This window comes from Nyctereutes procyonoides, unplaced genomic scaffold, assembly GCF_905146905.1.
Source record: "Nyctereutes procyonoides isolate TBG_1078 unplaced genomic scaffold, NYPRO_anot_genome, whole genome shotgun sequence".
NCBI classification, from domain to species: Eukaryota; Metazoa; Chordata; class Mammalia; order Carnivora; family Canidae; genus Nyctereutes; species Nyctereutes procyonoides.
Window position 1 is genome coordinate 194,103 of NW_026575132.1, and position 72,089 is coordinate 266,191.

Here is a 72,089-nt window from a genome sequence, read left to right on the forward strand (position 1 = left end):
GTACAGCAACAAAAGTTTTCTTTTATAATGAAACTTCCCAATTGATTTACATCTCCAATCTGTAAAAAAAAAAAAAAATAATAATCTTACCTCTGTTTCCTGTCTTCATGAACGCCCTCCATCTCCCTTCCAGCTATCATGTTTCTTCCTTTCTCCATTCACCAAAACTCTGAAGGAGTCCTACTGTCTCTAATTGTACTCCTCTATCCTCTCCCGAACCCACTCCAATCCCATTTTCAATCCCATCACTGCATCAAAACTGCTATCAAAGCCCCCAGTGATTTCCATACTGCTCAGGACAGCAGTCAGTTGTCTTCCAGTTATTTAATCAGTCACAGCTGACAGAAGGATCGATCCCACCTCCTTCTTCCTTTGACTTTTTTTTTAATAAATTTATTTTTTATTGGTGTTCAATTTACCAACATACAGAATAACACCCAGTGCTCATCCCGTCAAGTGCCCTCCTCAGGGCCCGTCACCCATTCACCCCCACCCCCCGCCCTCCTCCCCCTACACCACCCCTAGTTCGTTTCCCAGAGTTAGGTTCTGTCTCCCTTTCTGATATTTCCCACACATTTCTTCTCCCTTCCCTTATATTCCCTTTCACTATTATTTATATTCCCCAAATGAATGAGAACATACACTGTTTGTCCTTCTCCGATTGACTTACTTCACTCAGCATAATACCCTTTGACTTTTTTTGATGGCATATATCCTCCTGTTTTCCTTCTTAAGCTGCCCAATCATTTGCGGGTTTTTTCTTCACCTTCCCGATGCCTCAGACTCAGTCCTTGGACCCGCTCCACGTTCTAGGTACACTCCCCCCATTGGTGACCTCGGCCTGCCCCGCGGCTCCTCCGTGTCACCCGCACGCAGATGGCTCTCGGGTCTCTATCTCCGGCAGAGAATCCGCGAGGCTGCAGCAGGAGCGGAAGCCCACTCAGCCTCAGCGTTGCAATGGCTCGTAGCACGTTCATACCCAGGGGCACCCCCCCAAAGTCTGTTTCCAGTCTTTCCTTCACGGTACATGGTGACCTCAATGCTCAAGGTCCCAGTTCTGGAGTCATGTCCCACATCATCCTGCACACATTTCATCTATCAGGCGGACCCCCACGGGAGGTCACGGGAGGTCACGGGACACGCGGGGGGGCGACGGGAGGTCACAGGAGACGCGGGGAGGGGGGTCTCCCTTGCGGCGGAGGGAGGCGACCAGCAGACTGTGGGCCGGAGAGAGGCTCACCCGCGGTGGTTAGAGCTCGGGAGCGCCTGGCGTGAACTCGGGTCTCTAAGTCACCGCTTAGCCCGCACCTCTCTCACGCCGCCCACACGGAGACTACCGCCCCGCGGAGCTCCCGCCACAGATACTGCGGCCTAGAGGAGCCGCCCCGACCCCGACTCCGCCCCCCGACCCCCCGACTCCGCCCCCAGCCCGGCCCCGCCCCCGGCGGAAGTTCCGGGCGGGCCGCCCCCGCGGCTTCTGCGCCTGCGCGAAGATGGCGGAGGAGGGGACCATCCGCGTGGTCCGCTGTGGCGGCAGCGAGCTCAACCTCCGGAGAGCCGAGTTCTCCGCGGATTCCAAGTACGGGACCGCCGCCTCGGCCGCCGGGTGGAGGCGGGAGGGGGCAGAGGTCAGGCGCGTCGGGCTTGCGGACCCGCGGTCCCGGGCTCGGGGGGCGCGCGGGCGCCCGGGCCTGAGGCTGTGGCGGAGTGGAAGCTCCGCGCTGTGACCCCGACACTGGGCGCGCCTCTGCCCGGGACCGCTCGCCCGCGGGTCCGTGCAGGCCCGGGGGACCCCGCGCTCCCGAGTCGGCGCGGCGGGGGGGGGGGGGTGTGCGCACGGCCCCGCGGCACCTGGGGGGGGTGGGCGCGGGGTCCCGGTAGGATCGGGAGGGGTGGGCGCGGGGTCCCCGCGGCATCTGCGGAGGAGTCGGTACCAGGGTCCCCGCGGCACCTGGGGAGGGGTGGGCGCAGGGTCCCGGCAGGACCTCGGGAGGGGTGGGCGCAGGGTCCCGGTAGGACCTCGGGAGGGGTGGGCACAGGGTCCCCGCGGCACCTGGGGAGGAGATGCTCCCGGGTCCCCGCAGCACCTCGGGAGGGGGGGCGCGGGGTCCTGGTAGGACCTCGGGAGGGGTGGGCGCAGGGTCCCGGCAGGACCTCGGGAGGGGTGGGCGCAGGGTCCCGGCAGGACCTCGGGAGGGATGGGCGCAGGGTCCCCGCGGCACCTCGGGGAAGGTATTTTGGCAACCTTTGGCAGCTTTGCGTGATGAATCGGGGTGTTCGTTTCTGTGCGGGATAACAACATATATAAACCCTGGTGCCTTTTCTCAGGAGTTCGGTGTGATTGGAAACTAAGATGCTCGCTAGGTTTAAAACCCGGTTCTTCCGTCGTGTGATCTTTGCAAGTTCTTAATCTTCTCTTCAGTTGCTTTTTCCGTAAAACAGGAATATTTTGTAATCCATCTCCTAGGGTTGTTGAGATTGCTTAAATGCTGTAAGGCCTAGAAAGCAAGTAAACAGCCTGGCAGTTAATGACTTAGTGTTCGTCAGTTGTCATCTTCCTTTAGTCTTGCTCACCTCTAGTCTTTAGTCTTGCTCACCTTTAGTCTTGCTCAGAACCCTGTAATAATCTTTTGTTGCCGTCCTTAAATACTGCGCTTTTGTTTGGCTTGCAAGGCCTTCCATGATCTAGCTTGAGTCTGCTCATCCAGTGTGTTTCCTGACATAACCCACTGTACACACTTGGCTTGTTAGATAGGTACATTTCCAATTTCTTGTTAGTTGTATCCCAGCTTTTGCTTATGTTGCTATTTTTCCTTCCCAGCTCTTAAATTATGCATCCTTCAGAGCCTCATTTAAGTCCTGATTCCTGCTTGAAAGCATCCCTAACTTCTTGCTTCTCCAGTTCATCAACAAAGATGATTTGAGTCCTATGTGACAAGCATTGTGGTAGGTGCTTACATGCATTTCTGTCTACAAGGTTAGGTATTATTATCCCAATTGTATGGAAGTATTTACTGAGTGTATACTGTGTGTATTAAGGGTGCATTTGCATGTGTTGTTTCATTTCATCCTCATAGTCACCCTGTGAGAAATCTTAGAGTGGAGAACAGTGACATTTTAGAGAAGTTAATTCTCCCAACATTATTCAGCCCATTTGTGGTAAAGCTGGCGTTTGAACCTATTTGTGTTTGACTAGTTAAAAATGCGTCGTTCCCTACCATACGATACTTTTGTTACTGGATTTATAATAAGTACAGGCACCCTTCCTCCCGTGAAAGAGCTCACAGTCTGGTAGGGGAAGTCTTCCAAGGATGTCATGTGGTAAGTGCTGTGATAGAGCTAAGCCTGCCATCTTGTAGAAGCATTCAGAGTGGTGCTGATGTGGAGTGAGAAAATGTGAGGCTTCACCTGAGCTGAATCTGTCTTAAGGAATTAATTATAAAGTGTTCTGGGTGGACCACAAAATATACCAAAGCCTGGAGAGAGCATTTTCCTTTGGGAGCTTGCATTCAAATTTAAAGCCATTCTCTGCCAGGGAGCAAAGAGAGAGAGGACATTCCTTTCCTCTGGGGAAGCCTATCAGTTTGGAGTTTTCTTGGCACATGGTACCCTCTCCCCCACCACCATCTCAGGGGACCTGTTAGTATTAATGGAGTGTGTCTGTGGGGAGTGCAAGGATATTGGAGTTGTGAACCACTTTACTAGAGCACGCTTTTCAAGTGAAAAAGTGGTTCCAAGTACACCAGGTCAAATCACCAAAGGCCTTAGGAGTTTAGATCACATCCTAGAGACAGTAGGAAAACACTGACAAATTGTAATTTAATTTTACCTTTAAGGAAGTAATATGGTCAAATTTGCAAAATTAATCTGGTTTGAGAGGGAAAGGTGAATTGAAGGGCCACACCTGGAAACTGTAGGAAGCCCTTAAGAGTGGTCTAGCCTGGAGATGTTAAAACTCTGAATTAAGGTACTCATGGGAATGAAGAGGCTCCGGCTAGAGCGGTGATCATATACCTCAGATGTTTTGTTGCTTGAACTTCCTTAACCTATTAGTTAAACAACCATTTTATGACTGTCTCCTGGCTACAGCACTTACGAAATGCATCCTGATTTCAGAGAGGTGAAAAAGCAAGTGTCTTGGAACTGATAAAATAGGATAATAGTGACCCTGGTCAGCATCAGAAGATTTATTCTTATTTTGTAATAATTTTTTTGTTGGCTCATTTTATCCATTCAGTTTACCAAATCTTTGAGGACCTGATGGATTCTGTTCAACAATGTCCTGATGGATTGGACATTGGGAATCAAAGATAAATTAAGGCCTTTGCCCTATCAGAGCTTATGGGCAGATAAGGAAGGTAGATATTTATGTAAACAAGTAATTTCAACACAACATAAAAAGTACTAGGATCAAGTCATGTACAGGGTGCTTTGGGAACACAGAGAGGTCTAGCCTAGGAATTCTGGGTCTGTACCTTCTATAGCGAGGTGGTGTCCCTGGTGAACCGTGGAGAGTGGGGGATATGGAAAGATGCTGTCAGAGTAATGGTGTATATATATAGTAAGTGAATACATAGCACACGATTTTTAATATATAATTTTTGAAACTGATGTTTTGAAAGAAAACTCTATTGCAAGAAAAAAATAACTTTGATGATATTCTGTAGATAGCTTAATCTCTTTTTACAGTCCATGAAAAAAAATTTTTTTTTCTTATTTCCAGGTATATTTTCTATGTCTCTGGAGACTTTGTTAAAGTTCATAGCACGGCTACAGAAGAATGTGTACATGTATTGCAAGGGCACAGAAATCTGGTGACTGGAATCCAACTCAACCCCAACAATCATCTACAGGTGTCAAACGATTTATAATTGAATATTTTAATATTGGCTTTGTTGTTGCCGGAAGATTGTAAATTGATTTGGGCCGGGAAACTTTCCAGGTTAGACTTAAAAAAATACAGGTATCCCTTCCTTTTCAGAAGTTTGCATTATGCCACTTGGTTTTTACAATGAAAGGAAAAAGCAAAAATAGCATTCAATATTTGTTTTGCAACAAGGTGTTATAGAGGCAGCACGCACCCCTTCCAGCTAGAGTGATGCTACCAGTCTCCTTCCCCAGGAACCGCACTCAGCATCTTAGCACCAAGCCACCATAGTTTAAACTGTGTCTGTGAGCATCTGTACTTTATCTCGGTGTGTGTTTCATGTATTCCATTAGCAAGATGAGTCCTGAGGTACCAGAAAAGCCTAAGAGAGGTTATTTTCAGGATCTGGGAACACTCAAGATTTTTCCATACAAATTAATGGTAATTGCTTCTTTGTTCTACACTATTTCCACTACAAAGGGTTTTATTTATTTATTTATTTATTTATTTATTTATTTATTTATTTATTTATTTATTTATTTATTTATTTATTTATGATAGTCACAGAGAGAGAGAGAGAGAGAGAGAGGCAGAGACATAGTCAGAGGGAGAAGCGGGCTCCATGCACTGGGAGCCCGATGTGGGATTCGATCCTGGGTCTCCAGGATCGCGCCCTGGGCCAAAGGCAGGCGCCAAACTGCTGCGCCACCCAGGGATCCCTACAAAGGGTTTTATAGTAATACTTCCGTTTAGCAGGGGAAACCTGTATATTGATTTTCTGATTCAGGGTATTTTTACCCATTTTTAGTTACTAAAATAGGGTCACAGCCTAGAACTACATTGTCCCGCGTGCTGTGTTCTGTGAACCGTTTTTTCCCAAGGATGCTAATTAGATGTTGCATGAAAGAAGACATTCTTGGCTATATGAGTTCCTGAAATTCAGGGCTAGATACAGATGAATTCTTGGGTTGTAAATCTTTTCACATCCTTTTTATAAGCCTTGAATATCTGAAAAGACTGTATATGGTTTTTGTTTCTCAAGCTTATATGCCCTTGAGCCCTTTGCTTTCTGGAACATGTGTTTGAAAACGTTGACTAAAAGAGATTGATGTAAAAAAAAAGAGAGAGAGAGAGAGATTGATGTTGCAGACTTGTTGCTTTACAGATGAGGCTCTTTAATGCCACTGAGATGTTAGGCCATCTTCAGGCCAGTGCCGGTCAAGAAGGGCTTCTTAACTCAATGAATGGACCAGTTAATTTCAGGACAGACTTTGGAGTCCAGTTTAATCCAGACCTCTCGGTCACCCCACAAAGGAGCTCTTGCTTCTCAGAATTCAAAATAATGAAATGTCACTTTAATTCTGTTCTTACACTTCAGCAGTCGCTAAAGAGATCTCAGAAACAGTTTACTCTTGCTCTTGTTTTTGATCAGGTTCTGTTTTTCTGGATTAGTTACAGCCAATTTAGAAGTTATTGCTTGATGCAAGAATAGATTTGCATTGCCATTTACTGTTACTCATAGGAGCAGTAAATGGCAAAGTAAACAGTAAAGGAAGGAGGGCATAAAGTGATAGGGATCTTTTCTTTCCAAATTAAATGAGCTGCTGTGAAAATCAAAGTTAAGTAGCTTTTCTGCAGGGTGCAAGCACATATTTTTTTCCTTGCTGTCCTCTGAGGATTTGACAAAATAGCTTATTGTTATCTGTAGCATTTGAGTGTTTTTAAAGCAGAAATATCCTTTTGTTAAAATTGGAATTTGTGAAGTCTGTATTACTAAATTTTGTAGCAAAACAAACCAAAAAACATACATTGCATAAAAGATCTATTTCATGTGACTTGAAAGTTAATAAAATTAGGGAACAATTTTATTGACCGGTTTGGTGAGGTGATAGGGAATACAGATTCTCTGGACTTTGGAGTCCTGGGATTTGTGTTTTGACAGTCCAGGTTTGCCTCATTATATTTACTGATTCATGTTCATGATTTTTCCTTTATACGTAGTAATTGTGATGTATATTTTCTACTTACTATGATTCTTTTACTTGAATCAATAATAATCATCATTTTCTGTTCTCTGATTCCATGTCCTCATTGGCAGAAATCTTAAAATTACCGCTTTCAGAAAACGTAATTCTTTACTAATGTTATAACCAAAGTATTTCTCCCAGGAACAGCAACTAGTAATCCGCTGTGACCTTAGTAAAATCAAGTCCCCTGGGACAAAAATAAAAAATAAAATAAAAAAAAATAAAAATGCATGTTACTAAGGCCTCCTGGTGCTACCAAAGTGTGAGGCACAAACCAGTACCACAAATGGTTGGTTACCAATTTGCAACTAGAAGACTGTAGCAATTGACCCAAAACTTTAGAGGACTTCGACATTGCTATAGCATCCAAGTATGTAACTTCTATATTGTGTTTTACAAAAATATTGTTCATTAATGTGTTGGACATTTTTTTTTAAATAGGACATTCTCAGATCAATTGAGAAGCACTCCTTTAATACCCATCTAAGATGAAAGGAGTTCTGCTAATAATAGAGGATGGGCTCTGGGAGAAATATTACCAACCTCTTAAGTGCTTTTTATAGCTCAATAACTTACCATCTCCCTCTTGAACATAGAAGGTGGACTTTTGTCCTCCCTCATTTTTAAAAAAAAATTTTTTTTTTAATTTTTTTTATTTATGATAGTCACAGAGAGAGGGAGAGAGGCAGAGACACAGGCAGAGGGAGAAGCAGGCTCCATGCACCGGGAGCCCGATGTGGGATTCGATCCCAGGTCTCCAAGATCGTGCCCTGGGCCAAAGGCAGGCGCCAATCCGCTGCGCCACCCAGGGATCCCTGTCCTCCCTCATTTTAATTAAAACTTGAAGTTTCTTCAAAGAGCTGTGATTAGATTTTCTATTTTGCAAAAGCAATGAGTAGATGACTCTACCTCTTTAAGGCTAATAATTTAATGAACAGAAAATATCATCTCTATCAGTTATTCATTGGCTATCTTAATGGAGTTTTATTTTGTAATAACTTTTGTACTGTCTTTACCCTTTTAGTTGTATTCTTGTTCCTTTGATGGCACCATTAAACTGTGGGACTATATAGATGGCATTTTAATAAAGGTATGTGGATTGATCTTCCATTTGAAAAGGGATGGCAACATAATTTAATGACAGACAAACTGTTTTCTTCTATAAGGCCTAATCTTTAGATAGTCTTTCTAAATAAGTTATGAAAGTCACACACCATGAAAGAAAAGAAATTGTTTGAAATTTTAAACTTACAACAAAAAGATAAGCAATAAAATTGGAAGAAAATATTTACAAGAGTTAGTATCCCTAATATACAGAAAATTCCCAAAAACAATAAGAAAAAACTAATAACCCAGTAGGAAGAAATTGGCATAAGGTAGGAATATGTAATTCCCAGAAAAAAATAACATAAAAAGGTGTTTAACCTCATTAATAAAGAAGTAACAGAGCATTTTTCCCTATCAGTTTGGCCAAATTGCAGACTGCAAAAGCAATCTAGTGAGAGGTAAAGTGTAGAGAAACAGATACTTTTGTATCAGAATACAAAAGAAAATGGAAAAATAACTTTTGCTCCAGCGATCTCACTTTTTGGAATCTCTTGTAGAAATAATGTGTGTGTCAATACACACATTGTATTGTCAGTATTGTAATATCTACAGCATTGTTTATGGTAGAAAAATATTGAGTATAACCTTGATGATCGTTAACATTTCATATTCAATAGATACTGTATAACCATTGAAAAGAAACAAGTGGATCTATATTATTAATTTGAAATTTTATTCAACGAATACATATTGAGTGCCTTTTGTATACCAGGTATTCTTCTGATGGTGGGACATAGCAGTAAGCAAAATGGATAAGATTTCCCTTATGGAACTTATGTTGTTGTTTTGTTTTTTTTTTAATTTAATCTTCCTGCATCTCTTGTTTATTTTTATTTTTATTTTTTTTTAAGATTTTATTTATTCATTTATGATAGAGAGGGAGAGACAGGCAGAGACAGGCAGAGGGAGAAGCAGGCTCCATGCCGGGAGCCCGATGAGGGACTTGATCCCGGGACTCCAGGATCGCGCCCTGGGCCAAAGGCAGGCGCTAAACCGCTGAGCCACCCAGGGATCCCCCTTATGTTGGAGTTTTGAGATAGATATAAACAATATGGTACTTCTAATCTTTATCTTACTCTGTCTTTCAGACTTTCATAGTAGGGCATAAACTTCATGCCCTCTTTACTCTAGCCTGTGCTGAGGACTCTGTCTTCGTTATAATAAACAAAGAAAAACCAGGTATAGTATAATTAACTTACTTTGTTTTATATAGCATTAGGTTACTCTTTCCATAGTTTCTCAGAATTTAACATTTTGGTTTAATCTGAAGTTAAGTTTTTGGAGCTGGCATTTAATTTGTTTCTATTATTATTGCATTCATTTTGGGGAAGCTTCCCACTAGTTCTGAAATACACAATGGGGGAATGATTAATATATAGTTGTAATAATAGATTGCATAGCTCAGACTTCAAAGCTGTTTTGTAGGGGGCTAGCGTTTTTCTTTCTACTGACCTTAATCTGTCATTCTTAAGCATCACTGTCATTTTATCCATTACTGAACACGCTTTTTGTTGATCCTGAATCTGCCAGAAATGGTATAGTAAACAGTTTGATATTAAGACCTAGTTGTGTGATTAAATTATTAATTGCATTTTCATTATCATTGGAACATTATTTCATTGGAATTACCATGTTTCAGAGCATTTTATGAATTCCTGGAATATCTTCAGTGATTATAAACAGCTGTCCTTTAGCAGAGAATTTGATACATCAGAACATTGACATGAGCGATAAAACCAAAGAACTTTTCTAATACCAGAATTCAAGAAGACCACTGCATCCTCTGGTGTTCTCTATAAAATATAGTTGTATTCAGAATTCAAAGATGAAAGGAGATTTAAGATGGTCTTAAAGCAGTCTTCTGACTGGCTCATGGCTCATTAGCTAAATGAATCCTTTCCATGGTATATTTTTGTTATTTTGGGCTTGGTTTGGGGAAGGTGTTTTTGTTTTGTTTTTGGCTTATTTTGTGCTGTGTGTGTTTGGTTTTAGCTGTAACAAATTTATTGATTGTTTTATATTGTGGACTTTCAGTTATCTGAGAATAGTCAAAATGGTGAAAGCTAAATCTGCCTTTTAGCTGAAAATTGGTGAAGTCTGTTTATGAGTAATATTTTATCTATCAAAAATGTTACATGAAAGAATAAAAACAAGTAGTTTAGTTTTCTTATGTAGCCCAGAAACCACGTCTAAAGGATGGTTTTAAAAGTGTTCTAGAAATGGCAACATTTCTTAAAAAAAATTAAGTCTCCTTCCTGGTTGACTATTTTAGATAACACTTTTCAGTATTTAAATTCTGTTTTATATATGAGTGTGGATTCCTAATGTCTCTCCACATACTTAATAAAATTCAGATTCCTAATCTCCCTGACTGACAGTTGATTCACTAGTTTTGAGATTTAGTCTAGGAATCTACATTTTAATATTTCCCCTGATGATTCTGCTCATCACCCACGTTGGTAACCAGTCTGTATACTAACACCATGATTCCTTAGTTGCAAAGGTAGTTGCTAATAGTTGTAGCAAAACTTTTTTATCCATATCAGTGAGATCAGTGATTCTCAAAAATTGCTGCACTTTAGAATTATCCCAAGGAACTTATTAAAATGTTGATTCCCTAAGCTGGGGCCTGTTTACTCAAATGTTCCCTAGTTGAGTCAAGGATAGAAAACTACTGCCAAGTAAGACCTTGGCATTCACCTTTTGGACTTAACCAAATGCTGTAATCTAATCAAAATTCTGTTCATGATGGGATTGGTTTTACTCTTTCCTATTTGGCACATCATGAGCACTCAGCATGTGAAAATCTAGTTGGCTGTTACATAAAAATGTGAATCAGGCTTGAACTGGCATTTCTTAGAACTAAAATATATATCCTTCATTTGTTTCATCTTTGTTCCACAATCCAAAACCAGTGTCTGATACAGAATTGTACAAATCATATTGAAGTATGTTTTGCTGGTTTAAAAACAAATTGTTATTTACATATCATCTTTAGTGCTATCATTTTCTTTTACTAGAAGTAATTTATCTATTTAATATCTAATTGAAAACATTCCATGTGCCGAATACTATTCTGACTGCAGAGAACAAAACGGACAATCCCAACAATAAGCAGGCTAGATCAGTCATAAGATGTAATAAGTTGAAAGACGCTTTGGAGAATAATACAGCAGGGAAGGGGAATAGGCAACACTGGAGAACTACATATTTAAATAAGTGGTCAGGGAACGTTTTGAGGATAAGCTGTGCGATGGTATCGGAGAATCATAATCGGCATTTCTAGCATGTTTAAGGAATAGCAGGGAGGCTGGATTTGAGTGATCCAAGGGATAATAAATAATATAACATATAGCCTTATACGCCATTGAAAGGACTTTGGTTTTTACTCCAAGTAGATAAAAAGCCATTGAAGAGTTTTGAGCAGAAGAGTGAAATGATCTTAATTGTACTAGAATTGCTGGCTCATTGAGAATACACTAAAGGGGAACGAGGATAGAAGTACAGAGTACAGTTAAGAGGTCACTGATTAGGTGGTGAGAAATGATTGAGGTCTAGGTATCTTTGGAAGATACAGCCGACAGGGTTTGCCGATGGTTTGACGTGGGATATGAAAGAGAAGTACACGATAATGCAAGGATTTAGTCTAAGCAACTGGGTGAATGGTGGTATCATCTCCTGCAGTGGGGGAAGACCAAGGTTAAAAAGGAAAATCAGGAGTTCAGGGTTTGGACATGTGAAGTTTCAGATGACTGAGAAAGCTAGAAGAATCCAGAGTTGAAAGCAAATAATAATCAGGCTGGGAAATGAGAAAGTGATAAATCAATGTGTTACAGAAGCTTATATTCAGACATTATAATATCTGGGAAAATAAGAAAGTAGCATAGTAAAATACAGCCATTTTCTCTTGAGAGATTTTTTAAATAGATGATAAAGAGAACAGCACGTCAGTATTATAGATGAGGACATTGATCTTGTGACTGTGTGGCAAGCACATAGCATTTCTCATATGGGTTTATTGCCTTTGGCTTCTCAGTTCACCACTACACCACATTCCACCTCCATTGTAAAGGTTAGCGTAATACTTTGGAATACAGAGAATACACCAGTAAGATAAATTGTTTTCTCTTGCTCTATAGAGCATGTATATGTAGGAGTTAGTTGTGAAATTAGACTTCCACTTAAAACTTGTATATTCAGATGAATGGTCCAACTTGAAGGCGCATTTTGTTCAAGATGGCCTAGAATTATTCTCCTGCTATCAAATGCATTTTGGAGTACTAATTAACAGTTTCATATGAATAAGTGCACATGTTCATTTTTCTCTAGAGAACGTTTATATTAATATAGCTTCCTTTGGCTAGATGTATTTCAGCTGGTTTCAGTGAAACTGTCAAAATCATCAAGTCAGGAAATAGAAGCTAAGGAGATCTCCTTTGTTTTGGATTATATAAACCAGTCACCCAAGTGCATTGCCTTTGGAAATGAGGTAAAATTTGTTTTGGTTTTCTCTTTTGTAAAATCCCTTTGCAGCAATGTTTCCTCTGAGCATTTTCTGTTATAGTCATTGAATACTGCTTTATAATATTTTTGTTAGCTAAGAAGTTTGTTCCATTACATTAGCATGTGTTTATGGTATAGATTTTTTAGGATCCTTAATTTTGTATACACCTATTGTTCTTGTAAACCCTCTAATTCTTCAAAAAAAACCCCATTATTTTGGTATTTGTACTCTTTCTTAGCCTGCCCTATATAAAAGCCACTCAAATTCTTTCATTTTTAGACTGTGTCTTTAGAAAATATGACCTCTCTGTCCATAATCAGTGTGCCCATTATAGAAAATTTGGAAGTTAAAGTGAAAAAATTAAATCTTACCAGTGATATTTGAGGGATCTTTCTAGACTTTTTCCTAAACGTGTATAGAATAACTTTTCCCAAACTGAATTAGGATCTGGAGGCTTTTTACCTTACCTTTGTTTTCACTTAACATTGTAGCATGAGTGTATATACTTAAATGTTCATCAGAAATACTATGATGTTGCTACCATGACTTAGCCTTTCCCTATTACTAATTACTTGGTTATTTTAAAAATCAAGCATCACCAGAAGTCCCTAGAGGACATTGTGGTGGCATGTTTGTATAGTCTAAGTTTACAGCATTATTTTGGTTTTGTTCTAAAAAGGGTTAATTTCTTAGAACACTTTTAACGTTAAAAACTGACAGTATTGACCATGGCAAGATACAGATCAAAGGTAAACATCTGTCCTTACCATGAGCCAGTAGTTCCCACTCCTACGTAAAGAAATGAGAACATGACCATAAAATGTCCTGCTAGTATTCATAGTAGCTCCAGAATGGAAGTAACCTAAATGTTCATCAACAAGAGAATAAACAATTTGTGATACGTACTCCTCTATTGGCATGTTGCTTCATAATAGTAGAAACTAATGATACCGATAAGAGCATGAACGAATCTCAAAAAGGTGATGATGAGCTAGAGTTCAGATACAAAGCTGTACATTGCATTGTTGTGTTTGTATGATGTTCTAGAACAGAGAAGTCAACTGTACTGATAGAACTCCGTTTGTGCTGGCTGGGGCAGGGACATTGGGAATGACTAGGAAAAGGAATAAGGAAACATTTCTGATGTGAAGTAAATGTTCTCCATCTTGTGATTACATGGACATACATGTCAAGCATTGCATTATTTTGTATATAAATTATGCCTTAGTGGGAAAAATTGGAATCGTTATACTTAAAGCTAGAGGGTGTAGTTTTCAGATATAGGACCTAAATTTGTGTTTGAATTTTCTGTAATTATTTTAAAAGGATTATCTTTTCCATAGCTATCTATATCATTTTATATTAATATACTCAGTCTGCAAAAAAGATGTTACTATGTTAATTTTTTGTGATGAGAGCATTTCTTAAAGACTTCAATTTTTGTGAATGTCCTCTCTCTGAAATATTAGGGAGAATATGTTGCTGCAGTACGGGACTTTTACTTGTCTGTCTATTTTTTCAAAAGGAAAACAACATCAAGGTAAGAAATCCTTTCTGATAGTTTTATTTACTCAAGTTTGTTGTAATTTATTTCATGTTCGAACCTGTGACCCAGAGCTGTTCCTACTTTCATGTTGGAAGATTTTGTGAAACCACTACATACAGAGGTAGAGTTTTTAACCCACAATGGATAGGGTTGAAGGAATCCTAACACATAGAAACCTAGGGAGCTTTGTCGAGCCAAAACCCCTTGTCCACTTAGGTTCTGGTGTGTGTGTGTGATGTCAGAATTGGATGTAGTTTGAAAAGGTTAGCCCAGGTGACCTTTATTGCCATTTTCTTTTGGCTGTAGGAATGAACGTAGGCTTTGGGATAACTGGGTTTAAAATGAGTCAGATTTAGTCTCTTTGAACCTCACTGTACCTCACATTAACATCTATTTAAAATGGGGATAATATCTACCTATTAGAGTTGTAAGGATGAATAAAATAACATATTTGAGGAGATTAGTGCTGAGCATGAGCAGTGACTCTTTGAATGACACTGTCCCCTTTTCCCTTTATCCTGTCAAGATTAACATGTTTTTCTTTGCAGTATAATAAAGATCCTATTATCTTCGGACACATTAGCCAGTTGTCTCAGATATAATTTACTAGGCTTGTTCATACCTAATGTGAAAACTTGGCTTCAGTTGACAAGAGATTTGGACAAACTTGGCTCAGGCAAAAGCTGCTGGAAGGACTGCCTTGGCTTTACCTCGATGTCAGTGGCCTCTGTAGACAAGTAACCATGATAGAATGTTAGTCACATGGAGTTTATATTGCATATTAGTAAGTGTTTGCCAAAAAAAAATTGATTCTTAGTCATGATTTTTTTAAAATTATGCATTTATATTTGGTGAATTTTGAGAGCTCTCCAGTTTGGTTCATAAGGGTGCAAACTCCCTTTTACTTAACTACATCACCACTTACCAAGAGACTTTAATAAGGGACAGTTTTTTTCTTCTAGGTTTACATTATCATCATCAAGAAATAAGAAACATGCCAAGAACAATTTTACATGTGTAGCATGTCATCCAAAGGAAGATTGCATAGCAACTGGTCACAAGGATGGCAAAATTCGTCTTTGGTCAGTTAACTTATGAAGAGCATGGTGATCTTTGCATATTATTTTATATCAGTGCTGCAGAACAGCTATTTTTGAATTCAGGAAAAAGGATAGTACTGGTAATACAGATGAGGTTTTGCTGACACCCCCCATTTCTTGTACTACTGTGCTCTTCGTTGCATAGACTTAGTATTTTCAAACTTCTAACCTTGGGCTGGTAGGAGGAGTTAAAAAAAATTTAATTTTGCCTATAACTTTTATTGAGAAGACCTTCTTTATCAGGCTTTAAGTGAAAAGACTAACAGTAGTGTATATCTAGTAGGATACCATGAATGGTCTATTGTTTGTAGAAGTCACTGATTAGAAATAGAAAATGTACTTTTTACACATTAAGACTTGCAAGCTTGATATAATTTATTATTTTGGCATATGTTATATCCATTATATTTGGCATGCCATTACTTTTATTAACTTAATGCCTTTGGTCAAATGAACAATTTTTGTTTTTCTTCAATAGGAGGAATTTTGATGATGATAAGAAATACACATACACATGTTTACATTGGCACCATGATATGGTCATGGATTTGGCTTTTTCAGTGACAGGTAAGTGAAGTTTAATAATTGAAATGAACTTTTGAAATCTATTCAGTATTCACTGCATTGAAAGGTTTAGGATTGCATGGACCAAAGGAATTGTAAATGCTTATAAATCACCCCTGTGGTTCGGGCTTTCTTCAGCACAGTACCACATATCATAGATTTCAGAGCCCTTCAGAGTATCAAAATGCACACGTGTGATAAAGTCCTTGTTGTTAACATAAAGAACCTTTTGAAATTACCCTAGTTTTTTTAAAAAAATATGTGGCTAAGTGCTTGTCCATTAGAGTTGCTATAGTTTATCAGGTATAAATGATTATGCTATGCTTTACATCCACTACTTCATTTAATTCTGGCAGCTATGAAATACACATCATTTTGCAGATAAAGTGATTTGTGGTTGACAACTAATTTGCTTGAGGTCCCACAGCAAGTAAGTGGGATTTGGACCTAGGTCTAAATCAAAAATTTATGTCTTAATTAGGTTGCCTCCTTTGCATTCACATTTTTAAATTAATTCAGAACTTGTATTTCATTTAAGGTACATGAGAGTGTGGCTATTGTAATTAAGCTGACAAAGTACAATATCCATTCATGATAAAACCCCTCAAAACAGGTTTAGAGAGAACATACTTCAACATATAATAAAGGCTATATGTGAAAAAAAAAAAGCACAGCTAATATGCTTGATGCAGAACAACTTAGAACTTTTCCTCTGCAGTTAGAAGAAGACAGGGATGTCTCGTCTTGCCACTGTCATTTAAGATAGTACTGGTAGTCCTAGACATAGCAATCGTTGAGAGTGATGATGAACTTTTTCACTGTTTGCAGAGGACATGATACTATAAAACCTGAAAGACCACCAAAACCTGCTAGAACTGATAAATAAATCCAGGAAAGTCACAGGATACAAAATCATAGTACAGAAAACTGTTGCATTTCTTTTTTTTTTTTTTTTTAATTTTATTTATTTATTTATTTATTTATTTATTTATTTATTTATTTATTTATTTATTTTAATTCATGATAGAGAGAGAGAGAAGCAGAGACATAGGCAGAGGGAGAAGCAGGCTCCATGCACCGGGAGCCCGACGTGGGATTCGATCCCGGGTCTCCAGGATCGCGCCCTGGGCCAAAGGCAGGCGCCAAACCGCTGCGCCACCCAGGGATCCCAACTGTTGCATTTCTATACATCAATAATATTGGGGAAAGGGAAATTAAGGAGTCAGTCGCGATTTATAATTGCACCAAAACTAATAAGATACCTAGGAATAAACATATAAAGGTCTGTCCTATGAAAACTATAAAACACTGATGAAAAAAATTGAAGATGACACAAAGAAATGGAAAGACATTCCATGCTCCCATGAGAGATGAACCCGCAACTATATCTTCCATTAGTCTTCAACAAAGCAGCAAAGAAAATGCAATACGAAAAAATCTCTTCAACAAATGGTGTTGGGAAAACTGGACAGCAACATTCAAAAGAATGAAGCTGGAACACTTTTTTACACCATACACAAAAATAAATCCAAAATGGTTTAAGGACATGGGAGACATGAAACCATCATAATCCTAGAGTACAACACAGAAACCTCTTTGACATTGGCTGTAGCAATATTTTTCCAGATATGTTTCCTGAGGCAAGGGAAACAAAAGCAAAAATAAACTATTGGGAGTTCATCAAAATAAGGGAAACAATAAAAACTTAAAGGTAACCTATGGAATGGGTATCTACAAATGACATATCCGATAAAAGGCTAGAATCCAAAATATATAAAAACTTACACAACTTAAACCCAAAAAGTAATCCAATTAAAACATGCAGAAGACATGAACAGATAATTTGTCTAAAGAAGCCATACAGATGGCCAACAGACCCATGAAAACATGCTCAGCATCACTCATCAGGGAACTATAAATCAAAACTACAATGAGATATTACCTCACTCCTGTCAGAGTAGCTAAAATAAAAAACACTAGGAACAACAGGTGTTGGCAAGGATGTGGGGAAGGGGAGACCCTCTTGCACTGTTGGTGGGAAATGCAAGCACTCTGGTGCAGCTACTCTGTTAAACAGTGTGTAGGACCCTCCCAAATCAAGTTAAAAATAGAATTACCATATGATCCAGGAATGGCACTATTAGGTATTTACCCAGAGAATGCAAAAATACTAATTCAAAAGGATACATGCAACTTCATGTTTATAGCAGCATTTTCTACGATAGCCAAATTATGGAAACAGCCAAGTGTCCATTGACTTATGAATGGATAAAGAAAATCTGATGTGTGTATGCACACACATACACACAAAATGGAATATTACTCAGCCATAAAAAAGAATGAGACTGCGATTTGCAAAGACAGATGGAGCTAGTGAGAATTATGCTTAACAAAGTAAGTCTAAGAAAGGCAAATACCATATGTTTTCACTTGTGTGGAATTTAAAAAACAAAACAAATGAACAAAGGGAAAAGGATGCAAACTAAGAAACAGACTCTAAGCAAAAAAAAAATGTTACCAGAGGGAGGGGATGTGAAAGATGAGTTAAATAGGTGATGGGGATTAAGGACTTCACTTGTGATGAGCACTGGGTATTATATAGAATTGTTGAATCACTATATTGTACATCTGAAACTAATATTACACTATAAACTAATTGGAATTTGAAACATTTTTTAAATTATTAAAAATATTTTAAAATCTTCCTTGAAAATAGGATGGTCAACAGAAGTTTGTATTTTAGCACCCTCACACCTGTCTAGTCAAAGTTATATCAGTATATTTTGACTGCTGAAAAAAGGGGACTGGGTGCTAAAAAAGATTATGTGCCTGGAGAAAGTGAATTTTTTTTTTCTCTAGGTCTTCCTAGAGACTGTCAGTATAAGTTTTAGTATCATGTGCTCTGGATCCTTACAGGGTTACTTGGGTTTAACTCACTGGAGCCTCAGGATGTAGGAGGTGCCTTCAGCCTACTTTGGGTTGGAGTGGGGAACAGTTACTGATGTATGGGGGTGGGACCCAACCTAATGCACTTAGGGTAGTACAACAGTTGTGAAGTGGGAATTAAGAATAGAAGGAGAATGAAGAGGATATTAACCCTCTGAATAAAAGATGTAGGCTGTTCTCATCTTTTCCACCCTTCTCATACCCCACCCTCCAGAAATACAGATGGGGGGAGGCATGTGTATGTATACATGTGTATGTCATGTTCCACGCAGTGTCATTTGGCTTTTCATCCGCAATTTCATGTTCTCTGCTATGGCCCCTGTCCTAATTTGGGCCAAGACCAGTTGATATGTACTATCACTGACTCCTCTCTTTGTCATCTGCCACCTCTCACACCAGTTAGCAGTCACAGCTCTCTGTGATGGCTTTACTTAAACCCTGGAACATTTACTATTGCCCTTTACAGATGAGTCTTGGAGAAGGAGTAGACCAGTAGGCACTCAAAGAAAGGGAAGGAAAGAATACAGGGAGCCTGTGCCTTGAGCCAAAGCTTTGGTATAGGAGGTCCTGCAGCTAATCGTGGCTTATCGGAGGGTTGAATTCTTGGGTTTATATTATAAGTCATGTGGATATTTGTAAATGAGAAGTAATAGTTAAATACCGTACTCGGGGTAGGGGCGGGGAGCACCTGGGTGGCTCAGTCAGTTGAGCATCCAACTGTAAGTTTAGGTTGTGATCTCTGGGTAGTGAGATCAAGCCCTGCATCAGGCTGCACACTGGGTGCAGTCTTCTTGAGATGCTCCTTCTGTTTCTCCACCGACTCTGGTGCAATGCACTCTCTCTCAAATCTTTAAAATACACACACACACACACACACACATATATATATAGTACATGGTTGTCAGTAATAAAAACATCAGCATTGATCCTATATAGGTATAGGAGAAATAATAGGAGAAGATTAGTTGTCTGTGTAAATGAGCTATAAATTATAGTTGCTTTGGAGGATGGTTATAAGTTCAGGCAAATATGAACAGTATAAACTGTTTTGGCTGTGCTTTGCACCCAGTCACACTATATGAGCACTGAAGTCATTAGTTCTCTCCCATCCTTAATCCCTTCATGTCTCATGTCAGTGTATCAGGACCTCCACATAATGCTGAATCTAAGTGGGACTAGTGTTCCCAATCACAGGGGGAAAGTTTTCAGTATTTTAGCATTTAAAATGATGCTTGCTGTAGATTTTCTCCAGGAATCCTTGATGAAATGTTAGAGATCTCAATTCCTAAGTTACTGAGAATTTTTATCATGGGTATAGAATTCTACAATTTACTTTTTCTGCATCTATTAAAATATTCATGATTATTGTCTTTATTTTGTCAATGGAATTAATTACTTTTCAAGTGTTAATCACATTTTTACAGTTGAGTTTACTCATATATTATCTGCTTAATATATCCTTGGATTCAGCTTTAATATTTTCAGAATTTTCATCTGTCATGAAATTGACTTATAACTTTCTTACAATTTATTAGTTTGGGGAAAGGATTATGCTGTTCCTGTAAACAAGTTGGGAGGTATTCTTTGGGTTTTTTTTTTGTTGTTGTTGTTGTTACTTTGAAGAGTATTAAAATTGGTTCATTTTTTTAAATATTTGGAAAAATTTGTCATTGAAGCCATCTGGTCCTAGAGGATGTTTGTTTCATTCAGTTTTTCTACTATTGGCAGAAGAGTTGGTCAGCAACAAACTAGTTAGATGTTGTTGGAAAGGAATATCCCAGAATCCATGACTGTTAAGTCTGTTGTCTTAGGTTTATTAATAGATAGGAAGACATTTGTTTGCATACTTTTAAAAATAGTTATATATCTCTAACATGGTAGGAAAATCTTAAGTGTTAATTATATTTCTCTTTCTAATTTTTCCCCCCATATGCTGTTCTTTCCATTTCTGTGGACGGATGAGAAGGCACCAGTCTGCTGAGTGGTGGTCAGGAATCTGTCCTAGTAGAGTGGCGCGATGCAACAGAGAAGAATAAGGAGTTCCTCCCCCGTTTGGGAGCTACTATTGAACATATCTCGGTCTCACCAGCTGGGGATTTGTTCTGTACTTCTCACTCTGATAATAGTAAGTCTGAATTTGTTGTGAAGAATTAGAATTGTACAACTAGCGAATGGAAAATAAGAGACCTAAAACTAATCAAGAGTAGCATAAGATTCAGTGAACATTTTTTTCTTCCATTCTTCCTCCTTTATCTCTTCCTTTTTTGACTCTAGATGCACCAGGATCCAACATTTTCAGGATTGTTTTTATAAAAACACAGGGCTAGTATATTTGGTTCTTGTACCACTTCCACTTCAAAACCTTTACATGTGGGATGATGTGGGGGTAATAGGGGAGAAGTTCTTGAAGTGGGCATTTGTGCCTCTGCAAATGTAATGACATTTTCAAAAGAACGCTGACATAACTACTCTCTCAGCATGGGAGTCCTGTGGATTCTGACAGGAATGGAGGCAGTCATAGATACACCCCCAAAACTTTTTGCTCATCCTGTTACTACTCAGCCTAAATGTAGATCTGAGCCTATTATCTCCTTTTCCCTTAAAAAAAAAACAAAAAACAAAAAACAAAAAACCCATAACTGGATAATCCATGAGTGTAGTGACTCATTTCAAAGTAAACTGTCTCTTTTAGGGTATATGAGTTTCTGAATTAACACTTAAAATATATTCATATGTACAAGTGATAAACCTTAAAGCCTCAAAACAAAAAAACAAAACACCCCTCCTCCCCAGCCTCAGTTTTCTAGGTAAATCACAAAATACAATCCTGATTTTCTTTTTTTATTCCTGATTTTCTAATAATGCTAAGTATAAATTGAACTTAAGTTGTATTGTATTCTGGTATATTTTAGAATGACATAATTTAACTGATTTTTTTTTTTTTTTACCTTGAAGTTCTGATTGATTGGGTTTTTTGGTTTTTTTGTTTTTTTACCCACAGAGATAATAGTGATTCACCGAAACCTAGAGGCATCCGCAGTAATTCAAGGCCTAGTGAAAGGTAAGATAAAACCCAGTCGATTTGTAATCATGTGCATTTTAAAAGTGAGTATTTGCATGATTTTAACTATTTATCACTTCTTTTGCAGACAGCAATATCTATACTGGTTTGATGATTGATCCCAGAAGTAAAGCTTTGGTTTTGAATGGAAAACCTGGCCATTTGCAGTTTTATTCTCTGCAACATGATAAGCAGTTATATAATGTAAGACTTTTTTTTTTTTAATTATTTATTCATGAGAGACACAGAGAGCGAGAGAGGCAGAGACACAGGCAGAGGGAGAAGCAGGCTCCATGCAGGGAGCCCGATGCGGGACTTGATCCCGGGACTCCGGGACTACGCCCTGGGCCAAAGTCAGGTGCCAAACCGCTGAGCCACCTAGGGATCCCCATATAATGTAAGACTTTGATCCATTAACTGGTCTTAAAACTAATGAAAGTTCCCAACTGCACCACTAGGGTTAAGTAACTTGTATAGTAGCTTCTAAAAAGATCTTGTGCCTTTGTTTGCTTGAATATTATCAATATTATCTGTGGTTACTTAGTTCTTTACAACATAATTCTAATGAGGCCACAGTTGCAGATTAAGTCTCCAAGTAAGCCAGTTGGCACTCCCATGCTGGCTCTCCATTTGATTATGCTTCAGACTGCACTCTAATTAGCTGTCATACATCTGTGCCTTTGAGTTACAAGAATAGGGAAATAAAATCATAAGGATTGGAAATACAGATATGTCTCTGCTTTGTGGTAAAATGTTATCAGTCTGTACATACTAACGATGAAATTTTCAGTGTAAGGGGGAGGCTTCTTATTAATCCAGCCTTGTGGCTTTGTGCACCACAGTACCCTTTACCAGTTTCTGTCATAGCAGCTGTACACTTGAGCTCTTTCTTTCCCTCACCTTTAAGCCCCTCAAAGGAGACTTATTTCTTTGTAAGTTTCCAGTACAGTGCCTGGAAAATAATAGTTACTTGATATATGTTTAGTGAGTAAGCAAAGGAATGGGATAAAAGAAACAACCATAAATAAAATTGTCTACTTATAACATTGCTATCTTTCTTCACTTAAAGTTGTAGATTTAAGTTTTGTTCTTCTCCTTTTTAGTGATGTGGAATTTAACCTTGAGATTTTATATAAAGCTCTTTGTACATAGAAACAAGGGAGAAAAGTGTTACTGTCAACTAAAGGTTCCACTGTATCCTGTTCATGGTCAGTCATTACTAAAATATAAGGTCATTAAAGAATAATTGCCACTGAACTGGTGAAGTGTAGTGTGCTTTTTTCATGGCGGTTTTGATATCCATAATTAATAGTTCATTTTTTTCCCTTATCTGAAAACTTATTACTATAGATTCCAAAAATTATCTTTGTGGTTAATTACTATTCCTTGAAAACGTTCACGTTTCTGTATTTACATTAAGAGCATTTTGGATTTTTTTTAACCCTTCAGTTAGATATTATACAACAAGAATATATCAATGATTATGGTCTGATCCAAATTGAGCTGACAAAGGCTGCATTTGACTGCTATGGTAACTGGCTTGCAACGGTGGAACAACGTCAGGAAAAGGAAACAGAGCTTGAATTGCAGATGAAACTGTGGATGTATAATAAGAAAACACAAGGGTAATACTATCTGCATGACTTTAATTTCAGAGTGGAAAATGTATGGCTTTCTATTTTATGGTTTCATTTGTCTGTCTTTAAAATGTTTCATTTTGGTAAATTTCAGATTTAGAGAAATGAGGGAGGTGGTACTGTACTAATGAAGCCTTTCAAGCTTTCTGCTCTGAGAAAGTGTTGGTGTCCCCCAAATTGTAAGGTCATCTCCATGCATAAATGAGGAAACAGGAGAGTGACCCCCCTCCCCAAGGACATCAGACCTAATTCCAAGCAAAGCCAGAATTGGAATCCAAACTTCTTAGTCCGTTTGCTATTTTATTAACATGCTACCTTCAGGAAAATGGCAGCCGTAGGCAGCAGAGTAGTAGCCTGTATGTTTGATTAGATAGGGAGTTCTCTAGTTTCTCAGACCTTGATTAGAGTAGCTGCTTATCAAGGCCTTGCTCTGTGCCAAGAACTAGGATTAGTGCTTTTGTACCTGTTGTCCTCCCAATCTGCACAGAAATACTGTAAGATAAACTTCTTTCCCACATTTTACAGGTTGAAGAAACCGGCTCAGAGGGTTTAATAGATTATCGCTAGTCACTCTTTTTATAGTATGGACTTTTAAAAAATCACAGCACAGTCTTGCTCCGATGTTCTTTTAAGAACACAGTGCTAGCAGAGGTTATCTTGCATTCGTAGCAGCACTGTCAAGTTGAAAACAAGCTTTGAGAGTGAGTTTGGATGACCAAATATTAAATATTGATTATGACAGTTTGAATAGGTAGTTTTCTGTATTTTCTTGCCCCAAGTAGGGGATTTCACAGCCATTCCATTTTTTGCTTATTTTCTAAAGTAGATAGTCATCTGAGTTCTGTACAGTTTTCTTGCAGAGTTTTGTATATCATTCTGTGATGACCCCTATTTTATATTTATTTTGTACAAGTTGACAGTATACATAATGATCTCTATATTGTGTAAGTTACGTGAAAACAGAGGTAATGTATTAGAACTCTTTATATCTTGTGGCCATTAGCACACTCAGTTGTGTGTCATTCTAGATGATAATGTATCTGTTTTCCATTCTTAAAGATGTGTTGTAAAGTGTACACTAAAAAATTGTGCTCACGACAGTGTATCATATGGTTCTGATGTAAGAATAAATTGATGATTTCCTTTCTCTTAGGTTTGTTCTTAATACAAAGGTTAACATGCCACATGAAGACCACATCACAGCTCTCTGTTTCTGTAATGCAGAAAAATTTGAAAGCCCCACTTTGGTTACAGCTAGTAAAGATGGTCACTTCAAAGTGTGGATGTTAACAGATGATTCTGATATATACAGTAAGTAAAATAAATATGTCTAAAGTGCATAACTTTTAAGAATTCATATATTTATTTCTTTTGTGACTTGTATCCATTCTGGTGGACATTTTCTACCATATTTAACTTCTGTGGGTTGTTGCCTAATTTTAATAATTTAAGAGAATTACATTTTACATGCCTTTTCCCCAACATCTATATACTTTTCCAGGACATTCTTGATTAATCACGTGCTGATTATTTCTGTGAGGGTACAGTGCAAAAAAAAAAAAACAAAACAAAACCCCACCAATTCTTTCACTGTTCCACTAGAGGGAGGTCAAGATTGCCAGGAAGGGACATACATTTCATACCTGTCAGTGCCTTGGAGGATTTGTAACTAAAGTTTCAAGGAGCAGGGTTTTTTTGTTGTGCTTCTTACTGCTTATAACTACCCTAAAGTATTATCTAGCATTTATACCATTTCTGAACTCTATGATCTGTTTCCACAGAAAAAGCAGTTGGCTGGACCTGTGACTTTGTGGGTAGTTATCATAAATACCAAGCAACTAACTGTTGTTTCTCTGAAGATGGCTCTCTACTGGCAGTTAGTTTTGAGGAAATAGTTACAATATGGGATTCAGAGACATGGGAACTTAAATGTACATTTTGTCAACGAGCTGGGAGTATAAGGTAAGTAATTTGGGGAGTATGTCATATGGTATTAGTTTTTGTTTTTGTTTTTTAATTTAAATGAGTCTTTCCACATAAACTTTAGTAATGATTTATGCTTCCTCTAAAGCTAGCTGTGGGTCAGTGGGGGTCAGCAGCAAACCAAAATGGTAGGAAGCTAAAAATTTGGGGTATGTGAACCATTTGCTGTGGTTTTACCCATTTTCTGAAATGAGGATTAACATTTCACTTTTGGCCTAACAGGTTTCTTTTTTCTTTACAATAAATACTTTTCATGGTTGTGCTACTAATAATGGATGCTAATAAGCCTCAGTGGATCCAAATAGTCCTTATCTTCTGTTTTCCCATAAAAACACTGTCATACTCAAACTTTGTTATATCCAGAAGGGTCAAAAGGAAAGACAGCAACATCTCCCACTTTACCTCAGGCATTTGAGGACAGAATGGCAGAAGGCTAACAAGATAGTTTTTAATTCCCAACATATCTGATTCTGAATTTTCTTTGTAAAACTTCCTTCAGAATTTATATTGCAAATGTTCTTCCTGTGGATTAAACAAGCATACTAATCCACAAAGGATTTTGTTAAATGACTTTGAGCATTTCACATACATGTTATCTATAGTATATGTCAGTTAAACTGTACAGCATATTAGAGAAGAAAGAATTGGTCATCAAACCTGTTTTTTTAAAGAAACAAAACAGCTAAATATTTCCTTTTGCTCTCCTTATTCCTTTTTTTCTTCAAGATAATTATGAACAAAAATGTGTCTTTCTAAAAATCTGCATTGCATAAAACTATACTAGAAGTCCGTAGTTCAAACCTCAGTGTGCTAGAACTGATAGTTCATGTCTTGTGGTTTTAATATAGGTACCTTTGCTTTGGAAGATTGACTTGTTCCAAGTATCTTCTTGGTGCTACTAAAAGTGACATTCTTTGCTGTTGGAATCTGCTCAGTTGTGCATGTAAGATTTTTTTTTTTACTATAAAGTGACTTGGCAAAGCATGTAATAATGGCCATTAAATGTTGGCATTTTAGGACTTCTGGCTCATATCTTCATGCCTCCTCCAGAGTATATGTAATTTTTCACATGTCATGTTACACCACCAAAATTCAGGGCCTGTCATAGATGCACATTCTTTGTAATCTGCCTAATTGGCCATAAATTGACTTCCGTTATCCTTGTCTTTCCCCACTATGTAAACTTTCTTTTGCCTTCCATGTTCTGTCCTAACAATCTGAGGAATGTTTCTGTTAATCTGTAACCTGCATTAATGGCAGCATCCCTGGCAGCTTTAAATTTGAATGTCTCCTTTCACAGGCCTCCTAACAAATGCGGACTTCTCATTTTTACTCATTTTACTTATTGGCATTTTACTCATTCAAATATGTTTGGAAGGTGTGGTGGTTACTTAGTCATAAACATATGTGATACCCTATATTCTTTGGTTGTGGTTAACATTTTGCCCATGTTTAGCAGCTACAGAAAAGCACCAGATAGTAGTTGCATTGAAACAACAACCATTCCATTGTAGGTGGGAAGAGCACTTTGTTTTTCTGCTTCCTCACTTTAGTACAGTCTTCTGCGGTCATTTGCAGTTCTCTCCATGTATTATTTGAAGTGTATTATTCCTCTTCCTAAGAATAATAGAATCGATTGCCCCAGTAAAAATTAACTACTTTAGTAACAAGCTTAAAAAAGCTTTGGGTAGATCTCTTCTTAGAAATGAATTGTTTTCTTTTTTCCCCCAGTGGAATGGAGTACAAAATTAAATGTTAGAGTTCTAGAACCTGATCCTAATTCAGAGAATATTGCTGCAATCTCTCAGTCTTCGATGGGTTCAGACTGTAAGTACAGACTCTACTTTGATAATAAGACACGATCTGTTACCTAAATTTTCTTGTAGCATCTTTGAGTCAGACTGCCCTTACATCAAATATTTATTTTAAGCCATTTTGCCTGAAGTAGTGACTGCCCTTTGAGTTCTTACCCCAACAACTTGTTCTGTATGCATTCATACTTATTTCTAGGAGAGCCCCAGTACATCCATCAGTTTTCACCATGCCAACCCCACTCCACATTCAGAATGTCCCAAGAGAGATTTTGCCCCCTGAAGCATTTCAAAAAGCTTTAATCATTCTTCCTCTGTTTTCCTAAAGCACTGTCTACAGATCCCTGTTCTAGTACTTAAGACAAAATACCGCAATAATATTTTGGTGTCTGTCTTCTGCAGTAGGCCCTGGTCTCTGGAGCAGGGATTCTTCCTCTTTTTCATCTCCGTAGCCCTTTCTAACCTGCTTGGCACATAGCAGGCACCCAGTAGATATTTGTTGAGTCAGAGTCTAAAATAATCATGACTTGGACCACTTACTCAATGGAGTAAGTCCCAGGGTTAGTTACTGTGTCTGTCAACCTGAGGCTAGAACTAACCTTTGCAGCAAAATGTTATTGTGTGTTTGTTTTTTCTTTCTAGTGTTTGTATTTAAACCTAGTGAGCCAAGACCATTGTATATTCAAAAGAATATCTCCAAAGAGGACGTCCAGTGGGGAGTATTTGTTCCACGAGATGTACCTGAATCATTCACCTCAGAAGCTTACCAGTGGCTGAACAGATCCCAGTTTTACTTCCTAACAAAGTCACAGGTAACCATCCCACCTCAAAAAGGCAGCCACTTTGTATATGTAAATTTCAGTGGATTTAATATTTGAAAGTAATAGCCCATAACAGGTAGAACAGTTATATTAAAGGATTACTTCCTGGGGATCCCTGTGTGGCTTAGCAGTTTAGTGCCTGCCTTCGGCCCAGGGCGTGGTCCTGAGACCAGGGATTGGGTCCCACGTCGGGCTCCCGGCATGGAGCCTGCTTCTCTCTCTCTGCTTCTGTCTCTGCTTCTCTCTCTGTGTCTCTCATGAATAAATAAATAAAATCTTCTAAATAAATAAAGGATTATTTAGATCCTTCTTTCCTTCTTTCAGGAAGTAATCTAAAATGCTCAGTAGGACAGTATTGCTAGTATATTAGCACCACTTTACTCCACACCTTTGAGGCTCCCTAAGTATTGTTTGCATTATCTGCATGCAAAAAAAAAAAAAAAAAAAGACAACTAAAATAACTTTTTTTTTTTTTTTAAGGTATGAGAACTATTAGATCTTTATTAGGTAGTAAACAACAAGGAATTGACCTCAAGAAAGGGTACCAATTTGGGCCTAGGCAGGATACTCCTTTACAGTTTACCTCAAAATGGTATACACAATTGAAAAATTGAAGTTAAAATAACATTTCTAAATTAAGAAAAACATTTTGCAGAAAAATTTATTTAAAGATTTTATTTATTTACTCATAAGAGCCACAGAGAGAGAGAGGGGCAGAGACACAGGCAGAGGGAGAAGTAGGCTCCATGCAGGGAGCCTGACGCAGGACTCGATCCCAGGACTCCAGGACCACGCCCTGGGCCGAAGGCAGGTGCTAAACCGCTGAGCCACCCAAGGATCCCCTTAAATAAGATTTCTTAGAATAATCTTGTAACTGTCACAGTAGTTACTAAATATGTTTTAAGTCTCCAATTACTTTTCTTTGGACAGAGACATAAATCAAGATGAAAAATTGACCTCATTTTTTAACTATAACATTTTTATTTAGATTTTGCATCGTTAATCTCTCTTTTCAGAGTTTATTGACATTCAGTACGAAGACTCCAGAAGAGAAACTCACACCAACAAGCAAACAGGTATGTTTTAGCCACTCATGGTGCAGACCTACATTACCTCCCTATGGAGATAACCTTATCTGTTTGAATTCAGCTATGAGAACAATGTTCCACTTGCCCTAACATGGAATTAAACGTACACTTCAAAGCTACTTGCCTCTTTGGGCTTATATTTACTCTTCTAAAATGTAGTTTTAATTTATAATACCAAAAATACATGCTTGTGATTTAAGGAGTTATTTAAGACTTTCAGGAAACTTCCTAACCCCACTGCCATTACCCAAAAAAAGATAATCACTTTAAACTCTTTCAGCTTGAGTTTTTATTTGCCTTTCTATCTCTAAGGAAACATGTTTATATTGCTAATTCTGGATTTTTCAGATTAAGTTATTGTCTGTTAAATGATCTGTTCAGGTTGTCCCTCTCTGTCACACTGCCACTTCCCCATCCATGTACATAACACACACAACATTCCTGTTCCCAGTTTTCTTAGTGAAGATAAATCAGGTCAGTATTCATTATAACCATGTAAACACCATTCATAGCTGAGTCATGTAGTAACCAGACAGATTTTCTTCTATTTGCAACTCTGTTTTCTCTGGAGTTAATGATTGCCTTCTTATTTTGCGTAGTTTTCTACTTCTCATCTAATTCACCCCCAAACTCAAGTTGTATAAATCTTCTCTCAGTATTTCAGGTACAGTAGGTATTCTTTCAAGTCTTGAAGGAATATTTCCAAGAGCCGATGACTTGCTTCCGTCTGTACTGATCACTCTATGAATACCTGGTGCACAGCAGGCATCATGGGATCTATATTCACCGTCATTTGGGGATTAATTTCACTTCAATAGTAGATCCCATAGCTTTCCCCTTATTCCATCACTTCCTCGCTTTGGTGAAATACCTTCTGTTAGTGCACGGGAGGCAAATTTAAGACCTTCTGTGTTTGGAAATGTTTCTTTTCTCTCTCACTTGATTGGGTGGTTGAGTTATAAAGGTCTAGGTTGAAAATCATTGTCTCTTAAAACTTTGATGCTATTGCCCGTCTTATAACTTTGGGTGTTACTATTCTTACTCCTCTTCCTTTATCTATAAATTAGCTTTATTTTCCTTTGAAAACTCAATTGAATTCGTTCAATTTTTTTGTTGAACATCTACAGTCTAGAAGCTGTTCTAGATGGTTGGAGTACACACCAGTGAGCAAAACAGGTCTGTAAACTAAGAGTGTTTACAGTTTAGCAGGAAATACAGCAAGCATGAAATAAATGAAATATGTGGTACTTTAGAAAGTGTTAGGAAACTAGGAGTGGAGGATTAGAGGAAAAGGGTGTGGGGTACAGCTTGCCATTTTATGTAGACCAGGCAGAGTAGCCTTGGTGAATAAAATAGACCTTGACTTTTCCTCTGAGTAATAATGTGGAGCCCTAGGAGAGTTTTAATCCAAGAAATGATTATGAGAGAATTGCTGCTTTGCCTTCATTTTGTCTGTTCTTTTTCTGGAACTCTTACTTAGTGCTGGACTGTCTAGAAGAATGCTTTAATTTTTTTTCACCTTTTTTTTTTGTGGGAGATTATTTTTATCATCTTAATCTGCTTTTTTTCTCTTGCATAGTCCCATTTCCATCATTTGTTTTTCATCTGTTTTGGTCTCTTTGATTTCAGAAATTTTCATCAGTCTGATGATTCTTAGCTGTTTTTATTTAAACGTGATCAAAAAAAGCCATTTAGAAGGTCTCTCCTAGGTGGAATTAGTCTGCTGGCCTCCACCATCTGCTTATTTTTGAGAAAGTCTCCAAAGTAATTATTTTTAGGTATTTTTGTCTTAAGCTGATTAGATGGCCCAGATAAAATTCTTCTAAACTCTTGCCTGGAGGATAGCAACCTGGAAGCACCTTCTGTGAGGCACAACTGCCAGCTGTGAAGACACTGTCATCGGCCCCACCAGGCAGTTTAGTTTAAAGACACGCTTTTCCACTCTTCAAAGACTGTACTTGCAGCCCTCTACTGGGGCCCAGAAGGAGATCAAGGAATCTGGGTGCTCTCTAGATAGACTTGCAACGAGGCTACCTGGTTATGTCAGCATTTTTCTGAAGTACTGGTACTATTAGTACCAATTCCTAAGCATTTGCAGGATTCTGCAGTATAAATCGGGTTGCTTCTTGGTCAACTAGCTTAGAATTCTTTGACAAATCTACTAAGTTACATACCACCCTTGAACTTGCTGCCCACCTTCCAACATATTACCCATTTTCTTTCTCTCTCTGGGCTTATGTCCTTTTGAAAACCCATTTGCTGTCATTTGTCACTGGGGAGAAGCAGTAGTGTATATATTGTTCTGTCATCTAAGTGTCCATTGTTAGCTTTTCCCATAACAAGTGGGCTGCTGAGCTTTACTTTACCTGTAAAGTGAAAGAATCATACTAGATAATTTTTAAAGTTCCTTTATTACCTGGCATTATATGACTGCAGTACTTTTCATTGAGTCAAAGGCAATTCCTCCTTTTTATTGAAGAAATTTCCCTTTGTCTTAAATCTTTATAGCTGCTAGCAGAAGAAAGTCTTCCAACGACACCATTTTATTTCATACTGGGAAAACACAGGGAACAGCAGGATGAAAAAATAAATGAAGCTTTGGAGAGTGAACTAATACAACTACCCTTAACAGAAAACATACCTGCAATTAATGAGGTAATTCACAACATGAAACAGATTAATCCATTAAAGCAGCACCTTAACTTAGTTTTTATACAGTCAGTTCGTAACAGATTACTTTTTTTTTTTTAAGATTTGAGAGAGAGGGTTCATGTGTAAGTAGGGGGAGGGGCAGAGGGAGAGAATTTCCAGCAGGCTCCCTGCGAAGCATAAAGACCATAAATGGGGCTCCATTTTACCACCCTGGGATCATGACCTGAGCTAAAATCAAGAGTCAGACACCTAAGACTGAGCCACCCAGGCATCCCTATAACCTAACATTTGAATAATTATTTGTATACTATGCAGTTTTAATATCCAAAACAAATAAGTTTATTATTCCAGATTATTGTGATCTGAACTGACATTTTGCATAAATGTTGGAAGACAGGCACAAATTTTTTCTGGTTTGGTTTTTCTGTGGAGAAAATCTGTTGCATTCAACTGGTGGTATTAAGTCTTTTTAAGTGAAACTTTTTCTCGTTTTTTTAACTCCAGCTTCTTCATACTCCAGCTCATGTTTTGCCATCTGCTTCTTTCCTTTGCTCCAAGTTTGTTAATTCATTGCTGCTGTCTAAGGAGACAAAGAGGTAAGATGTTTTGAAAATATGTTTAGATATTGTTTTGGGAAACAAGATAGTTTGTTATCCTTTATTAGAATATTCTTTCACTTTGACCCTTCAACATCGTGTGGGGTAGGGGTACCGACCCCTGCATAGTCAAAAAATTCACATGTATATTTTGACTCCCATAAATCTTAATTACTAATGTCTGATGGTGCATGGAAGTCTTAACATAAACAGTCAACACACATTTTGCATGTTATATATGTTATATATGTTATTCTTACAGTAAAGTAAACTAGAGAAATTAGGAAAATCATACAGAAAATACATTTACAGTATTGTATCAAAAAAATCCATGTATCAGTGGATCAGTACAGTCCAAACCTGTGTTGTTAAAAGGTCGACTGTATTTCTCTTTATTTTAGCTTTAAAATGAAGTTAAAGGATATAGGACTGTTAAGCCAAGTTTACTTTGTAATAACCCATTCTGAAGAGCACTCAATAACAAGATTTTTCATTTACTTTGTATAGTTGTATTTCTACACAGGTATCTTAAATCAGGAAGTTGCTATTTATAAACATTTTTGGATAATTATATTTTATTCATTTTATTATGAAAGTGGTAAAGAAATCCCAGAAGATGTAGATATGGAAGGAAAAGAAAGTAATGATTCAGATGAAGAAAATGATTTTACTGAAAAGATAGAAGATACAAACAGCACAGATTTGGGAGAAGACCTTATACATCAGTTGTCAAAATCTGAAGAAAAAGAACTAAGAAAATTCAGGAAAGTAGACTACAGCTGGATAACTGTTCTCTGAGCATTGGAGATAGAGGAAGATTCTTGCACTTTGTGATTTTTTTTTATTATATGTTGATATTTCAAAAACATCTACTTTATTTAATGTTATTTCTCTTAAAATATCAAATATGAACAGGCTTTACTTTTTAAATACAAATCTGTGTTTGTATCATGCTTTATAGTGTTGCTGGGTGCATTGATATAGACACCATCTCATTTTTATTTTGAGTTACATCAGCCTCAGAAATAGCAAGGCATATTCTTCACAAGCAGTTGCAGCATATGTCCTCTTCTCTGCAATTTGGAGATATAAAATGTTTGGAAAATCACAAGTTTTTGTTGATGATATTGTTAAGTTGGTGTTAAACCAAGATTTCTTTGGTGGCCAAATAGGACCTGAACAGATATGATGTTTTCTGTAGGCCTACTTCATACCTCTTAGTGTATTTATTTTCTCAAAGAGAAATTTAGAGAAATAACTTGATTACGTGGTATTCCACAGGATATTAAATAATATAGGCTTCCTAAAATCTGAAAAATTTTAAATTTAAATCATTTGTCCCCAAGCCTTTCAGATAAGGACTTATCTACTCAACTTATAATTTTTAGGAAAGCCTGGAAGATATAAGAAGATATTATTTTGTCAGTGTTATGGCTATGTATATTGAGTCAAAGAACAATTATTTTTTTTTTTTGAGAAAAACTACTTTTTAACCAAAGTCCCATTGCTAGTAGAATAAAATACAAGTCTCAATATTTTATTTAAGTACTGAGGTGGCTACTTTTAACCATTTAGTATTTGGAGCTTTCTTATTCTATTAAATTAATGTTAAAGAGTTAAAAACAGTAAAGTACACAGTTTTACAGTCCCAAGATAGTGTGACATAGGAAGACCCTGAACTCACCATGTCTTCCACAGACACACCAAATCTATAACTGTTTCTGGAGCACTTCCTCCAGAAGAACAACAGAAAGCTGACTGAAGAGCTTCTGCACAGCAAAAGATAGACCACACACAGAACAGTGAGCGACATGGTAACGAAGAGAACACCTACCCCCAGCACTACAAATGGCAGTGAGGTGGGATAGTACTGAGGAACCACATGCAAGCAGATTCGTCTGCCCTGGGGCACAGGGGAAAACGCCATGGTTTAAAAGAGCAACTAAAATAGTATTCAGCCCTCAAACTCTGCCAACAAATAAGAGAACTGCTGGAACTCTGTCCATGTTGGAGGGCCTGGTGAGTGCCACAGTTTTATGTTCTCTCTCCATATTTGATAGCATGAATGGGAGCAAGGTCAGGGCACCCGAACCAGCCTACCACTTCAATGAGCCCCAAACCCCTAGCCCCAACCATCTCACCAAAGTGACCCTAGTGTGGTGTACACTGGACACCCCTGTTCAGTGCTTATTACTCCAGGTATCTTGCCAAGGTGACATGGGTATAAACGGTGCCCTGGAACACTAAGCCCAGCCATCCTACCAGGGCAGCCCCAGCACAGAGAGCATTGGGATCCCCAGCACATGCCAGCCAGCCAAAGTCAACAGGCATACACAGTTGGTACAGAAGATGACCATACACAAGACCATTCCTTCCAGTTTAGAAGTAGCTAATCCACTTAATTCATAGAAACTTACACAGAAAGCCAAGCAATATGAGACAGGATGTGAATAAGAGGTAGTGGAAGGGGGAGGTAGGCAGGGGGATGGGGTGACTTGGGTGATGGGCACTGAGGGGGGCACTTGATGGATGAGCACTGGGTGTTATATGTTGGCAAATCGAACTTCAATTAAAAAAATAGATTTTAAAAAAAGGGCAGCCTGGGTGGCTCAGCGGTTTAGCGCTGCCTTCAGCCCAGGGCCTGATCCTGGAGACCTGGGATGGAGTCCCACCTGGGGCTCCCTGCATGGAGCCTGCTTCTCCCTCTGGCTGTGTCTCTGCCTCTCTCTCTCTCTCTCGCTTGCTCTATGTCTCTCATGAAGAAATGAATAAAATCTTTTAAAAAAATGTTTTAAAAGACAGGAATATACTCCAAATGAACAAGATCAAACCCCAGAGAACTAAATGAAATGGTGATAGGCAATTTGCCAGATAGAATTTGAAGTAATGATTATAAAGATGCTCACCAAACTGGAGAGGAGTAAAATAACTTCATTAAAGAGAAAATGGCAGGGTAGGATGGGAGAGTACGGTCTTTAAATCACTTGGTCCTCCCAACTTACCTAGATAATTTTAAAATCACCCTGAACACCTACGAATTCGACCTGAGATTCAAAGATTTTATTCATGATAGAGAGGGAGTGGAGGTCAGAGAGGCAGAGGGAGAAGCAGGCTCCATGCCCACAGCCTGTCACAGGACTCGATCTGGGGTCTCCAGGATCATGCCCTGAGCCAAAGGCAGGCACTAAATCACTGAGCCACCCAGGGATCCCCCTCGACCTGAGATTTAAAGAGGGAACAGCTGGACGCTGCAGAGAGAAAGGTGTTCGCTTCTAGGAAGGTGGGGGATGGGAACCAAGTGGAGGAGGCACCCCTGCTAGGAGCTGGCCTCCAGTCTCCCCGGAGTCACTAGCAGAGGAGGGGGCCCCGGGGATAGCGCACTGTACACACGGCGATCTCGGTAAAGGGCTGGAGCGTGTACCCGGGGGGCCTTGGAGAAGCAGGTGGGTCAGGTGGGGGCTCCGGGTGGAGGGGGCTGAGCCCCGATCCCTGCAGGGGAGGCGGCCCTGGGAGCACAGGTCCAGCGACACAGGGCCCCAGATCCCAGGGCACCAAGTGGACACAGCCCCTGATCCTGTGCTCCTGCCGGGACAGGTGGAGGCGGGGAGGACACAGGACAGCGGGGACCCCCATGCCCCCAGGTGCCCCCAGGGGAGACAGGGAGGGCACAGGACAGCGAGGACCCCCCCTGCCCCCCGGGCGCCCCCAGGCTGTGCAGGTCAGCAGCCCGCCGCCCCAGGAGCACCTAGGCCAGTGCGGATTGGGAGACTGCTGGTGGTTACTGGGAGAGCTGACTCCAGAGCTGCAGACCTGGCTGCCATCAGTGGTTGTTCCTCCTGGTGTCACTGTGTGCCTGGCGGGGGGGGGGGGGGCAGGGGACAGAGACCTCACGGGGTCAACAGCACCTAACGACCTCGGCACCCGACGGGTGAGGGGGGCATCTCCCCAGGTACACACACCTGAGAGCACAGCAGGACCCTGCCCCAGAAGACCAGCTGGAAGGACAGGGGAAGAGCAAGTTCTGGACCAAGAAGAGCTGGAAGGCTCCAGGACCAAGGAAAATAGTATATAGGGTACCCCCCAATTTAATAAAGTCATGAAAGAGGAGAAATCACAACCAATACCAAGGAAATACAAACGATTTAAAAAACATTATGAGCAGATTGCCTAGCTAATAAATTAGGCAATCTAGAGGAAATGGGTGCATTTCTGGAAAACCACAAAATACAAAAACTGGAACAGGAAGAAATAGAAAACCTGAACAGGCCAATAACCAGGGAGGAAATTAAGCAGTTATCAAAAACCTCCCAGGACACAAAAGTCCAGGGCCAGATGGCTTCCCAGGGGAATTCTATCAAACGTTTAAAGAAGAAATAATACCTATTCCACTAAAGCTGTTCCGAAGGATAGAAAGGGATGGAGTACTTCCAAACTCATTCTGTGAGGCCAGCATCACCTTGATTCCTAAACCAAGGACCCCACCAAAAAGGAGAATTCTAGACCAATATCCCTGATGAACACAGATGCAAAAATTCTCAACAAGATACTAGCCAATGGGATCCAACAGTACATTAACGAGCTTCTTCACCATGACCAAGTGGGATTTATCCCCAGGATGCAAGGCTGGTTCAACACTTGTAAAACAATCAACATGTAGATCACATCAAGAGAAAAAATAACCATATGATCCTCTCAATAGATACAGAGAAAGCATTTGACAAAATACAGCATCCATTCCTGATCAAAACTCTTGAGAGTGTAGGGATAGAGGGAACATTCTCAGCATCTTAAAAGCCATCTACAAAAAGCCCACAGCAAATATTCTCAATGGGGAAACACTGGAGGCCTTTCCTCTAAGATCAGGAACAAGACAGGGATGTCCACTTCACCACTGCTATTCAACATACTACTAGAAGTCCTAGCCTCAGCAATCAGGCAACATTCAAACTGGCAAAGAAGAAGTCAAACTCTCCCTCTTCGCAGATGATGTGGTACTTTACCTAGAAAACCTGAAAGACTCCACCCCAAGATTGCTAGAACTCACACAGCAATTCGGCAGTGTGGCAGGATACAAAATCAATGCCCAGAAATCAGTGGCATTTCTATACACTAATAATGAGACTGAAGAAAGGGAAATTGAGTCAATCCCATTTACAATTGCACCCAAAAGCATAAGATACCTAGGAATAAACCTAACCAAAGAGGTAAAGGATATATACCCTAAAAACTACAGAACACTCCTGAAAGAAATTGAGGAAGACACAAAGAGATGGAAAAACATTCCATGCTCACAGATTGGAAGAACTGTGAAAATGTCAATGTGACCCAGGGCAATTTACACATTCAGTGCAATCCCTTTCAAAATACCATGAACTTTTTCAGAAAGTTGGAACAAATCATCTTAAGATTTGTGTGGAATCAGAAAAGCCCCTGAATAGCTAGGGGAATATTGAAGAAGAAAACCAAAGCCGGGGGCATCACAATGCTAGATTTCAGGTTGTACACAAAGCTGTGGTCATCAAGTCAGTGTGGTAGTGGCACAAAACACACATAAGTCAATGGAGCAGAACAGAGAATTCAGAAGTGGATCCTCAACTCTATGGTCAACTAATATTCAACAAAGCAGGAAAGACTACCCACTGGAAAAAGGACAGTCTTTTCAATAAATGATGCTGGAAAAATTGGACCATTCTCTTACACCATACACAAAGATTGACTCAAAATGGATGAATGATCTAAATGTGAGACAAGAATCCATCAGAATCCTGGAGGAGAACACAGGCAACACCCTTTATTGAACTTGGCCACAGCAACTTCTTGCAAGATACATCTATGAAGGAAAGGGAAACAAAGGCAAAAATGAATTATTGGGACTTCATCAAGCTAAAAAGCGTCTGCACAGCAAAAGAGACAGTCAACAAAACTAAAAGTCAACCTACAGAATGGGAGAAGATATTTGCAAATGACAGATAAAGGGCTAGCATCCAACATCTATAAAGAACTTATTAAACTCAACAGCAAAGAAACAATCCAATCATGAAATGGGCAAAAGACATGAACAGAAATCTCACAGAGGAATACCTAGACATGGCCAACAAGCACATGAGAAAATACTCCACATCACTGGCCATCAGGGAAATACAAATCAAAGCCACAATGAGATCCCACCTCACCCCAGTGAGAATGGGGAAAATTAACAAGACAGGAAACAACAAATGTTGGAGAGGATGTGGAGCAAGGGGAACCCTCCTGCACCGTTGGTGGGAATGTGAACTGGTGCAGCCACTCTGGAAAACTATGGAGGTTCCTCAAAGAGTTAAAAATAGAGCTACCCTACCACCCAGCAATTGCACTGCTGGGGATTTACCCCAAAGATACAGATGCAGGGAAATGCCGGAACATCTGCACCCCAATGTTTCTAGCAGCAATGTCCACAATAGTCATACTGTGGAAGGAGCCTCGGTGTCCATCAAAAGATAAATGGATAAAGAAGATGTGGTTTATGTATACAATGGAATATTCCTCAGCCATTAGAAACGACAAATACCCACCATTTGCTTCGACGTGGATGGAACTGGAGGGTATGATGCTGAGTGAAGTAAGTCAATCAGAGAAGGACAATCATTATATGGTGTCACTCCTACAGGAAATATAAGGAATAGTGAAAGGGATTAAAGGGGAAAGGAGGAAAATGAGTGGGAAATATCAGAGATGGAGTCAAACCAGGAGAGACTCCTAACTCTGGGAAATGAACAAGGGGTAGTGGAAGGGGAGGGGGAGAGGGGTTGGGGTGACTGGGTGATGGGCCCTGAAATGGACTGGATGGGATGAGCACTGGGTGTTATATGTTGGCAAATCGAACTCCAATAAAAAAATATAAAAAATAATACAAAATATACAAAAAATATACAAAAATAAAACAGAAAACCAATTTTACTTGAATGCAGTAACTAAAATAAAAAACTAGAGGGAATCAACAGCAAATGCAGAACAGATCAACAATCTGGAATACAGGGTAATGAAAAGCACCCAAGCTGAGCAGCAAATAAAATTACAAAAGGATGATAGGGTACAGAATGTGTCAGACAATGGGAAGCCAACCATGGGGGCCCCAGAAGAAAACAGTTTCTGGCAGAGAAATTATTTGAAGAGAGAATAGTTGAAAACTTCCCTAACCTGAGAAGAATGGCACAGAGAGTTACAAACATAATAATGAACCCAAGGAGGTCCATACCAAGAACACAATTAAAATGTCAAAGATTAGATAATTTTAAAAGCAGCAAGAGAAGCAAATAGTCAGTTTAAGGGAAACCACATTTAAGGCTATCAGCTGATTTTTCAGCAGAAAACGCAGGTCAGAAGGGAGTGAGATGAACTATTAAAAGTGCTACGGAGAGAAAAAAACCTACAACCAAGGATTATCTAGCAAGGATAACCTACCAAAGTTAACATTCAGAAGTAAAGAAGTAAAGTTTCCCAGATAAATAAAAGTTAAAGGAATTTGTCACCACTAAACACACCTTATAAGAAATGTTAAAGAAACTTCTTTAAGTGAAAAAGAGAAGAGCATAATTAGAAATGGGGAATTATGAATAAAGATAGAAAATGTTCATACATAAAACATGGAGAGAGTAAAAGTTATTTTACAATGTGTTCAAACTTAAATGATTATCAACTTAATATATATTATGATATACTGAGAATGTTATAGATGAGTCTCATGGTAACCACAAAATCTGTAATAGATACACAAGAAATAAAAAGCCAAGCATAACACTAAAGAAAATCATAAATCACAAGGAAACCAAGTTAGAGAAGAAAGGAACAGAGGAGTACTAAGAAAACCAGAAAACAAACAATGGCAATAAATACATACCTATTAATAATTACTTTAAATGGTCTAAATGTTTCAAAGACATAGGGTAGTGGGGGAAAGAAAGATACATTTATGTGCTGCCTATAAGAGACTTCAGGCCTAAAGATAGACACACACTGAAAATGAGTGGATGGAAAAATACTTCATGCAAATGGAACTGAAAGAAAAAGAGTATTTCTTTAGACAAAATAGGCTTCTAAAAAAGGCTATAACAAGAGACAAGGACATTACCTAATGATAAAAGGATCAATCCAACAACTGTAAATGTGCACCCAACATTGGAGCAACTAAGTACACAAAGCAACTATTAATAGATATAAATGGAGAAATTGACAGAAATGGAAGAATAGTAGAGAATTTTAACACTCCACTTATATCAATAGATAGATTACCCAGGCAGAAAATTGATAAGGAAACCGAACAACACATTAGACCAAATTATCTTAACATATATACAGAACATGCCACCCAGAAACATTAGAACATATATTCTTTTCAAGTGCACATGAAACATTCTCCAGGATGGATCACATATTAGGCTACAAAACAAGTCTTAATAAATTTAAGACTGAAGTCATAACACATCTTTTCTAGCCACTATGGTAAGAAACTAAAAATCACAAGGAAAAAAAACCTAAAACACGTGGCAGCTAAACACCATGCTACTAAACAACCAATGAATTAATGAAGAAATAAAAAATGAAGCAAATGAAAATAACTGTCCAAAATCCTTAGGACACAGCAAAAACAGTTCTAAGGAAAATTTATAGTGATTCAGGCCTACCTCAGGAAACAAAAATCTCAAAACAATCTAACCGTATACCTAAAGGAGCTAGAAGGAAAACAAAGCTTAAGATAGTAGCCAGGAGATAATAAAGACCAGAGCAGAAATAAATGAAATACAAACAGTAGAAAATATCAGAGAAACCGAGCTATGCCTTTCAAAAGATAAATTGATAAAACTTCAGCCACACTTATCAAGAAAAAAAAAGAGAACAGAAAATCAGAAAGAGATAACAATGACCAGTATCACAAAAATACAAAGGATTATAAGAGACTACTACAAAATTTATATGCCAACAAATCAGACACCCGAGAAGAAATAAATTCCTAGGAACATAATCTTCCAAAACTGTATCAGGAATGGAAAATCTGAAAACCAATTACTAGTAACAAAATTGAACTTGTAATTTAAAAACTCCTAAAAAACAAAAGTCCAGGACCAGATGGATTCACAAGTGAATTTTATCAAACATTTAAAGAAAAGTTAAAACCTATTCTAAAACTATTCCAAAAAAAAATAGAAGAGGAGGGGGATTCCAAATAAATTCTACAAGGTCAGCATTACCTTAATACCAAAACCAAAGGCATCATAAAAAAAAAAAAAAAAAAAAACCTATAGGCCAATATCCCTGATGAACATACATGCAAAAATCCTCAAAAAAATATTAGCAAACTGTATTCAACAATATACCAAACGTACCATTCACCACAATCAAGTGGAATTTATTTGGCAGATGCAAGGAAGCTTCAATATTCATGAGTCAACGTGATACACCACATTACCAAGATGAAAGATAAAAACATATCTCAATAGTTAAAGAGCATTTGACAAAACTCAACATCCATTGATGATAAAGCTCAATGAGTGGGTATAGAGGGAACATACCTAAACATAATTAAGGCCACATATGAAAAACTGCTAACATTCATACTCTAATGAAAAACAGCTTTTTTTCTAAGAACAGGAATAAGACGAGGATGTTCACTCATCACTTTTATTCAACCTGGTATTAGAGGTCCTAGCGACAGCAACCAGACAAGAAAAAGAAGGTATTCAAATTGGTAAGGAACATGTTAAACTGCCACTATTTGCAGATGATATAAAATATTATGCATAGAACCTAAAGACTCCACCACAAAACTATTAGAAATAATAAATGAACAGTAACACTGCAGGGTACAAAACTAATACACGTAAGTCAGTTGTGTTTTTATACACTAATAATAAAGTAGCAGAAAGAAATTGAAAAAAACAATCCCATTTACAACTGTACCAAAAATAAAAATATACCTAGAAATAAACATAACCATAAAGGTGAAACTGAAAACCATAAAACTATACTCTGAAAACTATAAAACACTTAAAGAGATTGAAGACAACACAAACAATGGAAAGGTAGTCCATGCTCATGGATTGGCAGAATTAATATTAAAAAGTCCATGTTACCCAAAGCAATCTATAGATTCAATGCAATTCCTACAAAATACCAACAGCATTTTTCACAGAATAAGACCAAATAATAAAATATATATGGAAGTTCAAAAGACCCTGAATAGCCAAAGCAATCTTGAGAAAGAAGAACAAGTGGAGGTTTTGCATTCCCAGATTTCAAGATATACCACAAATCTGTAATAATCAAAAGGATATAGAACTGGTACAAAGATAAGACACATAGTTCAATGGAACAGAATAGATATCCTAGAAATAAACTCATGCTTATATACCCAATTAATCTACAACAAAGGAGGTAAGAATACACAATGGGGAAAAGACAGTCTCTTTAATAAATGCTGCTGGGAAAACTGGACAGCTACATGCAAAAGAATGAAATTGAACCAGTTATACCATACACAAAAATCAGAATATATTAAAGGCATAAAGAATTAAAACCATAAAACTCCTAGAAGAAAACAGGTAGTAATTCCTCTGACATCAGCAATAGCTACATCATTCTAGATAGGTCTACTGAAGGCTAGGAAAACAAAAGCAAAGCACAGCAAAGGAAGCCATCAACAAAAAGGCAACCTGATGAATGGGAGAGATATTTGCAAATGACATCTCTGATAAGGACTTAATATCCAAAATATACAAAGAACTTATACAACTCAACACTAAAACAATCCAATTAAAAAATGGGCAGAGGACCTGAATAGACATTTTTCCAAGGAAGACTACAGGTGACAAACAGACCCATGAAAAAGATGCTCAACATCACTAATCAACAGAGAAATGCAAATCAAACCCACAATGAGATGTTACCTATCAGAACAGCTAAAATCAAAAAGACAAGAAATAACAAGTATTGGCAAGGATGTTAAAAGAAAGGAACCCTCATGCACTGTCAGTGGGCATGTAAATCGGTACAGCCATTGTGGGAAACAGTATGGAGGTTCCTCAAAAATTTTAAAGTAGAAATGCCAAATGATCCAGTAATTCCACTACTGGATATTTATCTAAATGAAACAAAAACACTAATTTGAAAAGATATGCAACGCTATGTTTATTGCAGCATTATTTACAACAGTCAAGATATGGGAGTAACCTCAGTATCCATTGATAGATGAATGGATAAAGAAGATGTAGGGTGTGTGTTTGTCGGTGTCTGTCTGTAAAATAGAATATTTTTTAGCCAAAATAAAACAATATATTGCAATTGTGACATGGATGAACCTAGAGGGTATTATACTAAGTGAAATGAATGAGGCAAAAAGATAAATACCATATGATTTCACTTCTATGTGGAATCTAAAGAACGACATAAATGAACAAACAGAAACAGACCTGTACAGAGAATAAACTGATGGCTGTCAGAGGGAAGGAGGTGGGGGTGGGGTATGGCCAAAATGGGTTAAGAGGAATGGGAGATACAGGCTTTCAGTTATGGAATGAGTAAGTCATGGGGATAAAAGTTACCATGTAAGGAATATAATCAATGATACTGTAATAGTGTTGTACGGTGACAGATGATTGCCTCTGGTGAGCATAGAGTAATATATAGAGTTGTACATATCGTACACCTAAAACTAATGTAACATTGTATGTCAACTATACCTCGATTAAAAACGAAACAGTACAGTATAAGAGCACATCTCAACAAATGTTAGTGAAATTGCTATTAATGGCTTTTTAGTGTGTTTGAGTCAGTATCCAAGTAAGGCCTATGCATTTTTTTAAATAATAGCTAGATTGACATATAACTCACACACTATAAAATTCACTCATTTAAAGTGTACAATTCAGTAGTTTTCAGATATTCACAGAGTTGTATATCATCACCATAATCAATTTCAGATTATTTTCATCATCCCCAAACTCAGTGCATTAGCTATCACTTCCCATTTCTCCCAACCAACCCCACCCCACACCCTAGGCAACCATAATACTTCCATCTTTATAGATTTTCTTATATGGACATTTCATATAAATGGAATCCTATCATATATGTGATCTTCTTTGGCTGGTGTCTTTCCCTTAGCATTCGTGCTGTACCATGAATCAGTACATCATTCTTTTTTATTATTTTCACTTTTCCTGGGTATATACTTAAGAGTAGGATTACTGAGTAACTTGGTAAGTCTGTGTTTAATTTTTGGAAAAATCACAAGACTTACAAATCAGTCACATAATTTTTCATTATCTACATTATATGGAGAATTCATTGTTCCATAATCCGGTCTATTAGATTTAGATGCCTTTGCATGGTTAGGTTTTGAGGCTGGTTGGTTTTTTGTTTTGTTTTGCTTTGTTTTCTGATCCCAGGAGGATTCTTTATAGCTGTCTCATACTGTTTCTTTCTGGTAAACTAGCTGGTTCATGGTTTAGTTTATTGCACTGATGGAGCTACTTACAAGCCTCTTTTTAATTACCTACCACCAAAACCTCCATTGTTTTCAGGGACATCCTTAGGCTTGCACTTTATTTCAAATAATGTCAGAGCTGTCTATTCTTATGGACTGCCCCTGGGCAAAATCTGTCAGCCACTTCTCCAGAACTAGGGATAGACACAATGGCCCTTCTCTCATAGAGACGCACTATTTTACAAGCTGAGAGAGACAACAGCCTCAACCTTGCTTATCTCTCCTCATGGAACCTCTGCCCTAAGTAAGCTGGGATAGGGCTGACCAGGACTCCAGTATTCTCAGCTTCCTCTCAGCCTAGGAAACGGGGCATTTGGCAGAGTTACAAACAAATTTCATTATTATTTTGCCATATTGAGACACTGACATGGTACTTCCAAGTTTAAGAAATAACTTATTTTTTTGCAGCTATATATATGATGAAAGATTCCATTGTTTCAAATCAAATAAATATGGAACATATCTTTTTAAAATAATGATTATTACACAGTCTGAATAGTTGCTTTGTAAATGTGGACTTAATTATTTTTTCTAAAAGGCTGATCACTCTAATACTAAAACATTCACTGTTGAGAAGAATTACTCAAATTTTTCCTATTCCAATATAAAAAAAAATTACTGTTTCTTTTTCCAAAGACAATTATACAAATAAAAGGAAAATGGCCACGGTAGTCATTAAAATCTGGACCTGTCCAGTAGATTTGTAGTTCTGGCCCTCCAGTTTTTGTCCCCCCACAGAAAACTAGTCCCATCATAAGTGAACTTATAAAGTTTATTCCCCTTGTCTCCTCCCTCATTTATCTAATTTATCTGTCTAGCATGAACCTACTACTTGGTGCTTTCACTGGGGCAGCCTGTACTTCAGGAAGTATACAGCCTCAGCCTCATGGGGGATGGACCACAGGTTAACCACTTACCACATGCCACACATTTCACACACATCACACTTTCCCCACAACTCCCTATGTCAGGTAGTCACCCCAATTTGACATAAAAGGAAACTAGCTCCAGAGAGAGCAAGTAAGTTATATCTAGATCACAAGCCTCAAGAAGTGGGGCTAAGACACAAACCCTTCCCCATCAAATCCCAAATCCTGTGCTGTTTCTAGAATAGCACCTGGTCTCCCAGACACTTAAGACAGCTACTTAGCATTACAAAGGCATCTGTAACTGGGAAGGGATCATGATATGAAACAAACAGGAGAGGAGAAAGCCCAGATTTAGACAGTCCCAGCCACAGACAGTAGCTAGCTAGCTCCTTACCTGGCTGAAGGCCTTCAATCTGCTGAGCTTTAGCCCCTCATATGTAAAATGAAGCTCTTCCTCCATATGCAAATGGTTCTAATTATCTGACTAGTACTATTATGTTCCAAATACAAGAAAAGTATGTAAAATTTGGATTTTGTATGAGATTATATACTTGGTTTTAAGTAAATTTTTAATGAAAAATAAGCTAAATGAACACCTACATATTAATTAGAATAAGCTCACTGTTAATGTGAACAGTTTTTCTCTGTTTTTTTCTTTATCATAAACTAGCACAAATTAGAAAATGTGTTATAATGTAATCATGTATCTTAAGTAATTAGGGGTCTTTGCACTATAACTACAATGGAGCCTTCAACAGAAAGTTATTAAGTTGGGGCACATGGATGGCTCAGTGGTTGAGCGTCTGCCTTCGGCTTGGGGAGTGATCTTGAGGTTCTGGGATCAAGTGCTGCATCAGGCTTCCTACAGGGAGCCTGCTCTCCCTCTGCCTGTGTCTCTGCCTCTCTGTGTGTAGGTCTCATGAATAAATAAATAAATAAATAAATAAATAAATAAATAAATAAATAAAATCTTTTTTAAAAACTTATTAAGTTAAACATAACCATTTGGTTAAAATTAGGGCAGCCCTGGTGGCTCAATAGTTTAGCACCGCCTGCAGCCCAGGGCGTGATCCTGGAGACCAGGGATCAAGTCCCACGTCAGGCTCCCTGCATGGAGCCTGCTTCTCCCTCTGCTTCTCTCTCTCTCTCTCTCTCTCTCTCTCTGATTAAATACATAATATCTTTAAAAAAACCATTTGGTTAAAATTAACTAAGTCTTATAAATGGCATTGATTTTTCTATGAGGCTATTTTATCTGAACTACAACAGCCAGAGAGATGCAATTAATGATTGAACTGTTCAAATTGCTTTTGCTTTTCTAAAACCATGAGCGAACCACTTACTCTCTGGATCACAGTTCCTTCCTCTAAATTACAGAACTAAATGATCTCTTTCAGCTCTGATATTCTGTGACCACAAAACTAAGATGCCAGAATGGTATATTACAGTGTCACTCCCACCCCATGCCCCCAAATGCCAAGAATCTGGTCTTGCAAATACTAAATTTGTGGTATCAGTTTATAAATATGTAGAGGTAAAGCTATCTTAGTTTTCCATCTTCAGGCATAATGTACCTCTGGCTTGGAAACTCCTTGGGAGATCAGAGCACTTAGTTCCCAAAATGAAATAATCAGACATGAAAGTGCACCAGTTCCTCCCATTGTTGTGTAGAGTTTTGATAATCCTTGTTACTCAGTGGTTGCCTACTTTAACGGAAGGACGAATATAAGTGCTCTGAAAACAATCACTTTAAATGCAAATATTGATATTCTAGCTCACATAGGAAGGTAAAATTAAACTTCTTGTTCCCTCAGAAATGCCTGTTTGCGTTGTGAAATTTGAGTTCAGTAGTCAAGCTGTATTTGGTGAGCAGTATCTTAGGCCAGAAAGACTCCATTGATCTAGGAGTCAGAAGACTACTAGTTCCAGCTCAGCTTCTTTCTACATGTGTGCTTGTATTAAGTTATCTGAGGACTTAATTTTTTTACCTCTAAAATAAAAGGGCTGTGTTTTGTTAGATGGTCCTCTGAAGATTTTGGGTGGGGGGAGGGTGAGCTCTCAAATTGTGATTCTCTAATATGCCCAGACATCTATTAGCCCTACTCAAAAATATATGTGTGGTTTTTCTGCTTAATTACAGCCTCCTTTGGCGCTGGAGACAAGAGCAAACAAACAGCTTAGAAGATTTTATTTCTGAATAGGAAAGAGGATCCTGCACCTACTTAGGCTTGAGATGCACTTGATCTGAATCTCTGCAGACTTTACCCAAGAGAACAGACTAGAATTAGAACTCCTCATCAGTAATTTCCCCTAGAAATTATGAGCAAAAGCAAAAAATGAAATGAGGAGCAGACTGCATGACACATAATTGGCACTTTCATTTGTTGAATGAAGGAGACCACAGGGTAAAGATGAGACGGTAGGTTTATAAATTTTGTCCTATCTAATCAAATCTATTTCTCAGGCCCCGAGTACTCCCAGAAACCAATGAGGAGCTACATATTCTGCAGCACAGACAACACAGTCCGTGAGTTTTAGTCGGTGGGGGTAGCTAAAGAAAATTGAATACGGTCTGTGTTTTCCAATCTTAGAATACAGTGCTTCACTGGATATTTGAGGCTGCTGTCCACTCCCCACACTCCTCAGCACCAGGAGAGAAGGTAGAATTACTTTCTGTTCCACACTGAAAAAAACACTGCTGCTTCATCCTTTTGCTTTATCCACAAGCAAATCCTTTGAGTTCATGAGGAACTAATTCTCACTCCCACCCTCTTGGTTTTGACCCCATTCTTTCCAGTCTGCTTGGGACCTTGCTCCAGCAATCATCACCTCCAACTCTTCTATCTTTAATTTTCACTTTCTCCTTTCCCCTTGGCATAGGATCACACTTACACTCAAGTATCTTCAACCTTTAAAACAAAATCTCATGGCTTACGCATTGTGTTGCATTTTAATATCATTGTTGGCATTCTTTTTCTTTGACTTTAATTGTTTACTTTTTTCTTCTTATTATTTTTTGCTAGACAACATGTATTTCTGTAAGAGATCTTAAATCTTTTTGTACAAAGACCTGAATATAAAGACATGCAAATATTCATATATCCTAACAGGTATCATATCCAACTTGTCAACATATATTTAGCTAAGTGAGTTCCAAATGAAAATTTGAAAACTCAGTGAGTGAGTAAATGGATGTCCTAATTTATTAGGTAACATGCAATTAAAACAACATATATTAAAGTGAGATTTTTGTTTTAGAACTGGCCATTTTTCTACAAAAATTGTCGATTCAAAGATCTCAGTTAACTTGATTTCTCTGGTAACCTGATCATTCCAGTAACCGGTTCTGAAACTGCCACCTTTCTCAGGCAGAGGGGAAGGTAGTATATGTGTGACTGCAAACCAGCCCCAACAAGCAAAGATGTGAGTCTCACTGGAAATTAGGACCAACTGAATCTCTTCTTTGAGGCCCAGTCATCTCACAACCTCACAGGATCATTCTGAGCATTAAATACAATCATGTATGATAAAGATCGTCACAAAAATACAAATTTTTTCATAAATGTTAAGCAAACCAGTTGGCCTATTTAGCCACCCTGGCTAAAATGTATTGCCTTGAACAGTGAAAGGATTTCACTTTCACTTGAAGATGAATTACAGAAAGACTCAAACTTATCGTGAGGTTAATTCTTGATACTTATATTGCCAAACATATTGTATATGTTTTATAAATCAGTTCCTTAAGACAAAAGAAAGTACAAAGTATAAGCTTTAGAGTGAAAAAGATTTGATTATCAGTAACAGAATCCAGCCTTCTGATTCCTGAACTACATGTAGCACAGAGTGAAGTAGAATTTTGAGATGAATCCAATTTATGCCATGGAGGTCTAGATCAGCTTTCAGCACATCCCATTTGTTCCTCACAAAACACATATTCAATATGACAAGTAGAATCAGAAGGATTGTAGGACTTTTGTGCATTGTGACTTACAGTAAAGCTTGTCTCCAGTACCATTTATATGGTACTGCTACAAAAAGTGTCTAATCTGAGTTCAACAGGAGAAAACAGACAAGTCCAAATTGAGGGACATTCGGCAAAGCAGATCTGGACTCAAAGTGGGCAGTCTTGAAAGAAATAAAGGTAGGTAACTATTGTAGACTAAAGGAGACTACAAGAGATACAACTAAATGCAATGTGTGATCCTTGGTTGGATATTGGATTGGAGGAAGGATAAAAAGTACAAATTTTGGGGACTATATATATATATATATATATATATATATATATATATATATATAAATTTTAGAGGTAAGATTATATCAACGTTAAATTTCCTGAAGGTGATAAGTGAATCGTAGTCATATTGTCATGCCCTTGTTCTTGGAAAATAAATAATGAAATATTTAAGTGTGAAGTGTGACACAAACCATTTAAAATTCACAGGTAATATAAATGTTTCATTAAATAAAGATGCATATGAGACAGAAGCAAATCTAGCAAAATGTTAACCACTGGTAAGTCTAGGAAAGGGGCATATGGATATTTAATGTTCTCCTCTTACAAATTTTCTGTAAATTGAAAGTTTTCAAAATAAAAATATTAAACAATTCAAAAAAGTATATAAAAATTCTACTGCTATATCTATTGCTATAGGACCAAGTGCTTGCAACCTGTCTCGCTAGCTTTAGTTTGTCATCAGAACTGCTCAGATTCCTCACCTCATAATGCCTCCTGATGACTTCCTTCTTTCCTCCTAAACCTCCTAAACCCTCGGCTTTCCCAGCTACCACTTCCTCCTAAGAAATTTATCTAGTTTTAGCTTTAATAACAGCACTCTCCTTATCCCCTTACTCTCTGCGCCTTTGTCCTCCTTTGTATTTATCTTGTTCTCCTATTCTATTTCATCTGAACCAGTTTTCATCCTTCAAGTTGAATCCTAAGAGACTTAGCATTCCCATGTCTCCTGCATTCAGGGCACTAAGCACTCCAGCTCAAATGATTCTTGCTATGTGACACAATCTGTTCTGCCTTTCTGCTCTGTCTCCATAATTTGGCAGATTTTTGGAATTCTTTTTTTTTTCTTTTAAAGATTATTTATTCATGAGAGACACACAGAGAGGCAGGGACACAGGCAGAGGGAGAAACAGGCTCCATGCAGGGAGCCCGATGCGGGACTTGATCTCGGGTCCCCAGGATCACGCCCTGGGCTGAAGGTGGCACCAAATCACTGAGCCACCCGGGCTGCCCTGAGTTTTGGAATTCTTGATAATTAAATATACCCAAATTCATTCCACTCCACCGTCTAGTGTATCCAATGTGTAACACTCCTCTCATCCCCCAAATCATTAATTTGGTAGAAAATATCCCATTGACTATATAAGAAAACCTAAAGAAAACATTGAACACTACACTGAACACTACCAAATATACCAATATGTTCAGGTCCCTCAAATAAAGGAGGAGAGAGATGTCTGACTGGCTATTGGGACCAAACTACACAGAAAGTACACCTTTAACTGGTATGTCCGAAAATTGGGAGTATCTTGAGCTAAGGATAATTGCTATTCCATATTTTGCATTTGTCTCCTCACACGTTCAAGGTCTTCTCTTAATGGAAAATTAAATCATCTTGAATATCTCTACATCTTTTGGAAGATCTCTAGCAGGAGCAATCTGTATGCCAGTCACTATGGGTTCACATTTACAATTCAGGGTGTTATGGGATCTACTCTCAGGCCACTCTTGGAGGGCAAAAAAAAAAAAAAAAAAAAAAAAAAGGATAGCTCAATCCCTGACTCAGTCACAGTGGCTCTGCTGAACTGCTTGGAAAAAAATCACTGAAACTCCCATAGCATCTGCTTCCTCATCAGTAAAGTGGAAAGAGATGGTCATTTCTGAGGTGACTTCCAGCTCTGAAGGTCCTTGACTGCAAGAGTACTACGTAATATCTTTTGCAATTAAGATGATAATAATTTTTAAAGGTGTTTACTCGTAATAGAGAGATTTTGATTTTGACTACAATCTGTGCATGAAGGATTATATCTGTTCTAAGTTGAATTACTGTAATTAAGGGAAAATGTTACTGTGAATCCATTTGTATAGCTATGTGATATAACATTTGGGAGGCAGAGGCCCTTGTCTGGAGTCTATGCCTCACTCTTTGTGTGACCCTGAGCCAATCTTGCCCTTTCATTTTTTTTTTTAAGATTTAATTTATTTATTTGACTGCAAGAAAGAGGGTGAGAAAGTGTGAGAGAGAGAGAACACAGAGGGAGAAGGAGAAGCAGACTCCCTTTTGAGCAGAGAGCCCAAGGCAGGGCTCCATCCCAGGACCATGAGATCATGACCTGAGCAGAAGGCAGCTGTTTAACCAAATGAGCCCTCCAGGTACCCCAATCTTGCCCTTTCTTTAAGGGCAATTTCCACTTGAATAAAGCAGAGATACTTTTTTTAAAGATGGTAATATTTTTATAGCAATAATTCATTATTGAATATATTAATAAACTAGGGAAGCCTACTACATTACACAAATGTCTGGGCACTATAGGCTAGTGATGATGAAAAGTTAAGAAGGCAGCTGTCCCTCGCCCTCCTGAAATAGCCTTCTTAGAAATATAATGATCTGAGTCCCTGCTCTTTGTATAAGTGAAATATCTCCAAAGGCCCTATAGCCCCATGTGTCATAGTTGTTATGACATAGAGGTGGTGCCAAAGCCTGGGCTTCATATCATATCTCCACTTGGAGAGAGCATTGCTATCAGTTGACCTGCACACTGTGCCTTAACTTAGGGACCTAGGCTGTTTTGTAACCATTTGGCTCTCTCAGGGAAATAAAAGAAATTGTATTATCATTTCATATCCGAGTATTTAACCAGACACACAGATACAGATCTAATTCTTATGGTATGTGAAGAGTGTTGGGCTTTCTACTGGATCCCAAGGAAATCCAGGGAAACGTTATCTCCCTGAAAACACCCACAATATTCTAATCATATCAAGGAGTGCCTGGAAATTTCCGATGCCCCCAAGTTCATTTCACTCAACAAGTTTTTAAGTTTATTCTTTGTCAAAGGGTAAAATGCAGGCCATGTCTCTAAGTTGCAACAGTGCATATGGTCAATTTGTCATAGGCCAGTGGGATCTGACACTACATCTTACAGTTTGAGAGCAGGCTCATCATTATCACATATGGGCATATATTTCATGTGAAATAGTAGGAGAGGACTCTAATCAGATGTCCTTCCCCAGAACAACCACGTGCAAATTGCTACCTCACTCTGTCACTGCACACGTCTGTTCTGAGGATATGTACTATCAATAGAAACCTGTCTATCCACACCCCTCTGCAATTTACCAAATACAATGCCCATTGAATACCTCACTGGTCTCTGTAACTATGCAGTAGTCAGAAGAATGGTTAGTATAGCCCAGAAGAAGTTAAGTGACTTATTCAAAGGCATATATCAATAAATGATACAACTCAAATTCTAATTCAGCTCTTTGATTACAAAACCAGAATCCTTTTCACCTGAATAAGTTCTGTGCACTTTTATGTAAGCACCCAATACTGCCAATGTAATGTTAATTAATTGTAATAGTTGCTGTATCTTTCATTCAACTTCTTATAACATGAAGATGTTACAAATTCTTAAATCAGACCAGTTGGAAAAAATGTGTTAAGGATGCATTGAGGCTGCACTTGTTGCCATATGGCATAAATTGAATACTGGGAAATGGCAGTAGCAAGTGAGCTAATTGAGTATGGGACAATCTAAGATGAGATTTTGTATCCTCCCCACGACTACAGTGCCCCACAACCACTGATATTTTTACTGTCTCCATAATTATGGGTGACATAATACCTTTTCCAGAATATTATACAGTTAGGATAATACAGTATGTAGCCTTTTCAGATTGTCTCCTTCACTTAGTAACTTAGTCACTTAGTCACTATGTAGTATCTAAGGTTACTCCATGCCTTTTTATGGTTTAATGGTTCATTTCTTTTTAGTGCTGAATACTATGCCATTGTCTGGGTGTACCATAGTTTATTTATCTATTCACCCACTGAAGATATCTTGGTTGCTTTAAGGTTTGGCAATTATGAATAAAATTATTATAAACATCTGTGTGCAGATTTTTGGGTAGACATAAGATTTCAGCCCCTTTGAGTAAATACCAAGGGAGTACAATTGCTGGATCATATGGTAAGAGTATGTTTAGTTTTACAAAAAACCACCAAATGACTTCCAAAGTGGCTGTACAATTTTGTATTTCCACTATTCATGAATGAGAGTTTCGGTCATTCCACATCCTCACCGACATTTGGTGCTATCCATAATCCAGATTTTGGGCACTCTAACAGGAGTGCAGTGGCCTCTCACAGTTTTAATTTGGATTTCCCTGATGACTTATGATGGGAAACATCTTTTCATATGCTTATCTGTCATATGAATATCTTCTTTGATGATGTGTTTGTTTAAGTCTTTGGCTCTTTTTAAAATCAGGTTGTTTTTTTGTGGTTGATTTTTAAGAGTTCTTTTATATTTTGGATAAGTCCTTTATCAGATGTATCTTTTGCAAATATTTTTCTCCTAGCCTATGGCTTTATCATTCTTTTGACATTGTCTTTCCCAGAGCATGAGTTTTTAATTTTAATAAAATTCAATTTACCAATTCTTTTTACACAGATTGTGTCTTCAGTATTGTATCTTGTCATTGTTATGCCCAAGGTTATCTGGGTTTTCTCCTACATTATCTTCTAAGAGTTTTATAGTTTTGCATTTCACACTTAAGCCTGTGATCCATTTTGATTTAATTTTGTGAAAGGCATAAGGTCTGTGTCTAGATTTTCTTTTTTGTATATGGAAATTCAGTTGTTCCAGCACCGTTTATTGAAAAGACTCTCCTTTGTCAAGGATCAGTTGGCATTATTTATCTATTTCTTGGCTTTCTATTCTGTTCCTCTGTTCTATTGATCTGTTCTTTAACCAATACCACACAGCTTTATAGCTTTATGGTAAGTCTAAAAATTGGGTAGTGTCAATCCTTTAACTTTGTTCTCCTTTAATATTGTATGGGCTATTCTGGGTCTTTGCCTCCTCATACACACTTTAGAACGAGTGTGTTGATAATCACAAAATAATTAGCTAGGATTTTGATTGAATCTATAGATGATTTCATTGAATCTATAGATGAGATTGAGAAGAATGGACACCATAGCAATATTGAGTCTTCCAAATCATGAGTATAGACTATCTATACAGTTCTTTGATTTTGTTTATCAGAATTTTGTAGTTTTCTTCATATATGTCTTGTGCATATGTTGTCACATTTATACCTAAATATTTCATTTTTTGGATATTAAATGGTATTAGGTAAATTTGAAATTTAATTTCAAATTCTCCTTGTTAATTGCTAATACATAGGACAATGATGGACTTTTGTGTATTAACCTTGTATCCTGCAACCTTGCTATAATTGCTTATTAGTTCCTGGAGCTTTTTGTTGATTCCTTCAGACTTCTATGTAGACAGTCATGTCATCTGTGAGCAAAGACACTTTTATTTCTTCATTCCCCATCTGTACATCTTTTATTTCATTTTTTTGTCTGGTTGTATTTGCTAGAACTTCCAGTACAGTGTTGAAAGAGTAGTTAAAGGGGATATCCTTGCCTTGTACTTGATCTTAGTGGGAAAATTTCAAATTTCTCCCATTAAGTATGATGTTAGCTATAGAGTTTTGAGGGTTTTTTTAATTATTATTTTTCGTGAAGTTGGGGAAGGTTTCCCTATCCCTAGTTTACTGAGTTTTTATCATGAATTGGTGTTAAATTTTGTCAAATGCTTTTTCTTCACTTATTAATACAATCATTAGTTTGTTCTTTTTTAGCCTATTGATGTAATGGATTACATTAATTGATTTTCAAATGTTGAACCAGCCTTGTATACCTGAGATAAATCCCTCTTGGTGGTGGTATACAATTCTTTTAATACACTATTGGATTTGATTTACTAATATTTTGTTGAAGATTTTTGTATCTTTGTCACAAGAGCTATTCATTCATCTGTAGTTTTTTAAAATGAATTTTGGTTTTAGGGCAATGCTGGCCTCATAGAATGAGTTAGGAACTATTCCCTTTGCTCCTCTCCTCTGAAAAAAAAATGTAGAGGATTGGTATAATTTCTTCCTTAAAAGTTTGGTAGAATTCACCAATGTACCTGAGGCTTTCTGTTTTGGAAGTCTATTAGTTACTGATTCAATTTCTTAATAGACACAGGTCTATTTGTTTCACCTATTTCTTTTTGTGTGAGTTTTAGCATATGATGTCTTTCAAGGAATGGATCCATTTAATCTAAGTTATCAAATTTGTGGGCCATAGAATTGTTCATACTATTCCTTGATTATCCTTCTAATGCCCATGGAATCTATAATGATGTCCTTTTATTTTTTATATTAATAATTTGTGTCCTGTTTTTATTCATCTGACTAGAGGCTTACTAATTTAACTCATCATTTCAAAGAAACAGCTCTTGGGTTCATTAATTTTCTCTGTTGGTTTCCTGCTTTCCACTTCATTGATTTCTACTCTAATTCTTATTATTTCTTTCTTCTACTTACTTTAGATTTAATTTGCTCTTCTTTTTCTGATTTCCTAAGATGGAAATGTATTGATAGTAGAAATTTCTTCTTTTCTAATATATGTATTCAATGCTATAAATATCCCCTGTAAGTGCTGCTTTCACCACATCCTATGTACTTAGTAAGTTGTGTTTTCATTTTCATGTAGTTGAAGTATTTTTTAAACTTCTCTTGAGATACCTTCTTTGACCAATGTGTTATTTAAAAGTGTGCTGTTTAATTTCCATATGTTTGAGGATTTTCCTATTATCTTCCTGTTATTGGTTTCTAGATAACTCCACTGTGATCTAAGAGAAGATATTGTTTGATTTCTATTCTTTTAAATTTATTAAGGTGTTTTAGGTTCTGAATGCAGTCTACCTATGTGAACATTTCATGTGAGCTTAAGAAGAATATGGATTTTGCTATGGTCTGTAGATGGAGATTATATCCAGTTGATCGATGATCATGTTGAATTCAACTATGTCCTTACTATCTTTTGCCTGCTCTCTCTATCCATTCTGACAGAGTGGTGCTGAAGCCTCAAATCATGATAATGAATTCATCTATTTCTCTTTGTAAATCTGTTAGTTTCTGCTTTACATGGTTTGATGTCACTTTTATTTTAGCACAGGTATTTTGCAAGCTTTTAAAAATTAAGTGAGGGATCTCTGGGTGGCGCAGCGGTTTGGCGCCTGCCTTTGGCCCAGGGCGCGATCCTGGAGACCCGGGATCGAATCCCATGTCGGGCTCCCGGTGCATGGAGCCTGCTTCTCCCTCTGCCTGTGTCTCTGCCTCTCTCTCTCTCTCTCTCTCTCTCTCTCTCTCTCTCTCTCTGTGACTGTCATAGGTAAATTAAAAAAAAAATTTAAAAAAATTATGTGAATAGTGCAAAAATACTTCACACTTTTTAAAACCAGCAAAGCTTCATTTAAGTAAAAAACTTTATTTAAAAAAGATTATTAACCCCCAGAATTTTACAGAAATAAATTTCTACTCTATAATGTCAATCCTATGCAATATAATAAAAACTCTATCATTAGCTATTGATTTCCTCTATTGTTCTTCTACAGAGGAAGGGGTACTTAGACAAATATGAAACAAAATTCAACCCAAATAAACTGCAAAGTGTTTCCTAATAGTTGTAAATGCATTTTGTCTACACTATCCACATAAGTAGCTATGGAGTAACTGCCGGTATTGCACCAAAGCTAGTAAGAGATTTTGTTTTTGCAAGTTGGTAAAAACTGCACTAGGTGAGAAGTCACAGTTTAAGGATGCATGTTCTGTGACTATTTACTATACACATATATTTAGTGTCTCTAAACACTAGAAATATACATTATCAGACTACCCTCAAAAGTCAGGTATGATTTTTTTTAAATGAGGAAACTTGATTCTTAAAATCCATAGGAATCCTACCTGGAGTTTTAACAGCTAAAATAAATCACTTCCATTGTTCCAGGGTTACAGCATCTCTGGGACCTTCAGGGTTTGATGAAACTGGATTTGCTGGCTTTTCGTATAGCAGAAGCCAAGTAGATAACATTCTTCACCTGTAATGTGTCTTCATGATTGGCATAAATTTGCGACAGATGACAGAATTACTGAGTAGGTCAGGAGCATTGTTTAACGCGCTCTGGAGAAAGAAAATCATCAGCCAACCGATACAGTTAAATAGGTCATGAACATAATATGGAGCTCCTACTGGGATAATTACCACATCTCTGCTAACTTTCAGTTGCCCAGCCTTCAGCTTCATACTCTTAATGAAGCTGCTTTCGTAGTGATAGGTCTAAACACCAAGTCATGGTTGCTGGTTCTTCCTGAGCTCGCTTTTCTGATGACTCTTAAAGAAATGCTCATGACTTCTTGGTCTCTTTTCTGATAAACATACCTGCTATGCATGTATCAGAATGCTCTTGGTTTCTCTTTTCCTTCAATAAATTGCTTTATTGTGAGAATCTCCATCTTGAACAGTTTTAAGGACTTCTCAGTCCTTTTGAATTTGTCACATAGACAATGACATCAGCTGCATCAGATATGTCTCAGTAAAGATGTTACTCCACAGTTTTTATTTTCCAGAGTAATTATCTGCATTATACATCTTGGGACCTCAATCTGGCCAAAGTATTTTGGTAGCCTAGAGTGAAAATACAGTTAGTTCACCATCTCACCTGGTGTATGCAAGCAGTGGAATGTTGTCCCTGAGATCATCAAACCTGGAAGACATCATATCTCTAAAAGTTCTTCTTCGTGGCTAGCCCTTAAATTTCAACATCACTAATTCCTTTTCATTTTTCAAGAAATGTGGAACTCCTTCAAATCTACTTCAAAAGTCTCCTGTAGTGACTTCAGTGATGATTTCATTGGTCCTTGCTATAGACTGAATGTGTTCCCCCAAATTCATTTTTTAAATCTAATCTCCCCATGTGATGATATTTAGAGGTAGGGCCTTTGGGAGTTGATTAGGCTCTGCCCTTATTAATTCATTAGTGACATTATAAGGTCCCCAGAAAGTTCCCTTGCCTCTGTCCTATGAGGACATAGCAGGAATATAGTTGCCTATGAACAAAGAAGTGGCCCTCACCAGACACCAAATCTTTCAGCCTCTTGATCTTGGGCTTCTCAGTCTCTAGAACTGTGAGAGATAAATGCTTGCTTTTAAGCTCTCCAGTGTACGGGATTTTGTTATAGCAGCCCAAATAGACTAACACAGTCCCACAATTAACTAGATCAACTAACTAGTCACCAGACTCTTTGACAGAGGGATCCCTGGGTGGCGCAGCAGTTTAGCGCCTGCTTTTGGCCCAGGGCGCGATCCTGGAGACCCGGGATCGAATCCCACGTCGGGCTCCTGGTGCATGGAGCCTGCTTCTCCCTCTGCCTGTGTCTCCGCCTCTCTCTCTCTCTCTCTCTCTCTCTCTCTCTCTCTCTCTCTCTCTCTGTGACTATCATAAAAAAAATTCAGTGTTCAATTTATGATGCATCCAGACAACATTACTGGCTGCCTTTGTTTCCAGTACTTCCTGGGCACATTCCATCTCCTCTTACTGTCGAAATCTTGCAAGCACAGTAAACAATGGCCATGCAGCCAATAGTGAGGAGTATCAGAATGTTGTGCTTGTCATCATTTCTCAAGGTTGTCACATAAATCAGAGCAAGTCTTATTTTCTATCGAAGAAGCAAAGATATCAAGAATTTTTTGTGTATTCTTGTGTCCATTCTGTTTTCTTTGTTGACATTCTCTCTGGTAAAGTCTTCTGGCTAATTTAAAGGAAAAGTGCTGGTTGGACAGGTCAATTTTATGCTGTTGGCTGGCTCGGAGGCTGCACTCTCACCCACAGCTGCCGTCTCCAACACTGAGGGATTTTACAAGAGCGCAGCATCAAAACTAGCTTTTTCTCTAACTAAAGGAATCTGTTCTATGTCTCTGAGGCTGGCTTTGAGAAGAGCTTGAAATATCTGCTTTAACAAGGACAATTTGCCTTTTTCCCACATTTTGTTCTTACAAAATGAATAGTCTCCAACATTAAAGAGAACTTTTCTAAGGGTGATCTGTGTAGACATCAAGTTCCTTGGTTCATATACCTGACTCTTCACTCATCCCACCCACGGAAAAATCTTGTAGATGGCACCCTGTTGGCAATTTTTGCTCTTCATTTGGTAGCAATCCACACATACTCCAAATTTAAACTGAGTAAACTGACACGGCTTGTGCAAGTTGAAGATACGTATTACATACTTCACATATTTCTTGAATACCTTTGGCAGCTCACTCTCTGGCAACCCTCTAACAGATGCTCTTACTATGACTCTATAGTTGACACAACTTCCTTTTCAGAAATCCCCATTTGACATAATGGTCTCCAGTGTTGGTCAGGATGTACTTTTCTGTATCCAAATCAGTTCCCACCACATTTTTGGTTAAAAGTGACCATAAGCTAATTGCTGTTATTACAAACATTTGACAAAGAGGCAACACAGGAAAGACAAACAAAGACTACACACACACATCAGGCTCTAATAACCTAACAAATAAAGTTTCCTAAGGCTTGTGAGGAGACTTGTGATTACCTAGCTCCCTTTACTTTTTCCGCACTCACCTCAGAGAAATGGTGATAATGAAACTGACATATTTCAGCTCTAATAAGTTAGGAATGGTTTAGAAAGCAGGAAGCAAAATATCTGACTAAATAACAAGTGCAAAGATAGGTGATTGCTGATGTTGGTCAACCACTAAGCCATGTCATCAGGAGCCTAGACTTTTATTTGTTTGCTCCATCATCCATAGTTGTTAGTTTTTCATCTTTGTGTTTTCAAATTATGGCCCCAAAATGCCCACTGAAATTTCAAGCAAGAAATAAGAGGGAAAGACCATTTTCAGGCCCTACAATGCTTTTTATCGTGGAGGTCAAAGCTTTCCCAGAAGTCCCCAGTAGATATCATCATATATTTCACCGGCCAAGACTGGGTCATTTGGCCACCTTTAGCTCCCAGCAAATCTAGGAAATTCTCTTGTATGGACAAGAACAACAAGGTTAGCTTAGATTAATTATGATTCATCTTCTGGAGGAGGTCAGACTAGTGCCTATATTAGCCATCTTTCACTGTGATGATGCTTCATAATAAATAACTCCCCAAATCTTAGTGGCTTATTAGAACAAGAGTTTCTTCCTCACTTATGAGCACATAGGCCATCTGTGATTCTCCTGGGTTTCACTGGGATCAACTAGGCTTGGATAAAGGACTGTGTGTGTTTTCATGTCTTCCCTATTCATATTCTTGTTCTGGTACTGCTGATGTCCCTGGCATAGTCTCATGGCAAATGGTAGGCACACAAGAAGCCGGATAAAATCACACACATAAACACATTTAGAATCTCTGCTCATGTCATGTACAGTAACATTCCATTTCCCAAACAAACTGGCCAGTTCCAAAACACACTGGGCAAGGATATATACTCGGCCTACTCCAGTGGAAAGTGCTACAAAGTCACACACCAAAAGGTGTGGATGTACAATTCTATTAGAGAGAGGATGAAGGGCTGAGAACAAAAATCTAATCTATCCCCTAATTCCAAACAAACTGGGGTCCTGAAAGCAAGAGAGAATGGAATAACTGTTGGGTAGCCATCCAACAGTGCGTTCCACACTAGACAATCAAAAGAAGACTCAGAAGCTTATTTTGGGGGGTTCAGTTATCAGGAGGAAGATGAGGAAAGTGAGGAAATGGATGTGATTACAGACTGCTTTCTGGGCAGGGGTTTCCAGCTATAGCTGTGAAAGACTGTTGAATAGGTTGACATCACAAACTCTCAGTTCCATAGTCTATCAGCATTTGAATTCCTGCTAATAGCGAACATCTCTGATGCAGTGTGTGATGGGTACTAAAGTACTTGATATGCATACTTTATCCTCACAACAAACCTATGAAGTTACCCTCATTTTATAGCTGAGAGGTCAAGTAACCGAGGCAGGTCTTTATAGATGGCAAAGCTATGATTGGAACCCAAATCTGTCTGATTTCATTCACTTAGGCATCCACTACTTGTCAGGCACCACGCTTAGTGCTGAAGATGCATGATATAGACACAGCCCTTGCCCTCTAGGACTTTATTAGTCTCCAAGCTTCACAGCCCAATGGACATTCATTACATGTTAACTAAAAACAAACCCAATATAAATATGCGTTATTTTTCAAATGAATAAATTATGTGCCAGGTACTCTTCTAAAGGCTTTTCATGTCACATATCAATGAACCATCATCAATTTTATGTTAAGCACTGTTATTCACCATTTTAAACATTAGGAAGCTGAGATATGTAGAAGTTAACTTTGTTACACACTAGGAAATGAGGGTGCAGTATTAGAATATAGGCAATCTGGCTCTAGAGCTCATGATCTCACCAAAACACCATACACATCTCAGGACCAATAAAATACAGATTTACTTCAATATACTAATGCATCAGTGTATCTTTCTCTGTGTATTTTCCCCTTAAAAAAATACTCACTATAAGGAGCCTGAACAGGGAAGACGAGTCCCCATAACATTTGCCTTTGAAAGTAAGAGAGGCTGAATTTTGTGAATTCTTAAAATCAACAGGACTTAAAGCCTGGAATTATAAAAATCAGTGGGCTGCTCTGAAAGAACTTGGAAGGCATTAGGAAGCAGATTCCCCTCCTTTAAAGACAGCATAACAAACAGCCCCTGCAGATGTGCAGAGGGGCTCTGCAGACAACCGGACTGAAGGAAAAGAGGCCAGGAATCAATAACAGAGCACCTGCAACACACACAGGAGACACTCCCTAAAGCACCAGGTCCTGGGGAACGGGGGACACTACACTGCAGGGCACTACAGGACCTCACTTCATAAGGCCATCACTTCAAAAGCAAGAGATGTTGCTGATTTTCCTAACACAGAGAAACAGACACAGAGACAGACAAAATGAGGAGACAGATATGTCCCAAATAAAGGAACAGGACAAAGCCACAACAACAACAAAAAAAAACATAAGTGAAAACAGATATAAGTAAATCCTTGAAAGAGAATTTAAAATAATGATCGTAAAGATACTCATTGGACTTGAGAAAAGAGTGGAAGACATCAGTGAAACCCTTAACAAAGAGATAAAAAATAACCAATCAGAGATGAAGAACACAATACTTATTCTTTAAATTATCTATCTATCTATCTATCTATCTATCTATCTATCATCTAATCTATATTTATATTTAAATTATTGGAGTTCGATTTGCCAACATATAGTATAACACCCAGTGCTCATCCTATCCCAAGTGCCCCCCTCAGTGCCCATCACCCAGTCACCCCAAACCCCGCCCACCTCCCTTCCACTACCCCTTGTTCGTTTCCCAGAGTGAGGAGTCTCTCATGTTCTGTCTCCCTCACTGATATTTCCCACTAATTTTCCCCCCTTTCCCCTATAATCCCTTTCACTATTTTTTATATTCTCCATATGAATGAAACAATATAATGATTGTCCTTCTCCAATTGACTTATTTCACTCAGCATAATACCCTCCACTTCCATCCACGTTGAAGCAAATGGGGGGTGTTTGTCGTTTCTAATGGCTGAGGAATATTCCATTGTATCCATAGACCACATCTTCTCTATCCATCATCTGTCGATGGACACTGAGGCTCCTTCCACAGTTTGGCTATTGTGGACATTGCTGCTATAACATCGGGGTGCAGGTGTCCCGGCGTTTCACTGCATCTGTATCTTTGGTGTAAATCCCCAGCAGTGCAATTGCTGGGTCATAGGGCAGATCTATTTTTAGCTCTTTGAGGAGCCTCCACACAGTTTTCCAGAGTGGCTGCACCAGTTCACATTCCCACCAACAGTGCAAGAGGGTTCCCCTTTCTCCACATCCTCTCCAACATTTGTGGTTTCCTGCCTTGTTAATGCTCCCCATTCTCACTGGTGTGAGGTGGGATCTCATTGTGTTTTGATTTGTGTTTTGTGTTTTCCTGATGGCAAGTGATGCGGAGCATTTCCTCATGTGCTTGTTGGCCATGTCTAGGTCTTCTCTGTGAGATTTCTGTTCATGTCTTGTGCCCATTTCAGAATTGGATTGTTCGTTTCTTTGCTGCTGAGTTTAATAAGTTCTTTATAGATCTTGGATACTAGCCCTTTATCTGATACGTCATTTGCAAATATCTTCTCCCATTCTGTAGGTTGTCTTGTAGTTTTGTTGACTGTTTCCTTTGCTGTGCAAAAGCTTCTTATCTTGATGAAGTCCCAATAGTTCATTTTTGCTTTTGTTTCCCTTGCCTTCATAGATAGATGGATCTTGCAAGAAGTTGCTGTGACCAAGTTCAAAAAGGGTGTTGCCTGTGTTCTCCTCTAGGATTTTGATGGAATCTTGTCTCACATTTAGATCTTTCATCCAGTTTGAGTTTATCTTTGTGTCTGGTGTAAGAGAATGGTCTAGTTTCATTCTTCTGCACATGGCTGTCCAATTTTCCCAGCACCAGTTATTGAAGAGACTGTCTTATTTCCAGTGGATAGTCTTTCCTGCTTTGTTGAAAATTAGTTACCATAGAGTTGAGGGTCCACTTCTAGATTCTCTATTCTGTTCCATTGATCTATGTGTCTGTGTTTGTGCCAGTACCACCACACTGTCTTGATGACCACAGCTTTGTAGTACAACCTGAAATCCAGCATTGTGATGCCCTGGCTTTGGTTTTCTTCTTCTATATTTCCCTGGCTATTCAGGGTCTTTTCTGATTCCACACAAATCTTAAGATGATTTGTTCCAACTCTCTGAAGAAAGTCCATGATATTTTGATAGGGATTGCACTGAATCTGTAAATTGCCCTGGGTAGCATTGACATTTTCACAATATTAATTCTTCCAATCCATGAGCATGGAATATTTTTCCATCTCTTTGTGTCTTCCTCAATTCCTTTTAGAAGTGTTCTGTAGTTTTTAGGGTATAGATCCTTTACCTCTTTGCTTAGGTTTATTCCTAGGTATCTTATGCTTTTGGGTGCAATTGTAAATGGGATTGACTCCTTAATTTCTCGTTCTTCAGTTTCATTGTTAGTGTATAGAAATGCTAAGCTGACTTCTGGGTATTGATTTTGTATCCTGCCACACTGCCGAATTGCTGTAGGAGTTCTAGCAATCTTGGGGTGGAGTCTTTGTGTTTTCTAAGTACAGTATCACATCATGTGCGAAGGGAGAGTTTGACTTCTTCTTTGCCAATTTGAATGCCATTTATTTCTTTCTGTTGCCTGATTGCTGAGGCAAGGACTTCTAGTACTATGTTGAATAGCAGTGGTGAGAGTGGACATCCCTGTCGTGGTCCTGATCTTAGGGGAAAGGCTCCCAGTGCTTCCCCATTGAGAATGATATTTTCTGTGGACGTTTCATAGATGGCTTTTAAGATGCTGAGGAATGTTCCCTCTATCCCTACACTCTCAAGAGTTTTGATCAGGAATGGAGGCTGTATTTTGTCAAATGCTTTCTCTGCATCTATTGAGAGGATCATATGGTTCTTGTTTTTTCTCGTTGATGTGATCTATCATGTTGGTTGTTTTATGAATGTTCAACCAGCCTTGCGTCCCAGGGATAAATTCCACTTGGTCATGGTGAATAATCTTCTTAATGTACTATTGAATCCTATTGGCTAGTATCTTGTTGAGAATTTTTGCACCCATCTGTGTTCATCAGGGATACTGATCTATAATTCTCCTTTTTGGTAGAGTCTTTGTCTGGTTTTGGAATCAAGGTGATACTGGCCTCATAGAACAAATTTGGAAGTATTCTATCCCTTTCTATCCTCTGGAACAGCTTTAGTAGAATAAGTATTATTTCTTTAAATATTTAATAGAATTCCCCTGGGAAGCCATCTGGCCCTGGACTTCTGTGTCCTGGGAGGTTTTTGATGACTGCTTCAATTTCCTCCCTGGTTATTGGCCTGTTCAGGTTTTCTATTTCTTCTTGTTCCAGTTTTCTTACTTTGTGGTTTTCCAGAAATGCATCCATTTTTTCTAGATTGCCTAACTTATTGGCGTATAGCTGCTCATAATACGTTTAATATTGTTTGTATTTCCTTGGTATTGGTTGTGATCTCCTCTCTTTCATTCATGATTTTATTAATTTGAGTCTTTTTTCTTTTGAATAAAGCTGGCTTATGGTTCATCTACCTTATTAATTCTTTCAAAGAACCAGCTCCTGGTTTTCTTGATCTTCTCTACAGTTCTTCTGGTCTTTATTTCATTGAGTTCTGCTGGAATTTTTATTATCTCTCTTGTTCTGCTTGATGTAGGTTTTATTTGCTGTTCTTTCTCTGGTTCCTTGAGGTGCAAGGTTAGCCTGTGTATTTGAGTTTTTTCCAGTTTTTTTGAGGGAGGCTTGTGTTGTGGTGTATTTCCCTCTTAGGACTGCTTTTGCTGTATCCCAAAGATTTTGAATGGTTGTATCTTTATTTTCATTAGTTTCCATGAATCTTTTTAATTCTTCTCTAATTTTCTGGTTGACCCATTCATCTTTCATAGGATGCTCTTTAACCTCCATGTGTTTGAGTTTCTTCCAAATTTCTTCCTGTGATTGAGTTCAAATTTCAAAACATTGTGGTTTGAAAATATGCAGGGGACAATCCCAATCTTTTGGTATCGTTTGAGACCTGAATAGTGACCCAGTATGTGGTCTATTCTTGAGAAGAATGTATATACAGTTGCATTTGCATGGAGAATTATATATATATATATATATGATATATATATGTGTATATATATAATGGATATATATAATATATAATATATTATAATATATATAATTAATATATAATATAGAATATATATAATGGATATATATAATTATATATACATATAATGGATATATAAATATGAAATCCATCTGGTCCAGTATATCATTTAAAGCCCTTGTTTCTTTGTTGGTGTTGTCCTTAAAAGATCTGTCATTTGCAGAAAATGCCATGTTGAGTTCTCTTACTATTAGTGTATTATTATCTAAGTATGTCTTTACTTTGGTTATTAATTGATTGATATACATACTTGGTAGCTCCCACATTAGGGGCATAAATATTCATGATTGCTAAGTTTTCTTGTTGGGTAGACCCTTTAAGTATGGTATAGTGTCCCTCTTCATCTCTTACTACAGTCTTCGGATAAACTTTATTTTTTTTTTGTAGTCTTTGGATAAACTTTAATTTATCTCATATGAGGATTGCTAGTGCAGCTTTCTTTTGAGGACTATTTCAATGGTAAATAGTTCTCCAACCTTTCATTTTCTGACTGGAAGTGTCCTTAGGTCTAAACTGAGTCTTTTGTAGACAGCAAATAGATGGGTCTTGCTTTTTTATCCAGGCTGAAACCCTGTGTTTTTTATTTTTTTAAAATTATTTATTTATTCATGAGACATAGAGAGAGAGAGAGAGAGGCAGAGACACAGGCAGAGGGAGAAGCAGCCTCCATGCAGGAAGCCCAACATGGGACTTGATCCTGAGTCTCCAGGATCAGACCTTGGGCTGAAGGTGGCGCTAAACCACTAAGCCACCCAGGCTGCCCAATCCTGCGTCTTTTGGTGGGATCATTTAGCCCATTCACATTCAGAGTAACTATTGAAAGGTATGAATTTAATGTCATCGTAATACCTATTCAGTCCCTGTTTTTGTGGATTATTTATTTGGGCTGCTTCTTTCTTTTACAGGGTCCCCCTTAATATTTCTTGCAGAGCTGGTTTGGGGGTCACATATTCCTTCAGTTGCTGCCTAGCTTGGAAGCTCTTCATCTCTCCTTCTGTTCTGAATGAGAGCCTTGCTGGATAGAGTATTCTTGGCTGCATGTTCTTCTCATTTAGGACCCTGAATATATCCTGCAGCCCTTTCTGGCCTGCCAGGTCTCTGTGCAGAGGTCTGCTGTTAATCTGATATTTCTCCCCATATAAGTTAAGAATTTCATCTCTTGCTGCTGTATGGATTTTCTCTTTATCTTTGGAATTTGCAAATTTCACAATTAAATGTTGAGGTGTTGAACAGTTTTTATTGATTTGCGGGGGGGGGGGGGACCTCTCTATCTCCTGGATCTGAATGCCTGTTTCCCTCTCTAAATTAGAGAAGTTCTCAGCTATTATTTGTTCAAATATGCTTTCTGGCCCTCTGTTCCTCTCAGCATTTTCTGGAACCCCAATTATATGTAGATTCTTCCTTCTGAGGCTATGATTTATTTCCCTTAACCTTTACTCATGGTCTTTTCATTGTTTTTCTCTTTTTTTCCTCAGCTTCCTTCCTTACCATCAACTTCTCTTCTATGTCGCTCACTTTCTTCCACCTCATTAACTCTAGCTGTTAGGACATCCAGTTTGGATTGCATCTCATTTAATTGGTTTTTAATTTTTACCTGATCAGGTCTAAATTCTGCAGTCACAAATCTCTAGAGTCCTTTATGCTTTTTTTCCAGAGCCACCAGTAGCTTTATGATTGTGCTTCTGAATTGGCTTTCTGACATTGAATTGTAATCCAAATATTCTGTAACTCTGTGGCAGAGAGGCCTGTTTCTGATTCCTTCTTTTGTGGTGAGTTCTTCCTTCTAATCATTTTGCTCAGTGCAGAGTGGCTGTATGACCGGGCTGAGTCAAGAATATCAACCTCGACCTAAGTAAATTTCACACTAGATGATTCTGACAATTTCAGAGACCAGAAAATGAAAAAGAAGAGCAGAGCAAAGTAAAATGAAGGGATCACTACAGTGAAAAACATATTTTAAAACACAGTAGTAAAAAATAAAAGGCCAAAAATCCCAAAGAAGAAGAAAAAAAAAGAAAAAAGAAGAGAAAAAAGTAAAGAAGAAAAAGAGAAAAAAAAAGAAAAAAGTGGGAGGACTAGGAAATGGTGGTGGTGACGAAGTTGTAGTGGAGGGAGAATGTAGTCTACCTGAGGGGTCCTAGAGGGTGGTCCTCTTGGTTCTGAGTATAGTAATTTCTGTATGTTAGAAGATGCTTAGTCCCAAATCTATATAAACTAGTCATACTTGTGGAAAGCCCCACCACTGATCACCAAAACATAAATAAAATAAACGAGGGGAGCAGAATGGGAAGGAAGAGAGAATATAATCACAAAATGAGCCAGCACAGTATTCCACTTGGTTCTGAGTGCTTGCTGGTCAATGTCTAGAAGGTATTAACTTCCACCATTGTAGAACACAATGAGGCAGAGAAAACAAAAAACACAAAATAAAAACCCATATCTCGTGTATCTCCCCAAATTAAATCGACTATGTTGAAGGGAATCCAGAAGTGAACAATACATCTAAGGCCTGTAATTGTAGAAATATGAAAGTAAAAAGGGAAAAAATTTAAAAATGAAGAGGTGGTAAAATATTGTAGTTAAGGTGGGAAAAGAGAAAAAATATTGGAAATATTTAGTCTGATATAAAAACGAGTTGTAATGGAAAAAAGGAGAGAATTTTTTTTAAAAAAAAAAGGATGGGTACCATCTAGTTCTATATACTATAAATCCCTCAAATTCCCCTGGAGCTTTCCAGCGCTGCTTGGGCCAGAACTTGCTCTTCCCCTGTCCTTCCAGCTGGTCTTCTGGGGGAGGGTCCTCCTGTGCTCTCAGGTGTGTGTACCTGGGGAGATGCCCCCCTCACCCGTCGGGTGCCGGGGTCAGTGGGTGCTGTTGACCCCGGGAGGCCTCTGTCCCCTGCCCCCTCACCCCCCCCGCCAGGCACACGGTGACACCAGGAGGAACAATCACTGGCAGCGGCCAGGTCTGCAGCTCTGGAGTCAGCTTTCCCAGTAACCACTCGCAGTCTCCCAATCCGCACTGGCCTAGGTGCTCCCGGGGTGGCGGGGGTGCTGACCTGCACAGCCTGGGGGCACCCGGGGCATAGGCGTCCCCGCTGTCCTGTGCCCTCCCCGCCTCCCCCGGGTACCTGGGGGCAGGGGGGTCCCCGCTGTCCTGTGCCCTCCCTGTCCCCACCTGTCCCGGGGGGAGTGCAGGATCAGGGGCTGTGTCCGATCGGCGCCCTGGGATCTGGGGTCCTCTGTCGCTGGACCCGCGCTCCCGGGGCCTCCAGCTCAGCCCCCTCCGCCCGGAGCCCCCGCCTGACCCACCGGCTTCTCCGAGGCCCCCCAGGTGCAAGCTCCAGCCCTTTGCCGAGGTCGCCAGGTGTGCAGTGTGCTCTCCCCGGGGTGCCCTCCTCCGCTAGTGACCCCGGGAGACTCGGGGCCTCCCTCCCCTCCTGGGGTCCTGCCCGAGCTCCCTGCTGAGCACCTTTCCATCTGGGAGGAATCTGGTGAAGATTGTTAAAGTTCCCGCTTCTGCAGGACTGGGCTTTACTGACCCGGAGGCTCTCGCAGCCCTGCCTTAGCCTGGATCCTGGGCGGGGGTGGGGGGGTGGGGGTGTCTCCTCCACTTGATTCTTTTTTATTTCATTTTTTTCTGCCTTCCTACCTTGCTAGAAGCGAAACCTCTTATCTCCATAGTGTTCCAGCTGTTCTCTCTTTAAATCTCAGGTCGAATTCGTAGGTGTTCAGGATGCTTTGAAAGTTATCCAGGTGAGTTGGGGACCCCAGGTGAGTTGAGGACCCCTACTCTCCAGCCATCTTGCTCTTTCTGAAGAACACAATAAATTAAGTAAAAATATGGTACAAATAGCAGGGTAGATGTAGCAGAGGAATAAATTAATGACCTCAAAGAAAGAGCAATGGAAAGAAACTGAGCTGAAAAAAATGAGAGGAAAAACATGATTCAAATTAAGAATATTCTTAGGGAGCTCAGTGACTCTATTAAGCACAATAGCATTCACATTATAGGGATCCCAGAAAAGAGAAAAGGGGACAGAAAATTTATTTGAAGAAATAGCTGAAAAGTTCTCTAATCTGAGGAAGGAAACAGATATTCAGATTTAGGAGGCATAGAGACTCTCTCCTTTCCCAAAATCAACCAAAGGAGATCCACACCAAGACACATATTAATTAAAATGGTAAAAAGTAGTGATAAAGAAAAAATTTTTTTAAAGGAATAAGAGAAAAGAAGACAGTTACTTATGGGTAAATCCCATAAAGATATCAGAGGATTTTTCACCAGAAATTTTGTAGGCCAGAGTATCTGGATATATTCAAAGTACTAAAAGGGAAAAATCTGTAGCTAAGAACATTGTATCCAGCAAAGCTATCATTCAGAATAGACGGAGAGATAAAGAGTTTCTCAGACAAAAGTTAAAGCAGTCCATGACTACTAAATCAGCCCTCTAAGAAATATTAAAGAGAACTCTAGGAAAGACCCCCAGTGAGAGAATGAAAAGTAAAAAGCACAAAGGTAGTAAAAGTAAGCGTTTCTGTAAAAATTAGTCAAGGGAGTCATAAAAGGATACCAAATGTGACCCCATATACCTAAAAAGTGTGCAGGGAGTGGAGGGAAGTAGATTAAAGACTGTTCAAATTTAACCAGCCATACGCTTAATATAGACAGAAGATGTTACATACAAACCTACTGGCCATCACAAATCAAAAACCAGTAATAAATATGAAGAGAACAAAGAGAAAGAGATCCAAGTATGTCATTTAGGAATGCAACAAACCATGAAGGAGAGCAAGAAGGGATCAGAGAAAAACTATGAAAACAACCACAAAACAAGTAATAAAATGGGAATAAATACATATGTATCAATAATTACTTTGAAGGTAAATGCACCAAATGTTCCAATCAAAAGACATAGGGTGGTAGAGTGTATAAAAAATTAACACCTATCTAGATACTGCCTACAAGAGATTCATTTCAGACCTAAAGTCACTGAAGCTTGAAAGTAAAGGGATGGAGAAACATAATCATGCAAATGGATGTCAAAAGAAAGCCAGGGTAGCAATATTTATATTGGACAAAATGGATTTTATTTTATTATTTTATTTTATTTTATTTGACAAAGTGGATTTTTAAAACAAAGACTGTAATAGGAGACACAGAAGGACACGATAATCAGGGGGATAATACAATAAGAGGATATAATAATTGTAAATATTTATGCATCCAGCATGACAGTAGTCTGTTCTGCTCAGCTGCCAGCCTTTCAACGCCAGAGCAAATTTTCAGGTTATAGTCGTTATCAGAGGGAGAGACCTTCAGAAGTTGTTTTTAGAGTAAAGCTTGTACTTTGGAGAATCAGCCTTATTCCTCAGCACGCACGCTGCCTAGTTCTCCAGATTCCTTCTGAAGAAAGACCAGCCCCCTGTACCTTCCCACAAGTTGGAATAATATGTAAGCCTCTCTTAAAAGA

At 38.5% G+C, this 72,089-nt stretch overlaps 1 protein-coding gene and 1 pseudogene across 1 annotated transcript; one reads left to right on the forward strand and one right to left on the reverse strand.

The window, feature by feature from the left end:
- The first annotated feature begins 1,492 nt into the window (after positions 1-1,492).
- WDR75 (WD repeat domain 75) lies at positions 1,493-33,263 on the forward strand. The gene is made up of 21 exons (XM_055345289.1): positions 1,493-1,579; positions 4,724-4,853; positions 7,919-7,984; positions 9,090-9,180; positions 12,366-12,490; positions 13,975-14,045; positions 15,014-15,133; positions 15,630-15,718; positions 20,628-20,786; positions 21,663-21,722; positions 21,811-21,926; positions 23,172-23,347; positions 24,513-24,670; positions 25,141-25,321; positions 26,191-26,285; positions 27,074-27,169; positions 27,796-27,965; positions 28,991-29,050; positions 31,571-31,717; positions 32,219-32,310; positions 32,907-33,263. Exons 1-21 carry the CDS (start codon positions 1,494-1,496, stop codon positions 33,106-33,108), a joined length of 2,490 nt encoding a protein of 829 aa, XP_055201264.1. The 5' UTR covers position 1,493; the 3' UTR covers positions 33,109-33,263.
- Positions 33,264-57,804: 24,541 nt separating this feature from the next.
- Positions 57,805-61,018, reverse strand: LOC129523062 (lysine-specific demethylase 3A-like; annotated as a pseudogene).
- Positions 61,019-72,089: the final 11,071 nt, after the last annotated feature.

Coding starts and splice junctions, on each gene's coding strand:
- WDR75 (XM_055345289.1), top strand. CDS start 1,494: ATGGCGGAGGAGGGGACCATCCGCGTGGTCCGCTGTGGCGGCAGCGAG. Junction 7,985..9,089: donor TAGATGGCATTTTAATAAAG/GTATGTGGATTG, acceptor TCTGTCTTTCAG/ACTTTCATAGTAGGGCATAA. Junction 14,046..15,013: donor AAAAGGAAAACAACATCAAG/GTAAGAAATCCT, acceptor TTTTTCTTCTAG/GTTTACATTATCATCATCAA.